The 71,505-nt window shown below is 48.8% G+C and overlaps 1 protein-coding gene across 1 annotated transcript; it reads right to left on the reverse strand.

Moving 5' to 3' along the window:
• Positions 1 to 24,516: 24,516 nt before the first annotated feature.
• On the reverse strand, positions 24,517 to 52,758 carry TGFB1 (transforming growth factor beta 1). The gene is made up of 7 exons (XM_083455701.1): positions 51,517 to 52,758; positions 36,264 to 36,418; positions 34,942 to 35,068; positions 31,665 to 31,742; positions 27,928 to 28,078; positions 26,077 to 26,233; positions 24,517 to 24,845 (listed from the first exon to the last, which is right to left on the reverse strand). The coding sequence occupies exons 1-7, from the start codon at positions 51,902 to 51,904 to the stop codon at positions 24,687 to 24,689; spliced, it is 1,215 nt and encodes a 404-aa protein (XP_083311827.1). The 5' UTR covers positions 51,905 to 52,758; the 3' UTR covers positions 24,517 to 24,686.
• Between the last annotated feature and the right edge of the window lie 18,747 nt (positions 52,759 to 71,505).

Here is a 71,505-nt window from a genome sequence, read left to right on the forward strand (position 1 = left end):
TCGGACATTCGGCTTCCAAAAATAGTTCGCAAACTGGAACACTCACTTCTGGGTTTGCGGCATTCGGGATCCAAAACGTTCAAGAGCTAACCTATTTGAAAACCAAGGTATGACTGTTCAGTGGTTCCCAATTAGCTAAATACTGTGGACCCCCTACTTTTAAAAATGTTGATAGCTCTGCGGTAGTTTTGGTCATGTGAATGGTGCCACAGACACGCCTGGGTGGGTTACGTGAACCACACATTGAAAACCACTTATATAGCTGACTATTATAAGTGTGTACAGTGGTACCTCGGGTTAAGAACTTAATTCGTTCTGGAGGTCCGTTCTTAACCTGAAACTGTTCTTAACCTGAAGCACCACTTTAGCTAATGGGGCCTCCTGCTGCTGCCACGCCGCTGGAGCACAATTTCTGTTCTCATCCTGAAGCAAAGTTCTTAACACGAGGTACTATTTCTGGGTTAGCGGAGTCTGTAACCTGAAGCGTCTGTAACCTGAAACGTATGTAACCTGAGGTACGACTGTATTAGGCAAGCAGGCCAGAAAAATATTTTTCAAGCTAGTAACCGTTGCAGGACGCGGGCAGCACTGTGGGTTAAACCACAGAGCCTCGGACTTGCCGATCAGAAGGTCGGTGGTTCGAATCCCCGTGACGGGGTGAGCTCCCGTTGCTCGGTCCCTGCTCCTGCCAACCTAGCAGTTCGAAAGCACGTCAAAGTGCAAGTAGATAAATAGGTACCGCTCCGGCAGGAAGGTAAACGGCGTTTCCGTGCGCTGGTCTGGTTCGCCAGAAGCGGCTTAGTCATGCTGGCCACATGACCCGGAAGCTGTATGCTGGCTCCCTCGGCCAATAAAGCGAGATGAGCGCCGCAACTCCAGAGTCGGTCACGATTTGACCTAATGGTCAGGGGTCTCTTTACCTTTACTTAATTAACCTTTGCAGATTTATTTGCACTTTCATCCAACTGAGATGGTCTCTCTTCTCTCTCTTTCCCCGACACTAAGCACAATGAGAACTAGAAACATGCCCCTTTCTCTTTACCGAAAAGGGAGATTCTCTTGCGGTCGGCGGGTGTGGCTGGCGCGCCCTTCCCGACAAACCAAGGAGGTCCCTTTTCCCGGGGAGAAAGCTGTGCCAGTGCGATATGGGACCTCTGCAAGTACTATTCTTTGCCTTCTTAGCAGTGGCGTAGCGTGGGGGGTGCAGGGGGGGCCAGCCGCACCAGGCGCAACATCGGGGGGGGGGGGCGCACTCGCACTCGCAGCTCTCTGCCCCTACCTGGCTCACTCACTCTCTCTCACTGCAGTGCTGGCTGTGCGAATCCGATCCGAGCCGCCGAGTCGCCGCCCACTGTGGAGGAGAGGGTGCCAGGCGTGCGGTGCGGAGAGAGAGCGAGGGACTATCTGGGGGAGGGACAGTGCAGCGGGGGGGGGGCGCAAATTACTTGCCTTGCCCCGGGTGCTGACAACCCATGCTACGCCACTGCTTCTTAGCATGGCAAATGAACCTGTCTTCTCCCTCCAAGATAGGCGACCTGTGTGCAGAGCCAGCCAGGGCCAGCTCCTCTTCCCTCCGGCCTTTCAGGCCAAGCCTCTGGGCACACACAGAGATGGGCTTTTGCCTCAGGGCCTGGGACTGGAACAGCAGCAGCAGCAACAACCCAGCTGTGGCAAAGCCATTGGAAAAAGTCTGTCAGAGGCCGAGACTTAAGTATGGCCGCATGCTTGCTCACACACACAAACACATTAACATGTTAGCGGGCACAGCTTTAACCCATTACGGTTGTCTCTGAAGCAGAGGCAGGAGCCAGAATTTCTGGGCTCTGTGGGAATGGAAGAGGAACCAAGATAAATGAGAATCGTACAGATCTAGTCCAGCCCCCTGCAATGCAAGAATCTCAGCTGAAAGCATCCATGACAGATGGCCATCCAACCTCTGCCTTCTCAGGTTCGGGGAGGCGTGCCTCCCAGCTCCCTGCCAAGTCCCTGCTCTAACCACTAGTCCCAGCTACCCAACGGTTCATTTTTGCTTGAGTTTCCAGCTCAGCCATGAAGCTTGTTAGGGGACCTTGTGTTCTACCTCCAGTGGCGTTGCGTGGGTTGTCAGTACCCGGGGCAAGGCAAGTAATTTGCGTCCCCTAACCCAGGGCAAGGCAAGTAATTTGCACCCCCGCTGCACTGTCCCTCCCCCAGATAGTCCCTTGCTCTCTCTCCGCACCGCACCGCACGCCTGGCACCCCCCCCTCCACAGTGGGCGGCGACCCGGCGGCTCGGATCGGATTTGCACAGCCAGCACTGCAGTGAGAGAGAGTGAGTGAGCCAGGTAGGGGCAGAGAGCTGCGAGTGCGAGCGCGCCCCCCCCCCAGATGTTGCGCCCAGTGCGGCCGGGCCCCCCTGCACCCCCCATGCTACGCCACTGTCTACCTCACAGGGTTGTTGCCGTGAGCACAGATGCCAGGGAAGAGGGATACTGTGTTGTGCCCTGACCTGAGGGCAAATGGAACAAGCACATGGACAAAGAACATTACATAATGCCCATATTATAACGGCGGATACATGAGGGCCTAGGATGGTTCAGTGATGCAGGGAACGCACTCTGCACGTGATCAGAGGAACTGATCTCAGCAATGGCTTCCTGTCTTCTGGGGCTCAGCCTTTTCTTTCCGAATCTTGCCTCTCTTGCGATAACCACTAGTCAGCACACGGATCCCACCCCCCATTTCCCACAGATACAACCTTATTCGAGCATCCTTGGTTTGGTAAGGCTCTGGGAAGCTGTTCTGCCCGCCCGTCACACCCTCTTCCTTTGCAGCGGCGATGTCTAATGATCCCAGATGCGTGTCCAGCTGCTTGCGATTACTCAAACGGGCGAGAGAAAAGTCACTTCGTCCATGTTCAAAGACACTTTCCTCCCCTTTAATCCGCTTTGAAGAGCAAAAAATGACCCGTCCTCGGATGAGTCATCCGTTCAGAGGGTGCCAAGGCTCACAGAGACTGAAGTGGTAACTTTGCTACATCGGGAGGGAGGGAACTGGCCGAAGATGATCGGGAGGAAGCAACCCCCGAAACAGCAACTCAGGCAGAGACACAACAGGCACCTGCTAGATCTTTGAATGGGGAACAACGGAATGGCAGAACAACTTTCCTGCAGCAGCAGCAGCAGCAGCAGCAGCAGCAGCAGAAGAAGAAGAAGAAGAAGAAGAAGAAGAAGAAGAAGAAGAAGGTTGGGGAGAAAGTCAGGGCAGGGGGAGAGACTCACGCAGAGTTGCAACGTGCAGACTCTTCTGCGGACAAATGCTTCAGGCTTGCAGGCACCGCAAATTATTTTGTTTGCTTCTCTGCAACGTTGCAAGAGTAGAACTTCCCACTCTGCCTTCTGCCGTTGCTTGAACCCAATTTTCACCATCCTGGTGCCCTCTGGGTGTTTCGGGGACTACAACTCCTGGTGGCTGGCGCTGATGGGAGTTGTAGTTCAAAGCACCCAGAAGGCACCAGGTTGGCTAAGGCTGCTTTAACTTCAGGCTACAGTGGTACCTCAGGTGACATACGCTTCAGGTTACAGACTCCGCTAACCCAGAAATAGTACCTCAGCTTAAGAACTTTGCTTCAGGATAAGAACAGAAATCGGGCTCTGGCGGCGCGGCGGCAGCAGCAGGAGGCCCCATTAGCTAAAGTGGTGCTTCAGGTTAAGAACGGACCTCCGGAACGAATTAAGTACTTAACCCGAGGTACCGCTGTATTTATTTCCAACCCCAAATGGTTTTGAGGCAGAAAGAATCTGTGTGTGTGTGTCTGTTGTGTGTGAGTGAGAGAGAGAAAGGGAGAGGGGGAGAGAGAGGAAAGAAGGGAGTTGTAGTCCAATTTTGGGGTGAGTAATTCCCAGAGCCTTCCCCACCCTGGCCCTGGGAGGATTACGTCAGTGTTTGTTTGCAATCTTGCTCAGAGCCCAAGGAAGGATTTATAGCAGGGACAGGAACACAGGCCACAGAGGGAGGGAGGGAAGGCAGCCGCAAACTTTTGCAACTCGGCTGCAGGCGCCTGGCCGGACCGTGCCGGCCTCTCCTCCCACTACCTCTGGGGAGCCTTTCGACGGGGTAGGAAAATGGTTAGGGTGTTGGACTGGGACCTGGGAGACAAGGGTTCAAGAAGCTCAGGCCAATCTTTCTGCCTCTAACTCTCTCTCTCTCTCTCTCTCTTTTATAAAAAAGATATTTATTAAGATTTTCAACCTATTACAAAAATTAGAAAAAATAAAAAAGAAAATACAAAATAAACACAGTTAAAAACACAATCAGTCTTTCCATATCTTATCTTTCCTTTACTTATTTTCCTGACCTCCTCACACCTCCCTTTCTTGCATTCCCATTCAATTGGTTAATTCAGCAAATCCTTTCCCTCTTTAATTTTGTCTTAATCTTTTATCTTAATGTATTATAGCTTTAAATTATCCCCTATTAACAATCCATTTTTACATATTCCTTAACATTGCTGGTAAAAAATCCCACTTAGCTTCAGTCCAGCATCATTCTAACATTCATTAATTTTACAGTGTTTCTGTAAGTAGTCTTTAAATTTCTTCCAATCTTCTTCCAATGACTCTTCTCCCTGGTCTTGGATTCTGCCGGTCATTTCTGCCAATTCCATATAGTCCTTTCTGCCTCTAACTCTCCACGCTCTGGTCTAAATCTACCTCACAGGGTTGTTGTGTGGGGAACTGAGCGAGGAAGAGGGGGGAGCCATGCACACCAATTCTGTTTCCTTGGACAAGGAAAAGTGGGATAGAAACGCAGCAAATAAATTGCCGCCATTATTATTATTACCAGTGTTTTCTTCCCCTAAAAAACTGTTTAGGGGTACTCTCGTTTTCCTGCTCATATTGAAATACTGGCCCTCAATGAGGCCGAACTTAGATTCACAAAATGTTTAGGGGTATGTGTACCCCTGCGTCTGCCCAGAAAAAGAGCACTGATTATTATTAATTAAATTCGTATACCGCCCTGTACCTGTAGATCTCAGGGCGTTTCACGACAAATCTCGACCACGGTCAATAAGACAACACGCACGAGACAGGGCAATCCTACGACTCTGGAACGGAGTCGCACGATCCTCTGCGCTTGCCAGAAGCAAAGGATGAGAAAAGGTAATGACACCAATGTAAAGAAAAGCAGACTGATAAGATGCCTCACGCCTGCTAGGTTCTGTAAAAAGGGTGCCGGGTCCTGAGATTTTGGGGCCCAAACCTGAGTCCTACTGGACAGCCTCTGGTGATGTCACAAGGGAAGCCCCTGGTGAAGTCACAGGGTGAGCCCTGGAGACGGAAGTTAATTGGGAGAGGGGAGGGGAGAAGAACACACACCGTGTGTCTATGCTATAATTTGTATCCATCTTCTGTCCGACTGAAGGTTGCAGTCTTCTTAATGATGAGGTGGCACTCTGGCCCACCAGACTTCAGGACTGTTATGTACTGAGTTGAATAGGATCCAAATTGCAGCAGTCTGATTGGTCCTAGAACAATAGGATCCAGAATGCAGCAGTCTGATTGGTCCACAGGAGCCACCCAATCCAACTCCAGGTGGAAGTGAATCTGCAACCTGATTGGCCTACAGGAGAATCCCGGAATTAGCCAATCACGTGGGGCCTATTGTGTAAATAATGTATATAAAGCAGACATCTCGGGAGAACTTCCATTCCTCACTAGTATGAGCTGAATAAAGAGCATGAAATCCACACTCAAATCCGAATATATTTCAAGGACAGACCTGGAGGCCTGACAACTGCAAGGACTCCCCTACACGACTCCTGTGCAGAAGTCTCCAAACAGCAAATGGCAAACTGGAAGTATGACCTTCCCTAACCAGGAAGCACTCCCAGAGATTATGTGGGGAAGGCACAATAGCCCCCCCAGCACCGTCCCTCCCCCCAGCACAGTTCACCATGGCACAGCGTGAGAGCAGAAGGGGACATCTCTAGTCTCGTGGGATTCTCCCTGGACAGGGCGCCCGTCCTCTGTGCCCCCCAACCAAGGCTCCAGTTTGCCATCTCCACAGTTTAGCGCATTGGGTGCGCCTGGTGAACATGCACGGGGAGCGTGCATGGGCAATGCTCCCACGCAGGTGTTCCTCGCAGCACCCCACACAATCCCAGTTGTTTCATCAGTTCCTCCTCTTGCAAGGGAAGAGAGGGCCGCGTGCTCAAGGAAGATCAGAGACCACAACAGGAAGATCCCGGGGAGAGAAGCTCAGCTCCGACAGTTTTGGTGGCGGTGGGGGGCACGTTTCCTTGAAAAACAGGAAGGTGTGTGTTCAAGTCCTGCCATGAGGGAACATTGTGGTTTGTTACGGATTGTAGTTTCCAACTTGTCAGGAGGCCAGTGCCACATCCCCCACCCTACGCAGCTACAATTTGCAGAGTTCGCTGTGAAGAGATTGTCAAAGCACTCTGGAAACAGCACCCCCCTGAGGGGAATTGGGGGGCTGCTAGGTCTGTATAGTTCAAGCTATAGTTTTCCTAGTAGTGATGTATGGAAGTGAGAGCTGGACCATAAAGAAGGCTGATCGCCGAAGAATTGATGCTTTTGAATTATGGTGCTGGAGGAGACTCTTGAGAGTCCCATGAACTGCAAGAAGATCAAACCTCTCCATTCTGAAGGAAATCAGCCCTGAGTGCTCACTGGAAGGACAGATCCTGAAGCTGAGGCTCCATTACTTTGGCCACCTCCTGAGAAGAGAAGACTCCCTGGAAAACACTCTGATGTTGGGAAAGATGGAGGGCACAAGGAGAAGGGGACGACAGAGGACGAGGTGGTTGGATAGTGTTCTCGAAGCTACCAGCATGAGTTCGACCAAAGTGCGGGAGGCAGTGGAAGACAGGAGTGCCTGGCGTGCTCTGGTCCAGGGGGTCACGAAGAGCCAGACACGACTAAATGACTAAACAACAACAACAACAACACCCTTCAGAAAAAGCACAGCTCCCAGAATTCTTTGCAGGGAAGCCATGACTGTTGCGGTTGGCATCGTAGTTCTGAACGTGTTTGGTGTGAACGTGGCCTAGCAGCAGTTGAAATAAAAAAGATATAACACCTCTCCTCATTCCTTTCAGTCGCTCCCTCTTCTAACCCTTCTTCCCTAGACCTCTCTGCTCCCCTTGGCCAGAATTCCCCTTTTTTTTTTCTGGCAGCTGGTCCTGCACTCCATCAACAGACATTTAACAGGTAATGCGCTGGTATCTTCACACGAAGCGAAGCTTTCTCAGGCTAGCTGAGGCGCAGGGTCAAGCCGGGCTGACCAACGATGCAGTCCAAGAAAAGCCCTCTGTCCGCCAGCTGCTTTTTGGTTGCCAGGATAGTTAGCAGATGTGCTCTCTCTCTCCGCCCCCCTCCATCACAGCCTTACCTTAGCTGGCTTCAAAATGGGAAGAGAGTAGGGGAAAGGCTCTGCCCTTTCAAACAAAGCAGGGCCGGCCCCAAACAGCCTGAAATTCAGAAATCGGGAAGCCACAACAAACTGGCAGTGCCGCTCCACAATTTCAGGCACCGCAAGCCTTACTAGAGATGCAAGGGACCCTCTGCATGCAAAGGAAACTGTGCTGGTCCCATGGGTTATCCGAGAGGCGAGGTCCAAGTCCGGTCCGTGGTCAAAGGTGCAACGTGGAGGCAGTGTGTAGGAGCTGAAGCTGGGTGCAGGGCAGGGAGTCGGGTGAAGTCAGGAACAGGCAAGCAAGCAGGGACCCAGGGTGGGTCAGGCAGAAAAGCAGGACAGGGTTCAGGCAGGAACTAGCAACCAACAATGTTGCTCCCACAACTTGGGACTGGGGCTGGCCAGCTTTTATGTGCCCCAAGGCATGGGGAGGCCCCGATCCTCTGGTGACTCGCCTCTCCTGGCCTGGAGGCGAGCACTCCTCCTGCGGGAACTTAGTTCCCTCCGCCTCTCTGCCCTGAGCCTCTGCAGCTCAGGAGAGGCTGCAGGGTTACCGGACCCAGAAGCAACCTCAGCTTCCTCTGATGGGGCTGAGAGTGGAGCACCTGCAGGCATTGGGTCCTCCATCAGCTCAGGAGCCAGAGCAGACTCAGCTGGTGCCTGCACCTGAGGATCCAGCACAGGTGAGGACCCTTCAGGCTCAGGCCCCAGCCCTGGCTCAGCTGGTTCTGGAGGCGGGGAATCCTGTGCAGGCTGGGATCCCTCAGGTTCAGCATCCGAGTCCGAATCCCAGGCCATCACAGAAACCCTCTCCCTTTGAGTCACAGCCCTTTCTCAGGGCTGGGCTGGCAAATTAAGCAGGTGAAGATTCCCCCCCCCTCACTTTAGGTCCTTGCCAGGAAAAGCTTCACCTGCCTGCTTTCCTGTGTGTTGTGGTTCTCCGAAAGGCAAAATAGCACAGCTACTTAAGAGAAGCAACGCTAGGGGTTATAAACAGAGTTGCCGTAATTTCTGGCAGGCCTTTTGTGCTCCTAATGGCAGTATCCGAAAAAAGAACCCCACACAAGGCTGGGATTCAACAGGTGCAGCCTTCCTCATTGCCTCATCTCCATGCCAGGGGAACCCACACTCACTGAATTTCCACTTGCTACCACAGAACCTTTCATCGGGAATAAAACTGGCAAGGCCAGCTGCAAAAATGAAGCGACGGCAGTTGCAAAGGAAGTCAGCGGACTTTCTTTTCTTTTCCAACACAAAAAGAAAAAGGGACGTTTCTGCCCTAAGTCTAAGCCCAAGAGCGAGATCTCATTCCCATTTTACAGAGGGGGAAACTGAGGCGCCGCCTCTCCCCCACAGGCCTTGGCAATGGAACATGTCACTGAATGGCCGCACTCATCCCCACGCACTTGTCTGCCTTCTGGCTGCATCGCTGCAGGGGCTGTTTATGTCCCACGGCTGCACCGCATGGAAGTGTGCCGATGTGGTTTATGCAGCGAAGGCCCGGAGCTTTTTTTAGAAGCTGGTTTTTGGCTCCCGCCTCCCTGTCCGGACGCTCGGCTTGAATGGGCCCGGGGAAAGGTTTGCACGCCAACGTGGTGAAGAAATGGCAGGGGGATTGGTAATTGGGGTGGGAGGGATGGAAGGCACAACCTACAATAAGCGGTGGAGGGTGGGATGTTGTGGCAATGGGGGTGAAGACAAGCTGGAACCCAGACAGTTCGCATGGTGTTTTTGTACCATCGGCTATCCTGGGATAACCAGGCCTTTCAGCCGCTGATGGAAAACAGGCCTTCGTGGCAGCACCGGCTCTACCATGAGGCTGCCTCAGGCTTCTGGTCTTGGGTGTCCTTAGGGGACGGCAAGCAGTTATTCAATTTAGTTTAACATATTTCAGCAGGGAAGGTCCAGGCATTGAAAGGTCTCGGCATTCCTGGATTTCACCAGCGTATGGTACTCTTTAGAGCCTCTGTGTCGCATACATTTAACACGCTCATAAAAGGTAAAGGTAAAGGGACCCCTGACCATTAGGTCCAGTTGTGGCCGACTCTGGGGTTGCGGCGCTCATCTCGCTTTATTGGCCAAGGGAGCCGGCATACAGCTTCCAGGTCATGTGGCCAGCATGACAAAGCTGCTTCTGGCGAACCAGAGCAGCGCACGGAAACGCTGTTTACCTTCCCGCTGGAACGATACCTATTTATCTACTTGCACTTTGACGTGCTTTCAAACTGCTAGGTTGGCAGGAGCTGGGACCGAACAACGGGAGCTCACCCCGTTGCGGGGATTCGAACCGCCGACCTTCTGATTGGCAAGTCCTAGCCTCTGTGGTTTAACCCACAGCGGCGCCCACGTCCCTGACACGCTCATGCACCATTGTAAATAGTCATGGCTTCCCCCAAAGAATCCTGGGAGCTGTAGTTTGTTAAGGGTGCTGGGCATTGTTAGGAGAACGCTATTCCCCTCAGAACGCTATTCTACCATACCCAGAGTTCCCTGGGAAGAGGCGTCAGCTTGTTGAATTGCCTCTCTACGAGGAGAATAGGAAATCTCCTGACAACTCTCAGCACCTTTTGCAAATTACAGTTCCCGGGGTTCTTTCATAATAGTGCTTTAAATGCTCCAGGTGTTGGCCAGGTCAGGCCCAAGGCATTCTGCTGCCTTGGACAAAATTCACCTCACTTCCAGGTAAGACACTGTCTTGACTGAACTGCCGTTGAATCATACTTCGGCACCTAGGAAAAGGAGGGAACGTTTTACCATATGTGGTGGGATTGTAATGAAATCATAAATGTTATGTACTGAAGTTCTCACTCTGGGCCAGCAGGGGGATACTGGAGTTAGTTATGCAAATGAAGGATCGAAAGTGATGTTCAGTGATTGGTTAGTTTGTATGCAAAGGAAGGATCGAAAGTGCCGTTCAGTGATTGGATAGTTTTAGAAAGTTGCTACAGTAACGTTGTACTGGAGCTCTATATAAGCAGGCTGACTGAGCTCTTCAGTTCAGTTCTATTCTGTCCTCTGAATAAACAAGAGCTGTTTGAAGAATCGCTGTGTCGTCCGATATGTTCACCCACAACTTAACAATAAAGTTTTGAGAAATGATATACAATGAACTGAAGAAAATGTTCCATCTAACATTTGTTAAGAAACCTGAAGCATTTTTGTTAGGGATTGGAGGAAAAGACCTGCCAAGGAAGTTGAAAAATATCTTCATGTATGCAACAATGGCGGCAAGAGTCTTAATAGCACAAGGATGGAAGAACGAGGAAACCCTGACTAAAGAACTATGACAAGAGAAACTGATGGACTACACAGAACTGGCAAAATTGACACATAAACTACGGGACAAGGATAACTGTGACTTTAAAGATGAATGGGAACCTTTTACAAAGCATTTAAAGATGCAACAAGGTGAACTGGCCTCCTTAGCAGGCTTTGAAGAAACACTCACAAACTTTTTATTGATAATAACCAGTCAGATAAATTAAGGATTTATACAATCTTGTAACATGCGGAGAATAGCATTTATAGAGAAACCAGAGATTGGAACTGAGGGAAGTCAGGGGTGGGGTGGGGTGGGGATTAAGGATGATATGTTTTAAGATAATATGTTTTGTTTAAATTCCTAATATTATTTAAAAAAAAAAAATCTGACTTTGGCACCTAGAACCACAAATTCACAGGGAACTCTGGGAACTGTAGTGCTTGAAGGGGACTGGCATGCTTAACAAACCTCCGCTCCCATAATCCTTTGGGGGAAGCCATGACGGTTTACAGTGGCATCATATTGCTTTGAAGGTCTGGTGTGAACCTGGCCCTAGTCAGAGAAGATGTGGGAAACGGCTGTGACCTCGTGGCAAGGCACACATACTGAGGTCGCAGGTTCAATCCTCGGCATGCAGGGATGGGAATGAATGGCTTGTCTGTGAGCTGCTACTGGTCAGGTAGACTGCCCTGAGCCAGATGAACCAACAGTATGATTCAGTACACAGCAGCTTCCTGCCTTCACATCGATATCCTTTCTGGTGTGTTTTTTTTAATAGCTGCTTCGCGTCAGAAGGAAAGAGCAAATGCACTCTGCACGTGGCTTGAGGCGCTGTGGCCATAGGCCTATTATACCAACAAGGACACAGAAGGTTCTCTTCACAAAGGAAAGACACTCTATTTTTAGGTTCTTGGCTATTCCCACACTGTCTACAAGTGGTTGCAAGCATGTGGCGACGGGGGTTAGGAAGGAACTCTGCACATGCACAGAGGCGCTCAGCCGGGAGTTTTCAAAAACAGCAGATTGGCAGTTCCGGGGGCCTAAATTGTTTGGGCCACAGCGAGGGGCCTGTTTGCAGCTGCCCCAGGCCTGCGAACAGGAATCCCGGGCCTTTGTACTTTGCACAAAAAAACATTTCTGCTGGTGTCACTTCCTGCCCCAGGATGGGGGGGGGGCAGTTGTTGGGGGGGGATATGAACCTGTGTCATTTCCTCTCCCCATGATACAGCTATTTCTCCTTTTTAGAATTTCTTTCCGGAAATATATATTTATCTGCCATCTGGGGGCCTTCCCCTCTTCTCTCCCCCCCCCCCCCGCCCCCATTTCTGACGGGTTTCCGGTTCCATGCTCTGTTTTTATCACACCAGGGAGCCACAAGCCAAACACTTGAGGCGGCTTTTTCCTTGTGTCCCCTGCCCTCCAACGCTCCCCCCAAAATAAGAGCTATAAAGGAGAAACTAGACATTATGGTAGCAGAATTTGAGAGGGCCACACTTCGAGGGTCGGGGTTTGCACCCTCGCTGTTAACTTTCAAAACCTTTTTTGATGCTGACAGGCCTGTTCAGTTTGAATTTACATTTTAGTCAGCCGCTTCAGGGACGCGGGTGGCGCTGTGGGTAAAAGCCTCAGTGCCTAGGGCTTGCTGATCGAAAGGTCGGCGGTTTGAATCCCCGCGGCGGGGTGCGCTCCCGTCACTCGGCCCCAACGCCTGCCAACCTAGCAGTTCGAAAGCAGCCCCAGGTGCAAGTAGATAAATAGGGACCGCTTACTGGCGGGAAGGTAAACGGCGTTCCGTGTGCTGCGCTGGCTCGCCAGATGCGGCTTTGTCACGCTGGCCACGTGACCCGGAAGTGTCTGCGGACAGCGCTGGCCCCCGGCCTCTTAAGTGAGATGGGCGCACAACCCTAGAGTCTGTCAAGACTGGCCCCTACGGGCAGGGGTACCTTTACCTTTACCTTTACAGCCGCTTCAGGGATTGTTTTGTATTGCTTTTATGACATTTCGTGCCTGTGTATGTTGTTGAAAACTTGAGGGGCTTAGTCTTGATGATGCCCCATGGGCCCTGAAATATACTCGGAGTCGAGTGGATTTCATGATCTTTATTCAGCTCATAGTGGTGAGGAGGAGTGGAAGTCCCCCCCCCGCCCCCGCAATATCTGCTTTATATACATTATTTACACAATGGGCTGCTCGTGATTGGCTAATTCCGGGATTCTCCGGTAGGCCAATCAGGTTGTGGATTCACTTCCACCTGGAGCTGGATTGGGTGGCTCCTGCAGACCAATCATACTGCTGCATTGTTCTAGGACCAATCAGACTGCTGCATTCTGAATCCTATTGTTCTAGGACCAATCAGACTGCTGCATTCTGGATCCTATTCAACTCAGTACATAACAGGCCCCTTCCGTAGTTGCGATCCTGAGAGGCTGTTTCTCAAATGCGGGTCTCCAGCTGTTGTTGGACTACAACTCCCATCATCCATAGCCACTGGCCCTTCTAGCTAAGGATTATGGGATTTGTAGTCCAACAAGAGCTAGAGACCTACGTTTTGAGAAACACAAAAGGAAACCTGTCAAACCACAGCAACATTTCATCTTAGTATGGAGAACAGTCGCATACTCTCCAACATTTCTCCGATGAAAATAGGGATGTCCTATTCCATAATAATAATAATAATAATAATAATAATAATAATAATTGTATTATTTATACCTCACCCATCTGACTGGATTGCCCCAGCCACTCTGGGTGGCTTACAAAAATATATAAAGCACAATAAAACATTAAACATTTAAAAAAACAAAAAACCTTCCCTATCCAGGGCTGCCCTCAGATGTCTTCTAAAGGTTGTATAGTTCCAATATCATCAGTTATTTGAAAAATTTAAATCTGGCAAAAAAAGGGGTTCTCAACAGAAATTTCCTGATTTGAATCCGATCTTGTAAATTCTAAAAGAAAAACTCTTTCCAAAACTTATTGAGGAGGTAACAGGTAACAGTGGCAATGGTGAGGTGGTCACAAGATTTTGGCCATTCAAGAACCATGGCGCAATGGAAAAACTTATGGAAGACCAATTGGAAATTCACAAATGGTGTTATACGATTAGAGAGAACTTTCAAAAAAAAACATTTCTCCGATGAAAATAGGGACACCCAAAGGAAAAGCGGGACATTCCATGATCAAATCAGAAACCGGAAAACTATGGGTTTTTTTTAAGCTTCAGTATTCATTGCACAGCAGCAGCCCATACAAACATTATTTTTTCCCTGCTGTAACAAATTGTATGTTCCTTGATTTATTTTTCAAAAAATGCCTGTATGGTATTAGTGCTCCCTGCTGCAGCGTCACAGCGTGTGCTCATGTTGCCGCTGCAAGTTATTGTGACCCTTGCAAGTTGCTTATTTGAAAAAAATAAAAAGATTTCCCATCTGTGGATTGGAATGTATGCAGAGTAGTGTGATTCATACATTCTGTGTATGATTTTCCTCTGTCAATGCTCCCAATCCACTTACGTCTGGCAGGGTCAAAGATGTGAAGCTCCCGTCTTAGCCTCTTCTTGGCTCCAGAGGAAGAAGGAACAACATGAGGCTATTTTGGGCCCAGAAATAATTGTTGATGTTGTTTATTTTTCTGGAAATATATATATACTGTTGCTTCACAACAGCTCACAATGCTGAGCGCCACTTTCACAATAGGTGAACTCCTGGGCGTTCCGCTACACCCTCCCTTCTTCCAGATGTTACTGAGAATATATCCCACTTCTAAGATCTCTGCCTACTGCTACCGGTCCCACAATCTGACCGGGAAACTCTCCTGGAGGGAGCAGAGGAACGAGACTCTTTGCACTGAATCTGCAATTGTGGCTTTAAAAAGCTATTTAGCCCAGGCCTTCCCCCTCATCCCAGACCACCGGTACAAACTAAAGCCAAACAAGGCATTTTAGAATATTCATTTAAACAAACTTAAAATGTCAATGACTTCCATTCTCCTCTTTCCATGCCATAAATCCCTGCATGTTTTATATAAACTAAACCATTCAGTATTCCATTATTACACCATCAAAACTTATTTACACTGCTGAATTTATCTTAATTCTGCCCACGTTTTCAAATATACACAATTTCCCCCCATATACTCAATAAACATTTTCCAATCTTCTTTAAACGTATGTTCTTCTTGTTCTCTTATTCTATATGTTAGGTCCGCAAGCTGCCCATATTCCATCGGTTTAAGTTGGCATTCTTCTTTAGTTGGGACTTTGCTGATTTTCCATTTTGGGGCTAGCAAAACACAGGCCGCAGTAGAGGCAAACATAAACAACCTTTCTTGGCACCTGAGAATTTCTGTCTCGATTATTCCTAACAAAAAGGACTCTGGGGTTTTTTTTGGGGGGGGGAGTACTTTTTAAACATTTTTTTTCAATTCATTATGAATTATTTCCCAATACTCTTTTACCCTTTTGCAGGTCCACCACATATCATAGAACATAAAGGTAAAGGTAAAGGGACCCCTGACAATTAGGTCCAGTCGTGACCGACTCTGGGGTTGCGGCGCTCGTCTCGCTTTATTGGCCGAGGGAGCCGGCGTACAGCCTCCGGGTCATGTGGCCAGCATGACTAAGCCGCTTCTGGCGAACCAGAGCAGCACACGGAAACGCCGTTTAGCTTCCCGCCAGAGCGGTACCTATTTATCTACTTACACCTTGATGTACTTTTGAACTGCTAGGTTGGCAGGAGCAGGGACTGAGCAACGGGAGCTCAACCCGTCGTGGGGATTCGAACTGCTGACCTTCTGATCAGCAAGTCCTAGGCTCTGTGGTTTAACCCACAGCGCCACCCGCGTCCCATGATAGAACATACCCTCTGTCTGATTGCATCTCCAGCACTTATCTGATGCACACAAGCATACTTTCTTTTGCTCAGGAGTGTTCCCCGCAAAAACCTGCTCTTTAAAGTAGAATCAAAGGACAACTGACCGAAAACCTAATTTGCCATTTGTTGCACTTCAGCTATAAAGAGTAAGTTTTTGTGGGGAAAGCTCCAGATCCGGGGGGTTGGGAATGTGGCACCTGTGCCTGAAAAGAGCAGGGCAAAAGATATGTGTGGATAAGCCCTAAGTCATCCCCCAGCAGTGGGCCAGAGAAGCGAATGAGAATCATAGAATGGTACAGTTAGAAGGGATCCCTGTGGTCATCTAGTCTGACCCCCTGCAATGCAGGAATCTCAGCCAAAACATCCATGGCAGATGGCCATGCAACTTCTGCTTAAAAAATTCCAAGGAAGGAGAGGCCTCAACTGCCTGAGGGAGAGCCGTTCCACTGCCAAACAGCTCTTACAGTCAGAAAGTTTTTCCTGATGTTTATTCGGAATCTCCTTTCTCGTAATTTGAAGCCACGGGTTCGAGTCCTACCCTCCAAAGCAGGAGAAAAGAATTTTGCTTCACCTTCCATGTGGCAGCCCTTGAGATATTTGAAGATGTCTTTCCTATCTCCCCTCGTTCTTCTCTTTTCCAGGCTAAACATCCTCAGCTCCTTCAACATAGCTGTCAACATTTCCCCTTTTTTAAGGGAAATTCCCTTATTCCGAATAGGATTCCTCGCAAGAAACGGGAAAAGTTGACAGCTATATCCTACAACAGTTCCTCATATGGCTTAGTTCCCAGACCCTTGAACATCTCCATTGCCCTCCTCTGCCCACCTTCCAGCTTGTCAACACCCTTCTTAAATTGTGGCGCCCAGAACTGGACACAGTATTCAGGTGTGGTCATATGATTCTATGAGTCTATGAAAGGTGCCAACCCTAGGAATTTGATTTGAAGCAGGAAGAAGGAGTCGCCGAACAGCAGTTAGGAATGGCCACCTCTCCTTGCAGAACGCAAGCCGAATTTAGCAGCGTAAATAGACTGCGCCTTCTTGGCACCTGCAGCAGATGTGCCTTTTGAGAAGGTCAGCAGGTGGAGGTGGGACCACGGCCTTGAACCTGCTCCCTCCGGGCCAGATGCCCAGGGCTCCACTGGCAACGTGGTGATGCCACAGGCGGCAGCCTTGCAGAAATAGCCCACATCCCACCTCCGCTGCCTCCTTGCCTCTTTGTTTACCACGAACCTCCCCAGAACCCAAAACTAAAAATAAAATAAAAATTCAAAAGCTTCTGAATTCACCCGGCTGCTTCTTGCAGCCAAGCTTCTGTTTACAGTTCAGATGCTTGAACCGAAATCCGGCCCTGGCAACGGAAGGAAACTCCCCTCGTGTGTTTACAACGAGGGATATTGGCAAGAGCTCCAGGAGCCTGGGATTTTTCAGCCGGGAGGGGGGCACATTGCGCATGAATGAAGGCGAAAAGGCTCCGAGGCTTGGAGGCTTGCACACTTGAAATGCTGCGTCCAGTTCCTGGCTGCCGCACCTCCGCAAGGATATCGCAGAAGTGAAGAAAGAAGGCTCAGAAAAGGCCTGCCAAAACGTTCCAGGGGAGCAGCTCCTCTGCAAGCCAAGGCTGCAACATTTCACAGAATCACTTGTGGAGTTGGAAGGGACCACGAGGGTCATCTAGCCCAACCCCGTGCAATGCAGGAGTCATTTGCCCAATGTAGGATTCGAACCCACGACCCCAAGATTAAGAGTCTTCTGCTCTACCGATGGAGCTCTCCAAATACTGTGCTCTCCAATTCTAAAACTTGGGTCCATGCAGTGACAGTGAGGGCTCAGCCACGCTGCCACTTGTCCCATGATTTCTAGGCAGAGATCTGAGAGGTTTTCCTTTCATCTCATTGCCAAATCGGAATAATAATAATTAATAATTAATAATAATAATAATAATAATAATACTTTATTTTTTCTATCCCGTCCATCTGGCTGGGTTTCCCCAGCCACTCTGGGCAGCTTCCAGCAAAATATTAAAATACAATAATTCATCAAATATTAAAAGCTTCCCCAAACAGGGCTGCCTTCAGATGTCTTCTAAAGGTCTGGTAGTTGTTGTTCTCTTTGACATCTGGTGGGAGGGTGTTCCACAAGGTGGGTGCCACTACCGAAAAGGCCCTATGCCTGGTTCCCTGTAACCTCACTTCTTGCAATGAGGGAACCGCCAGAAGGCCCTCGGCGCTGGACCTCAGTGTCCGGACTGGACAATGGGGGTGGAGACGCTCCTTCAGGTATACTGGGCCTTTGTGGCCGTTTAGGGCTTTCAAGGTCAGCACCAACACTTTGAATTGTGCTCAGAAACGTACTGAGAGCCAATGTAGGTCTTATGTGGACAAACGTCAACTCACAGAAAAACCGATTGCTGGTGGTTCCGATTCAGGAGCTAACAGCAAATTTTCCTGGGGAAAGTGGTGGGACAAAGCAAAAACCTCTTTGACCTGCACCTAGAAAGCAGGGATCAAGCAGGAGTGTGGATGACCCAAGTGCCGGGATATTCAGGACAGACCCCCAAAAGCACTTCTTCCTACAGTACATTGTTTGTTCCCACGAGATGCAGTGGTCGCCAACTTCCAAAGATGTTTGGACAAATGAATGGACAAAACTACTAGTGTGATGCTCCAAATACCAGTGGATGGGACTCGCTAAAGGAGGGCTGCTGTGCTCAGGCTTCCCAAGAACACCTGTTTGTCCACAGGATGGCGGTCCAGGTGAGCCTTTGGTCCGATGCAGAGGGGCTCTTTGTACGTACTGCCCAGCTGTGGAAGGAGATTGCCTCTGAGCGTGTGCAGAGTGCATCTCTCATTCCTGCCATCACGAACCCCGTCCGATTCCCACCTATTAAGGAGGCACGTATTCTGGTGAGACCGAAAGCCTAGGATTTAACCAATTGTCTCTCTGCTCTTTGGAGAGATTAGTGCACATTCCCTGAGTTGCTTCCCTTCCCTGCTGAGAGCTGCGGTGCATACACTCCATCACGGATCTGATGGAAATAGGAACATCCTGAAATACCCTTCCAACATTTCTCCAATGAAAAGAGGGACGCCCTAAGGAAAAGCGAGGGACGCGGGTGGCGCTGTGGGTTAAACCACAGAGCCTAGGGCTTGTTGATCAGAAGGTCAGCGGTTTGAATCCCTGCGACGGGGTGAGCTCCCGTTGCTCGGTCCCTTCTCCTGCCAACCTAGCAGTTCGAAAGCACGTCAAAGTGCAAGTAGATAAATAGGTACCGCTCCGGCGGGAAGGTAAACGGTGTTTCCGTGCGCTGCTCTGGTTCGCCAGAAGCGGCTTAGTCATGCTGGCCACATGACCCGGAAGCTGTACACCGGCTCCCTCGGCCAATAAAGCGAGATGAGCGCCGCAACCTCAGGGTCGGCCACGACTGGACCTAATGGTCAGGGGTCCCTTTACCTTTAAGGAAAAGCGGGACATTCTGGGATCAAGTCAAGAACTGGGACAGCTTCTGTAAATCTGGTAAAATGGGATGGTGCTCTGAAAGGACTGCCTTCGGGACTGTAATTTTGGTAGGAAATGTGCCCTTTCTGGCTTCTGCCTCGGTGTCCCATCCCCGAGAGCATGGAAGGGGACAGGCTTGCTGGCTACCCCCTCTGACCCACTGACCCTATCGTTCCAGCTGACCTGTTTCAGGCCTGCTGAGCCCAGCTGCCTAAGCCTGGAAGGCAGCAAGATCTGCGTCCAGGCGTTTGCTGCTGGCAGCAGAGAGAAGGCAGTGAACTCTCCTTGCTCTGTCTGCTGAGCATCCTGTGCGGGGGCTGGTACCACCGAGCGCTTGGAAATTGCCTCCGCGAAGGCAAACAGCCCTGGCTCCGGAGGCCGAGGAGAGGTCCGGGGAATCTGGCTCCGAACATCTCTGCTGCTCTCGGTGCCCAGCCAAACTCTGGCTGTGCGCACACCCAATATTTAAAGTGCATTTGCGCCCCCCCCCATGCCTCCCAAAGAAGAATCCTGGGAACTGTAGTGTCTTGAGGGTGCTGGGAACTGTAGCTCGTGGGGAGAAAGCTGCCAGTCTCAGAATTCTTTGCAAGGGGGAGGAGATGTGCTTTGAATTCATAATGTGCTCTCTTGGGTGTATACAAGCAAGGAGGGGCGTTTCTTCTGCTCTGGATGAGCCATAATCGCCAGCTTTCATTTAAAAAAAAGAGAAAGTTTCTGGCATTTGTAGAACGTGAGATGCGAGGCAAAAATGCACAGGCAGTGTTCTTCCCCTGTCTAGCCTCTATCCATCTCTTTTCTGTAAAGTCTCCCCCTCCATCGGTACCCCTTTTATTTTAGCAAATGTCCATCAGTCAGTTCTTCCCTTGGTCTTTATCCTTGACCGCTGTTTCTCTCTTTCTCTCTGGCTATCCACCTACCGCAGTGGTTTGCAAAGCAGGTTAAAAGGTTTCTGGAGTTACTCGGAAGCTGGTCAGGGGTTTCCTTGAGGAGGTGGCGGGCAGGCAGGCCTCCCTGAAAGTCTGCTTGCTGCTGGGTGCCTTGCAGGACTTAATTCTCAGCTCACACATAAAGGTAAAGGTACCCCTGCCCGTACGGGCCAGTCTTGCCAGACTCTAGGGTTGTGCGCCCATCTCACTTAAGAGGCCGGGGGCCAGCGCTGTCCGGAGACACTTCCGGGTCACGTGGCCAGCGTGACATCGCTGCTCTGGAGAGCCAGAGCCGCACACGGAAACGCCGTTTACCTTCCCGCTAGTAAGCGGTCCCTATTTATCTACTTGCATCCGGGAGTGCTTTCGAACTGCTAGGTTGGCAGGCGCTGGGACCGAACAGCGGGAGCGCACCCCGCCGCGGGGATTCGAACCGCCGACCTTTCGCTTGGCAAGCCCTGGGCGCTGAGGCTTTTACCCACAGCGCCACCCGCGTCCCACTGACCCACATATAGCTCACACATAGTCCTGACCAATAGTCAGCCCTGTGTAAGAACCGTTCATATGCCTTCTGCAACTAGTGGAGATTTCTCTGTAGACAAACTGACGTGCGATTTAAGCCAACCTAATCCAATTGTCCGTCCATATACAATAATAGACCAGACTAGAGAATAGAATAGAATAGAATAGAATAGAATAGAATAGATAGGTTGGAAGGGACCCCAAGAATCATCTAGCTCGACCCCCGGCAATGCAGGAATAAGCAGGTGGATTGATCCTGCAACCTTGACATTATCAGCACCATGCTCTAACCAACCAATCGAAGCAGGCTTCATGTTCAAAGGGCTTCACATATATCATTTCGTTAAGCAGACAGTTCAGTCAGTAGAGCACGAGACACTTAATCCCAGGGTCGTGGGTTCGAGACGCATGTTGGGCAAAAAGATTCCTGCATTGCAGGGGGTTGGACTAGATGACCCTCAAGGTCCCTTCCGACTGTACAATTCTATGGTTCTAAGGTCGATGGGCACTCCCACACTGTCCGATGCTTGTGGCTCTCCAGTGTAGAGGCAGGACACACATCCAGGGTCTTCAGAAGTTGAGTGGCCAAGTTATAAACAGCTGGTGCCGGCGCTTCTCACCAGAGCCAGCTGCATCCCACAACTGGCCTGGGGTCCCTGCTTTGTGCTTTTGTTGTAGTGTATAGTAACAAACAGGAAGCTTCCACAAGGTCACCACAGAGCAGCTCCGGTCTCCATGGTCTCCTGCCAAGAACGTGACACTCGTAAATATTTACGCTGCGGCATCAGGGGAATGCAACCCCGTCCATTGGGCTTGGAGCCACGGAGCCTGGGAGGCTGTAAGCTGGGAATGGTGGGTGGGATGGAGAGGCAACCGTCCAAGATGCAGAAGGCTCTGGGTCCACCTGAGAAAAGCTTTGGAGGAACCTCTGCAAATGCTAAGAACTTCCCGGCTAGATCAGGCAAAAGATCTGTCCACCAAAATGCTGCTTTGATCCAGAGCCATCTCCACCCTCATCGTTCTGCCCGGACACTGAGGTCCAGCTCCGAGGGCCTTCTGGCGGCTCTCTCCCTGAGAGAAGCCAAGTTACAGGGAACCAGGCAGAGGGCCTTCTCGGTGGTGGCACCCACTCTGTGGAACCCCCTCCCACTAGATGTCAAAGAGAGAAACAGCTACCAGACTTTTAGAAGACATCTGAAGGCAGCCCTATTTAGGGAAGCTTTTAATGTTGAATAGACTACTGTATTTTAATATTCTGTTGGAAGCCCCAGAGTGGCTGGGGAAATAAATTAATATTATCATTATCATTATCTATCTGCCCCTGGGAATCTCGCAGGCAGGGCCCGAAAGGCAAAGCCTCCATTTCATTTGTCCCAATACTGGGTAAGAAAAGGGCCTACTGCCTCTGTATTATACAGTTTCGCGCAGCTAAATAGCCTTAGAATTTGTCCAGTCCTCTTTGTTCAAAGGTGTCAAAGACAGTGGCTGTGTCTCTCTTGGGACAACTTTCTGTAAGACTGATAGACCCACAGAATTGTAGAGTTGGAGGGGACCATGAGGGTCATCTAGTCCAACCCCCCTGCAATGCAGGAATCTTTTGCTCGAACCCACGACCCTGAGATTAAGAGCCTCACGCTCTACCAACTGAGCTATACTTGTGTGCATGCGAAGCACCTAGTTTCCCCCGAAGCTGCGGCTGCTCTACTTTATTAGTTTATTAATCCACATTCTGGATTTTTTTGGGGGGGGCAATTGATCTCAGTCCCCTCTCTTCCCCCTGACCCTAAAACCCCTTCTTAACTGAAATATACTCAGAGTCGCAAAGTGATTTCATGCTCTTTATTCAGCTCATAGTGGTGAGGAGGAATGAATGAAAGTCCCCTCAAAGTATCTGCTTTATATACATTATTTACACAATGGGCTGCACATGATTGGCTAATTCCAGAATTCTACTGTAAGCCAATAAGGTTGTGGATTCACTTCCATCTGGAGCATGATTGGGTGGTTCCTGCCAACCAATCATACTGCTGCATTGTTCTAGGACCAATCAGACTGCTGCATTCTGAATCCTATTGTTCTAGGACCAATCAGACTGCTGCAGTTTGGATCCTATTCAATTCAGTACATAACACCCCTCCCCTCTAAGTTCCAGTCCTGCCCGGGAGGTCGCATTCATAGTCCTCAAGGTACGCCGGCGGCCTACGTGTGCGTTGCGGCCTGGGGTGTTCCCTGGTCCAGGGTTCAGGTTCTGGCTCGTGTTCCAAGGATGCTGGCTGTGATGGGGCTGTTTGGTCTGGCGCAACCGGTACGCTCAGTCGTGGTTCTGGTTCCGGTGTCCTTTTGGCCTCGCGGGTCCTCTCTGTATTTACTGATTCTGCCTCTGCTGCTGGCCCCTGCTGCTCTATGGGCCTCACTGCCCCACTGTTCCCTTGGGACTCCTCTGACCTGTCCGCCTCCTCCTGGTTTTCTCCCGGGAATCATCGCCGTATCTGGTCGCAGTGGCGGCGCCAGCATTGCCCCCCATCCGTTAGCACCTCGTACGACACGGGGCCAGTGACCCTGGTGACTGTGGCGGGTACCCATGCTAGGGCTGCCCCAAAATTCTATGCGTACACTGGGTCCTGGGCCTTGAAGGTCCGGGGTTCCTGCCTTCCCCCACCACTACCTCATCCTGAGCTCTATCAGGGTGAAGGCGGTCCAATCTGATTGCAAGGCGCCGACCCATTAGTAGTTCAGCGGGGCTCCGGCCAGTCGTTGAGCTGGGGGTGCTGTGCTGTGCTAGAAGGAATGTGGCAAGGCGGTACTCCCAATCCCCTTGCGTCATGCGGCGAAGGGTGTCCTTGGTGGTCCGCACCATGCGTTCTGCTTGGCCATTGGTGGCAGGGTGGAATGGCGCCGAATGGATGTGGCGGATGGCGTTCTGCGCTGTGAAGGTTTGGAATTCTCCTGATGTAAATGCAGTCCCGTTGTCTGAGACGAGAGTGTCAGGGAGCCTGTGGGTTGCAAACAGCCTGCGTAGTACCCGGATGGCTGCGGACGTAGAAGTGGACGGTACCAGTGTGACTTCCAGCCATTTGGTTTAGGAGTCTAAATTCACTATTATTGTTCCAAAGACATGTTGCAGAATACAGTGAACCACAAAAACAACAACACAACAACACCTGTCTGGAGGTGCCTGCAGACTGTGTCGCCCATTTCTGTGCCATACCCCCTTCCTTTCAACTGGTAAACCAGCAGTTGGCTGAGGAGCGAAGTAGCCAAAAGGCAGAGACCAGCAGTTAGAGGGAGAATTCACTCCCCATCGCCTGGCTATTCCTTGCCTGCTCCCACCTGTTGCAGATGTCTCTATGCAGAACATATGAGGAAGGAGACAGAGGTCAGTGTCACAGCTGAGCAAGGAAGAGGCCTACCAATCGGCAGCCAGCGGTCAGGTGGAGGGAGGCGGGGTCGACCGATGTGTGGGCGGGGCTCTCTGAGAGTGGGCGGAGTTCCGCTCTGCCATCTTCCTGGGCATCCTTCAGGTGAGCCGGGCGTCGTCCGGCGACCCTGGCATTGTGCACTTTCGTACCGTCTGGAGGGCAGCAGTTCTGACCGACTGAAATCTTAACCCTGGCACCCTGCGCCCTTCGCTGCTTTTGACTCATTTTGCATTCCTCAACCAGAGCTAGACATCCCCACCCTCTTGCAGAGAGCGTTTCGGATGCCCTGCCACGCCTTTCCTTCTGCCAGTGTTGGAAATTCAAGGGCCAGCTCATTTTTTCAACACATTCTTTATGGCAGGAAAATGAGGCTCTCTTTTTTTTCTTCTTCCTCCCATACCGCAACTCCCATAAAATAGCAAATTATTGATTTGGGTACAGCGCAAGCCGGGTAGGGCAGCAGGGCAAGGAAGAGATAACCTCTTTAAATAATTCTCTCTTAATACACAAAGCAAAATAATGAAAAGGAATTGAAAGATTCTCAACGCCTGCCCCCCCCTGCAAAAAACAAAAACACCCCATAAATTCACAAAATAATAATAAATCTCACCAAATGAGGGTTTTTATTGTTTTTGTTTTGGAAAAAGATTTTGTTAGAGGGGAAGAGGAGTCTGTGTCCCTCTCCAGTCCTGACTCCTTCCCCACTCAGATTGATTGATTTTTTAATTCCAATTCGCCCAGAAGAGATATCCCAAGTCCATAAGTACTTTTCTCTCAGCTGCATTGACAGGATTTGACCACCATGTTGGAAAGCTGCTCCACCTTGGCTTCGCGGCCGACGTAGTACACAATCCCCAATGGCTCGAGCTCGTATGGGACGCAGCAGGGCGTGGCTGAGCCAGTCGGGTTGTGTTGGTTGTACAGAGCCAGGACCTATCGAAACAAAATAAGAAAATACGTCTCTGGAAAGGGAACAAGGCGGATTGATCACCCTACGGAGCGGGAGGCCAAGTTTTCAGGAAAGCAGAGGTCACGTTTATAATGGCGGCCAAGTTTCACTCATGGCACTGCACGAGTACCGTATTTTTCACTCTATAAGACGCACCAGACCACAAGACGCACCTAGTTTTTGGAGGAGGAAAGCAAGAAAAAAAAATATTCTGAATCCCAGAAGCCAGAACAGCAAGAAGGATCACTGCGCAGTGAAAGCAGCGATCCCTCTTGCTGTTCTGGCTTCTGGGATAGCTGTGCAGCCTGCATTCGCTCCATAAGACACACACACATTTCCCCTTACTTTTTAGGAGGGAAAAAGTGAGTCTTATAGAGCAAAAAATACGGTCATTTTTATTGCAGCAAAGCACAACCCAGGACAGTGGCATTTTCTGTCGTTGCTCCCAGCCTATCAAATGCCCTTCCCACCTGCCGTCCTCAAAGAATTGGCTACCAGTTGCTTCCAGATGCCTGGTAGAGAGTTATATTTCCCCCCCCCCAGGCTTTCTCTGACCCAGAAGAACAGTCCATTGCCGAATTCTGTCTTTGCATCTGTTTCTATGAACCCGTTCTGTTGCTTTCCTTTTGTATCCTGCTTTTGAGATTTTTTTTAAAGCAGTTTTTGGAATGCTTCAAAACAAACCCCAATGGAGGGTTGTGTGTGAGGAAGTGGGGTGAGAATAGAATCATAGAGTTGGAAGAGACCACAAGGGCCATCGAGTCCAACCCCCTGCCAAGCAGGAAACACCATCAGAGCACTCCTGACATATGGTTGTCAAGCCTCTGCTTAAAGACCTCCAAAGAAGGAGACTCCACCACACTCCTTGGCAGCAAATTCCACTGTCGAACAGCTCTTACTGTCAGGAAGTCCTTCCTAATGTTTAGGTGGAATCTTCTTTCTTGTAGTTTGGATCCATTGCTCCGTGTCCGCTTCTCTGGAGCAGCAGAAAACAACCTTTCTCCCTCCTCTATGGGACATCCTTTTCTATATTTGAACATGGCTATCATATCACCCCTTAACCTCCTCTTCTCCAGGCTAAACATGCCCAGCTCCCTTAGCCGTTCCTCATAAGGCATCGTTTCCAGGCCTTTGACCATTTTGGTTGCCCTCCTCTGGACACGTTCAGAAGCCTTTTCGGGAGAGGGGGGGCTGAGGAGCTTTTTACATCCTCACCTTGCTGTACTGAGTGTCCGAGCTCCAGAGATAGGGGCAGGCACCCATGCATAAGTTGGCATAGTAGCCCTTGGGTTGAGAGATCCACAGCCACTTTAAGTCCTTGCGGAAGTCGATGTATAAGGGCCTCACGCAACATTTCTTCTCTTCTGGTGACCTGGAGCAGAAGAACCCAATAAGAGTTGACAGAATAATAATAATAATAATTACAGTGGTACCTCAGGTTAAGTACTTAATTCGTTCCGGAGGTCCGTTCTTAACCTGAAACTGTTCTTAACCTGAAGCACCACTTTAGCTAATGGGGCCTCCTGCTGCCGCCACGCGATTTCTGTTCTCATCCTGAAGCAAAGTTCTTAACCTGAGGTAATATTTCTGGGTTAGCGGAGTCTGTAACCTGAAGCGTATTTAACCTGAAGCGTATGTAACCCGAGGTACCACTGTATTATTATTATTATTTATTTATACCCCACCCATCTGGCTGGGTTTCCCCAGCAACTCTAATATACCAACAGAATATTAAAAAACACGATAAAACATCAAACATTAAAAACTTCCATAAACAGGACTGCCTTCAGATGTTTTCTAAAAGTCAGATAGTTGTTTATTTCCTTGACATCTGGTGGGAGGGGGTTCCACAGAGCGGGTGCCACTACCAAGAAGGCCCTCTGCTTGGTTCCCTGAAGCCTCACTTCTCGCAAGGAGGGAACCGCCAGAAGGTCCTCGGAGCTGGACCAAAGTGTCCAGGCAGAACGATGGGGGTGGAGACTTTTCTTTGGGTATACTGGGCCAAGGCTGTTTAGGAGTAAGGTTACCAAACGTCCCCCTTTCTAGGGGACATTCCCCTGATTTATAAATCAGTCTCCTATCATTTCCACTATCATTCCGACTGAAGTTGAAAAGTGTCCCTGGATTCATTGAAAAAAATCTGGTATCCTTAGTTTAGGGCTTTAAAGGTCAGCACCAACACTTTGAATTGTGCTCGGAAACGTACTGGGAGCCAATGTAGGTCTTTCAGGACCGGTGTTATATGGTTTCGGCGGCCGCTCCCAGTCTCCAGTCTAGCTGCCGCAAAACCACAGATCCTGAAACCCAGCCAGGAGTGCAGTGGGAAATTCATCCTGCTCCATGGCCCTTCTTCATGTGCCTCCTCCTCCACAAGCGATCTGGAGCGTGGCAACACGAGAATGGGCCTTTTCTGTGGTGGCCCCATTTGTGGGATTCTCTCTCCAGGTAGTCTCGCCTGGCACCTTACATATATTTAGGTGCCAGGCAAAAACATTCCTTTTCTCCCAGGCTAATTAAACTACCCATGGCCTTTTAAATTATGGGTGCATTGTTGTTTTGGTTTGTTATTATGGTATTCTTTTTTGTGTTTTTATATTGTAAACCACCCTCTGATCTTAGGATGAAGGGCGGTCTCTAAATTTAATAAATATTGCTTTTGTTTGTTATTATGGTATTCATTTTTGTTTTGATCATATTTTAAACCACCCTGTAAACTTAGGATGAAGGGCGGCCGATAAATTTAATAAATAATGATGACGAGGAGGATGTGTTTTTAGATTGTAAGCCTTAAGGTGGGGACTGTCTTAACGCTGATTTTTATAAGAAGTCTTTTTGGCTAAAGAGCTGCATAGAAGTGCATTCATTCATGGAAGCATAGAACTGCAGAGTTGGAAGGGACCTCAGAGGCCATCTAGTCCAACCCCCTGCAATGCAGGAATCTGTTTGCCTAACGTGGGGGCTCGAACCCATGAACATCAGATTAAGAATCTCATGCTTTACCAGCTGAGCTGTCACCCCACTTTATAGCCCAAGAGGCTCTCAACAAAAAACCCAGAAGCCACTCACTTGCTGCAATACTCCACGCTTGCCGCTCGCTTTTGCCGGCGATTTTGCAGGTGGTCTGCCCGCTCGGGGGGCATCGCCATCACCAGAAGATAGGGGGGCTGCTGTTTTGCCTGGCTGATCCCTTGCTGATCACCCCTCCTTAATTTGGTGCCTGGAAACAAACAAGTATTCGTTAGACGTGTCGCACGGGCTTTATTTTGTTTTTAAACCATTTGGATGCTGCCATATGTGAAACACTTTGCGGTGGCACCTTTAGTAAAGGACCCCTGACCATTAGGTCCAGTCGTGGCCAACTCTGGGGTTGCGGCGCTCATCTCGCTTTATCGGCCGAGGGAGCCGGCGTACAGCTTCCGGGTCCTGTGGCCAGCAGGACTAAGCCGCTTCTGGCGAACCAGAGCAGCGCACGGAAACGCTGTTTACCTTCCCGCCAGAGCGGTACCTATTTATCTACTTGCACTTTGACGTGCTTTTGAACTGCTAGGTTGGCAGGAGCAGGGACCGAGCAACGGGAGCTCACCCCTTGCGGGGATTCGAACTACCGATCTTCTGATCGGCAAGTCCTAGGCTCTGTGGTTTAACCCACAGCGCCACCCTTTAGAAGCGCATGAATAAAATAATAATAAGGGTGAAGGCGCTTTATAAATCAGATCGATCAAATGTTTCCCCGAGTAGCAGCTTCCGACGGCGTGGCTGGGGAACGGGAACTGGGCAGGCAGGGAAAATACCCTCCAGCAGCACTGACTGCAATGCCATTTACCACCCAGACTCTTCCTAGGCCCAAGCCCTCACTGACGCTGTTCCCATCCCCTAACCCTCCTTTTGGGAAGCCTTCATGGTCTCTTGATCATTCCTCTTCCTTGTCTGGGTGGGGGCAGAGCTCTCAATGAACCGTTAAGCAAAATAAGCATGTGCTCAGGGCATCGCAGAAATTTCCCATGGCCAGATTCCCCCCCCCCCATTAATGGCCACAAGCTGCTCAGCCGAGAGCTGGGTTTCTCAATTAGAAATCCCAACAGGACGACCATGCAACAAAGCAAGCTGAGTGCCTTTCTCTACTAAGTATAGATGCAGACGTGTTGCGCAAGATTAGCTTTGAGGATCTGACTGTGCCATTAGAAAAAGTCAGAGAGAGAAAAATTCAAATGTAAAGGAAGTGGGAGTCCACAAAAATAAACATTGTTTTCCATCTTACTGTAGGTTCCGTTTCATCTCGAAAAATGAAATTTTACTTCACGCTTTATTGTTGTTTATATTTCGAATTAGGTATATATGGGGGCACTAAAATCAGGAGGGCAGCTGCAGGTTGGGCGAAGGCTGTGCTGCCCTACCCAGTGGCGTAGCGTGGGTTGTCAGCACCCGGGGCAAGGCAAGTAATTTGCGCCCCCCCCCCGCTGCACTGTCCCTCCCCCAGATAGTCCCTCACTCTCTCCCCGCACCGCACCACACGCCTGGCACCCTCCCCTCCACAGTGGGCGGCGACCCGGCGGCTCGGATCGGATTTGCACAGCCAGCACTGCAGTGAGAGAGAGTGAGTGAGCCAGGTAGGGGCTGAGAGTGTGAGCGCCCCCCCCCAGATGTTGCGCCCGGTGCGGCCGGGCCCCCCTGCACCCCCCACGCTACGCCACTGGCCCTACCGACTTGGCTTGTTTCTTTCTGCCAGCAACCTTACGTGGTGCCCACCGGGATCAGGAATGTGTGGGGTTATGGGTGCGATTGTGGAGGAAGAGGGCATCCGAGGAGCTTCAGGGGGTCAGATGCGCTGACTTCTCCGTTCCTCCCCACTCTGCTGCCCATGCTAGGATAGGTGATGGGAATTAAACGCTGAGTGCTGAGGAGCAGGAAGTTTGCCTATCCCATCGGCCCACAAGTGGGAAGGCAGTCGTTCCTCAACTGGGCTGGAGGCTCCTGGGAGCCAAAAAGCAGCCATTTGCCAAAGAGGCTGCCCACTGCACCCCTGTGTGAGCCATAGAATCATAGAGTTGGAAGGGACCCCGGGGTCATCTAGCCCAACCCCCTGCAATGAAGGGATCTCAGCTAAAGCATCCATGACAGGTGGCCGTCCAACCTCTAAGGAGAGTCCACAACCTCCCGAGGGAGTCTGTTCCCCTGCCAAACAGCTCTTACTGTCAGATAGTTCTTTCCTGATGTTTAGTTGGAATCTCCCTTCTTGTGACATGAAGCCATTGGTCCGAGTCCTACCCTCCAGAGCAGGGGTTGGCAAGGCTTACCGGCCATGGGCCGGATCACTCCCGCAGAGATCGTCTGTGGGCTGGACCGGCACAGCGCGACATCAGAAATCGCGTCTGCGCATGCGCAGACACTGAAAATCGTGCCTGCGCAGATTTCTGGTACCTGCGAATGTGCAGCCTCGGTTTCCAGCATAATTCGGTGAGTCCCTGTGCTGTGCTCCACCGGTTTAGCGCAGCACGGGGAGGACTCGCTGAGCAGGCAGCTCAGTTCAGGGGCAGCTCGTGGGACGGTAAAACGGTCTTCGTGGGCCGCATCTGGCCCATGGGCCGCATGCTGCCGACCCCTGCTCCAGAGTTACCCCTGTGCTTGCCTCCCTACAGCCAGATGCGTACCCACAGCCCCAAAAACATGGGCACGGCAGGGATATGAGGCACCTTGAGAGAGGGGAAAAGGCCAGCTCTTATGTTTGCTGTAAGTAAAGTGAGCGCAGTTGTGAAACAACAGTGCTGCAGGGAAAAGTGCATTGAGGGAGGGAAGCGTTCTGAAATTCTGGAGCGTGCCAGCCGCCAGAAGCACGACAGAACCACCCTTTCTGCGATCCGATGGTGAAGCTGCTTGCCGTCAGCACAGCAGCCTATTTTTAGCTGACGAAACCCAGCGGGTGTGTGCTAGTTTGCGTGTGCAAGGGGTGTGTGTGTGTGTGTGTGTGTGTGTGTGTTGCGGGTGCTCGTGCTTCACACTGCCCCCTAGAGGAGGTTCCCATCGAGCTGAATCACGTGACGAAAGTGTCGCCAGAACTGGCACGGCGCCCCCCCCCCCCCACAACCCCACCCTGGGCAGAAGGTATGGCAGGTATGTGTGTCAGGAGGATGAGGAAGTTCTCTAGGCCCGATTCCCAGAAGGAGGCAAGTCTCGTCCTGAAGGCGGAATCCGCCGAGCCTGTGCTTACCAGTTGTTGACAGGCAAGTGACGAGGGAGATGCCAGACAGGGACCGAAGAGAGCCTTTAGCGGGGCCTGAGAGCATGAGAAAAGCCCAAAGATCTGGCCTTGTTTCCCACCTCGTCCAGCAGCCTCCTGTTCTCACAGTGGCCGGATGGATGCCCGCAGGATCCGAGCGCAGGAGATCACTCCCCTTCTGCGATTCACAACGACTGGTATTCAGAAACACTGCTGCCTCAAACCGTGGAGGCAATTTATAGCCATCAGGGCTAGGAGCCATGGATAGCCTTCAAGGGTGAAGGACGGGCCATGAATTTAAATCAATAAATAAAGCTGGCACTACAGGCATTAGATGTAAACCCTACAACATAAGGACATTTCCTATTTCCCTGCATTTCAGGGGGTTGGGCTGGATGACCTCTGGAGTCCCTTCCAACTCTGCCCATTCTACGATTCTCACTTCCCTCCACAACTGACCCTCCATTTTTTGTCCCCCATTTTTCACTGGCAGAGCTGGCAGGGGAAACAGGGATGTTCCGGGTTCGAAACAGGGATGGAGAGCCGTCCCTGGAAAACCAGGAAACTGACCCCATTCATTAGCTCTTACCTTCAACTTCCACTTTCAGTTCCTCCACCCCGCTTTCACAGGTACAGTGGGAGCTGAGGCGAAATCTTCCCAGAGGCTCTGAAATACAAACAACGTGGATTTTTGGGTGCCGTGCTCATAGCCCCCAGCAGGAGCGGGGTAAGGATTTGAACCTGCAACCCTGGAGGCACACGCAACAGGGGCCCAAAGGTGAAGACAGGTGTTTGCCACATTAAATCCAAGTGCGCCTTTCTTCTCCGGAGCCCAGCCCATGTGTGTATGGGAGAACAATTCAGAAGCGGAAGTTGGCTGCAGACAATGTCTGTTGGTTGCTCCTCCCCAACCCCCAATCTTTACACAAAGTTTTGGGTGTCTGATTAAGGAGGTTGCCTTAAAAATAAAAAAAGTGGCAAACACATGGATAGGAACATTAACATCTGTGACAGTAATTCAATCTGAAATTCAGTTCTCCAGATTTCCAAATCAGTTTTTTTTTAAGTCCTAATGAGACTTCATTAGCATTTTAATACAAAATTCTCACAATACACACAATTCCATGTGCAATTTTGTCCGGCGTGCTTATTTCTGCCGAACGATTTCCACCTAATACGACACACTTTTCCCCCAAGCTGTTTTCAGCAATGTACCCACGCACTACGTCACACGAGCATATCAATCTATTTCTGCGATTGTTACTTGGCTGGGGAAACTGCCCTGAGAAATCTGGAGGAGTGCAAAATTTTAAACGACGGTGGCTGTGTTTTGGTCTGCGTGTTGTTTCTGAAAGCATGAGGTTATTTTTTATTATTTATTTGCATTCTGCCCTTTATCCCAAGAACTCAGGGTGGTAGGTTTGCCTTAATGCAAGCTCATCCTCCCCAGACATAAAGGCACTCACATAAAACTTCCGTGTGGCATCTTTAAGAAATATAGAGAATGGTGCTTGAAGCATGGCAAGATCTGAGCCTGTCTTTGATCTGTGGGCAGCCCAGCCCAACACGGAAGCTGGGCAGTGAGGGTGGCCCTCTCTTCAATATGACCCCCACCTTTCCTCTAAATCACCACACCCCCAATATTTCTCTACCCATCCCTGCAGCTGACGACTGTCGTCACCTCTTCAACTTACTAAGGCAAAAAGGGGTTTGAGATCAGAGAGGGTGAGTTGCAGGTAGACGGCCACCCGGACGCAAGAAATTTAGTGCTTGCAACATCACAATCCTTGCGTTCCTCTCCTTTCAGTAGCAACCTGTGCAAAGAATGCAGCCGAGGAGTGGCGCATGGCAAGTGTGCCTGACGCATGTGCACTTTTGATCTGGCTCCTTCCAAAACACTGTGGCAGCGTGCCCAGGGCGTGGCGTGCCGACTCAGCGGATTGCGGCATTGTTTTGTTTTTCCCCACCCCCTTTTCTCCCCCTCTCCCCTCCGGCACAAAGGCAAAGCAGGGAGAGGTTGCCCCACAATTCTAGTCCCTGGAGAAATAAGCACCTTGGCACTGCCTTGCAGGAGCGGCTAGGACTTAGAGGCAACTAAGTTTGTTCTGGGTATAAGCTTTCGTGTGCATGCACACTGCGCACAAAAGCTTATACCCATAACAAACTTAGAATCATATAATCATAGAGTTGGAAGAGACCACAAGGGCCATCGAGTCCAACCCCCTGCCAAGCAGGAAACACCATCAGAGCACTCCTGACATATGGTTGTCAAGCCTCTGCTTAAAGACCTCCAAAGAAGGAGACTCCACCACACTCCTTGGCAGCTAATTCCACTGTCAAACAGCTCTTACTGTCAGGAAGTTCTTCCTAATGTTTAGGTGGAATCTTCTTTCTTATAGTTTGGATCCATTGCTCCGTGTCCGCTTCTCTGGAGCAGCAGAAAACAACCTTTCTCCCTCCTCTATGTGACATCCTTTTATATATTTGAACATGGCTATCATATCACCCCTTAACCTCCTCTTCTCCAGGCTAAACATGCCCAGCTCCCTTAGCCGTTCCTCATAAGGCATCGTTTCCAGGCCTTTGACCATTTTGGTTGCCCTCCTCTGGACACGTTCCAGTTTGTCAGTGTCCTTCTTGAACTGTGGTGCCCAGAACTGGACACAGTACTCCAGATGAGGTCTGACCAGAGCAGACTCTAGTTGGTCTCTAAGGTGCTACTGGACATTTTTTAAATTTATTTCGACTACGTCAGACCAACACGGCTACCTACCTGAATCTGGAAGAAGAGATGTCTATCAGTGGATGAGCTTGCGCATAACGTTCAACCCACGGTTTCCTTCCACCGTGGTTTGTTCAACAAATCACACGTCATCTAACAGGCTAGTTTGTGTGAAAGCTGGCTGCTACTGCCAGACATGTGCTATACCAGGGATAGCCAATGTGGGGCCTTCCAGATGTCGTTAGACTACAACTCCCATCAGCCACACCAGCATTGTTAGTGGTCATGGATGATGGGACTCGTAGCCCTACAACGCTTGGCTTCTTTTTCAGTTGCTCTTAAAAGCAGAGACATCACCTGGCCGACAAAGGTCCGTATAGTTAAAGCTATGGTTTTCCCAGTAGTGATGTATGGAAGTGAGAGCTGGACCATAAAGAAGGCTGATCGCCGAAGAATGGATGCTTTTGAATTCTGGTGCTGGAGGAGACTCTTGAGAGTCCCATAGACTGCAAGAAGATCAAACCTATCCATTCTGAAGGAAATCAGCCCTGAGTGCTCACTGGAAGGACAGATCGTTAGGCTGAGGCTCCAAGACTTTGGCCACCTCATGAGAAGAGAAGACTTCCTGGAAAAGACCCTGATGGTGGGGAAGATTGAGGGCACAAGGAGAAGGGGATGACAGAGGACAAGATGGCTGGACAGTGTTCTTGAAGCTGCCAGCATGAGTTTGACCAAACTGCGGGAGGCAGTGGAAGACAGGAGTGCCTGGCATGCTCTGGTCCATGCGGTCACGAAGAGTCGGACACGGCTAAACGACTAAACAACAACAATGCCTTTGTAACCTGGCAGGTGTCTGGGATCGAGGGTCCAAACAAACCATAGTTCAACAAGGCTGTTGGGTTTGGACGTGCTAAAGGTGGCATGGTTTGCGAGTCAACAACAAACTTGGCAGAGAACTAACTGTGGTTATTCCGGCGGGCTAGGCTCAGTCCTTCCAACAAACCACTTTTTAGCCCCTAGTTAACCATTGTCCTCTTTGGTCACACATCCCGTTCTTCCTCTCCCCCAAGCGAATTACTCTTTCCAGCTGCCATCAACTCTGGGACCCTGCCCAGCTCACACCTTTAGGTACTTCCTGGCTTACCTGTGCTTCCAAGCCACTGCCGGAGGACGGAGGTGACGTCAAACGAAAGCCACTCCTTCTCGTTCTTCACCTTCACCATACGCCCATCCATGTAGTACCAAGTGCTGTTGATCGAGTGGATCTGCTCCTGGACGGAAAGGGTAAGTGTAAACAAAGCAGTCTCTCCATCTCCGACATAAGACCAAGGGTGGTTCATTGTTCGACAGAACGATGTGCTGAAGCACTTTGAATTCAAATGCTACGCTTAATTTCTAGTTCAAGGTTCCAGTTTTTGGGGCAGAACTGGAAAACAGGGGCAACATCTGCAGAAGAGCTGGGGGAACAATGAAGTGGACATTCGGTCCCTCCAAATTCTATGTCAATATTAGAAGGCAAACACCTATCCTGGCTCATGTTTGGGACTTAAGATGAATGAAGGATCCTTAGAAATAATCCACAGAAGCTGTCCTTGAAATCAAGGATCGTCCCTGGGTGTGAATAAGAGAATGCCCCTGAGCATATCATAGAATCATAGAATCATAGAGTTGGAAGAGACCACAAGGGCCATCGAGTCCAACCCCCTGCCAAGCAGGAAACACCATCAGAGCACTCCTGACATATGGTTGTCAAGCCTCTGCTTAAAGACCTCCAAAGAAGGAGACTCCACCACACTCCTTGGCAGCAAATTCCACTGTCGAACAGCTCTTACTGTCAGGAAGTTCTGGGAGATTTCCAATAATAATAATAGTAATAATAATAATTTATTATTTATACCCCGCCCAGCTGGCTGGGCTTCCCCAGCCACTCTGGGCGGCTTCCAACAGAATATTAAGATACAATAACCTATTAAACATTAAAAGCTTCCCTGAACATTCCCAGATTCCAGTTCCCTCGCTACAGACACCTCTTCCCCACAATATTTTGATTTCTGCAGCTGAAATACTCCAGACTAATGCAGGCAAACAAATACATACTTTTTCTTTTCTTTTTTTGGCAAATGAACATAATTCGCATAAATGTGCCTTCGTTTTGATTTCAAAATCAGAAATTTCAATTTCTTCCCACCCCGCCACCCTCATTCTCAGGGATAGAACGCAAGCAATATTGTCCCTGCTCTTGTTTGGGGTTTAATACGAATGAAAATGATCATTAGCAATGATCCAGGGGCCTGTCTTTGGAATCAGCTGTTGTCCCTGGGTGCAAATAAAATAATGCCTCTGAGCATATGCTGAGAAATTTCCTCTTTCCACCCACGAATAACCACAAGCATCTCCAGACAGTCTGAACAGTTTCCAGGCGAGAGGGTACAACTGGTGAACTCCGATAGCATTTTCCCATCATACCTGGTAAAGCTCCAATCGCTGATCCTGAACCGTTCCAGAGATGCGCATTCTCAGTTCAGCACGGTACAGCAGACTGGAGTCATGAAGGGTTTTCCGGATGTGTGATAAGTTGAACCCAAAGAAGACAGAGTAGGGTGTCTTTGGTATGTAGCCTTCTGCATAAAGAGAATAGGAGAGGAGTTGTTTTGTGTTTGTTTGTGCTGGTTCCATTTCAAACATGACCAAATTATGTATTTCTTCCTTTGGAAGGTGTCAAGAGAATATAAGCTTTGCAAGAGCTTCAGGCGACGTCTGAACTCCCCGGCAACCCGATTAATGTCCCAGCAAGAGTTGAGCTGCAAATCGCTGAATGTTAGGAATTTACAAACGAAATGAAAAACAGAACTTACAATTGGAATGGAAAACAAAACTGAGCTTTGGAGAGTCACAGGGCTGCTGGATTCGGACACCATAAACACACTTGCTCAGAGAGTAAGTCCCAATGAAGACAACAAAACTGTCTCCTCTCAATTTCCTCTCAATTTCCTAATCTTTGGTTTTCCACATTTCCACAGGGATTTGCGATATATATCTATATAGATATATACCGTATTTTCCCGTGTATAAGACTAGGTTTTTTTAACCAAAAATTTAGGTTTAAAATTGGGGCTAGTCTTATACACGGGTAGTGCTGAGGGATGTTTTCTTAATTTGGAGTCCCCCAAAATAGGAGCCGTCTTATACACGGGGCGTCTTATAGAAAGATAAATACGGTACGTCCTCATGGAAATTCACCAGCGTTTCCCTCCGGATACACGTACTTTTGTGTGCAGTTTTGCCTAACGCACACATTTCTGCAAAGCAATTTCCACAGACGTAGGCGTTTGATATGCAAACTCCACCTCTGTATATGCATTTTTTGTTCCAATTCCTCAGGTGGAGAACTGCACCGCAAAATTCAGAGCACTGCGAATTTCAAAGGACAGCTGAATTTCGATGCAGGTATTGTTTCAGAAGGGGACACGAGTGGCACTAAACCACAGAGCCTAGGACTTGCCAATCAGAAGGTCAGCGGTTCGAATCCCCGCGACGCAGTGAGCTCCCGTTGCTCGGCCCCTGCTCCTGCCAACCCAGCAGTTTGAAAGCACATAAAAGTGCAAGTAGATAAATAGGAACCACTCCGGCGGGAAGGTAAACGGCGTTTCCGTGCACTGCTCCGGTTTGCCAGAAGCGGCTTAGTCATGCTGGCCACATGACCCGGAAGCTGTACGCCGGCTCCCTCGGCCAATAAAGCGAGATGAGCGCTGCAACCCCAGAGTCGGTCACGACTGGACCTAACGGTCAGGGGTCCCTTTACCTATTGTTTCAGAAAGTGTGGATTAGGTAAGTTCACCTTTAAATGCAGAATGAACAGACTTCAGAGTAAACATGCACCAAATCCTGCTGCACCCCTATTTCTGTGGGAGAAAGTTTCTTTGCGTATATGTTCAACTTATATGTCTGTGCAATGTGTAAGGATACAGGCACTCATCTTGTGTTAGGGTTTAAGGACTCAGACGCAAGCCATTTTCTTTTTCTTTTAATGCTTCATTGAGATTAAAAAGCAAGCAAACAGTCATCAAACGAATACAGTGGTACCTCGGGTTAAGTACTTATTTCGTTATGGAGGTCCGTTCTTAACCTGAAACTGTTCTCAACCTGAAGCACCATTTTACCTAATGGGGCCTCCTGCTGCTGCCGAGGTACTATTTCTGGGTTAGCGGAGTCTGTAACCTGAAGCGTATGTAACCTGAAGCGTATGTAACCTGTACAACTGTAATACACCTTGCCAAAAATTAACTTACTTTCTTCTTATGTAATTTCTACAGAGACTTCTATAGAAGTCTTTCTATAGAGACTATCCGCAACGTATTTGATATACCGCACTCTTCATTTTCAATCATAAGGTAAAGGGACCCCTGACCGTTAGGTCCAGTCGTGACCGACGCTGGGGTTGCGGCTCTCATCTCGCTTTACTGGCCAAGGGAGCCAGTGTACAGCTTCAGGGTCATGTGGCCAGCATGACTAAGCCACTTCTGGTGAACCAGAGCAGCACACGGAAACGCCGTTTACCTTCCCGCTGGAGCGGTACCTATTTATCTACTTACACTTTGACGTACTTTTGAACTGCTAGGTTGGCAGGAGCAGGGACCAAGCAACGGGAGCTCGCCCCATTGCGGGGATTCAAACCGCCACCCGCGTCCCCTACATTTTCATATCACAATTGTCTTATTTCCCTAAGGTTTCCTACTATTCCGCAAACCATTTTCAAATGCTCCCACATTCAACAGAAACCTACCTGCAAGTAAAGCAAAGGAAGAGGGAGCTGGATCCAGAAATATTCTAATCCAGCCCTCTCGAAGTTCTCCTTTATGAAGAGGAGCAATTGAAACTAACGACATTTTTATTTATTTATTTTTGCTGGCTGGCATTGACTTTTGATGCCTCTCATTTGGTGTGTCCTCACCCCTCGGGCTATAGGACCTTCTGCCCTTGCCTGTTCCAATGACATGTAGATAGCCTAAGTTATCACATGGTTGCCAACTGACCAGGGGAGAGAGAAAAACCAAGATTAGACTGCTTCTATGCCCTTATAAAATCACTTGATGCATGGAAATCAGCAGGGACAAGCTTTTTCGCCTCATGCAGATAAGCATCAGCACCTGCCGACACCTGTGAAGCAAGCGGCAAGTTAAAAAGCACAGGAGCGTGGGTTGGATAAAAAAGTTGGCAACCTCATCCTCCACACCCTACCACTCTTCTTCGCAGCTATGCCAAACTCCAGCCCAGATTCCCTGGCAGGATTCTGTTGCCTCTGGAGGGTCAAATTTCGGAAGTATGTAAGAGTGGAGTCAATTAATAGCGATGGGCAATCCGAAACGCCAGAGGGGACTGCTTGGGTGGATCCCAGGTTTCTCCTTCCAGATCTCCAGGAAGACGCCACATCCTAATGCGTACATCAATAACAGAAACAAGAGCCAAACAGGAGCTCTGGAAACCTGCTTGTAAATGCATTTCTTATTTAAATCCCACACCAGCCTTTGTCAACTTCGTAAGTTTTGGACTACAATTCTCATTCACCCAAGCCTTAGGTAAAGGTAAAGGTAAAGGTACCCCTGCCCGTACGGGCCAGTCTTGACAGACTCTAGGGTTCTGCGCCCATCTCACTTAAGAGGCCAAGGGCCAGCGTTGTCCGGAGACACTTCCGGGTCACGTGGCCAGCGTGACAAAGCTGCATCTGGCGAGCCAGCGCAGCACACGGAAACACCGTTTTACCTTCCCGCCAGTAAGCGGTCCCTATTTATCTACTTGCACCCAAGGGTGCTTTCGAACTGCTAGGTTGGCAGGCGCTGGGACCGAACGACAGGAGCGCACCCCGCCGCGGGGATTCGAACCGCCGACCTTTCGATCGGCAAGCCCTAGGCGCTGAGGCTTTTACCCACAGCGCCACCTGGGTCCCTTCAAGCCTTAGGAGTTATAGGCAAAAACATCTGCAGTGGCGAAGGCTGCCCTATGACCACTGCCTCTGTAAGGGCCTCCTCATGCTTTGCCATGACTCAGGAATAGCTAGCTGCGTATTTCTGCATCAAGTGCAACTGCAGAAACAATTTGAGCCTGCTACGTAGAATTATCCTTCTCCCCATTTCACAGATCCTGGGACTGAGGGGGAGCAAGGTTGCTATACCGCAAGGAGACCTTGCTCCTTTATACATAGGAATCTGGTCCTCTGTGTGTTTAAAACAGTAAAGGGACCCCTGACCGTTAGGTCCAGTCGCAGACGACTCTGGGGTTGTGGCGCTCATCTCGCTTTACTGGCCGAGGGAGCCGGCGTACAGCTTCCGGGTCATGTGGCCAGCAAGACTAAGCTGCTTCTGGCGAACCAGAGCAGCGCACGGAAATGCCGTTTACCTTCCCACTGGAGCGGTACCTATTTATCTACTTGCATTTTGACGTGCTTTTGAACTGCTAGGTGGGCAGGAGCAGGGACCGAGCAACAGGAGCTCACCCTGTTGCGGGGATTCGAACCGCCAACCTTCTGATCGGCAAGCCCTAGGCTCTGTGGTTTAGACCACAGCGCCACCCGCATCCCTCTGTGTGTTTAGTCAGAAGTAAATTCTGCGCTAAATTGACTGGGATTTCGATTCTAGAGTTTAAAAGCAATGGGATGTAAAGTGATGCTTTTAATTTCCTTAGGGGCTTCCTAACTCTCTTCCCATAACCTGGCCGTGGCTTTCCTAGTAAGGTCGGTTCAGAGAGAGAAAAAGGATGCTTTGGCCATCTAGCGAGTTTCCATCCGAGTGGGGATTTGAACCCAGGGCTCTCTGGTTCAGCTCCAGCCCTCTGCAGGCTTTCTCTCTCTCTCTCTCTCTGAAAGCGAACGGCCACAGGCCACAGACACACCCCAAAACGAAGCCCCATATTTGCTGCCGTCTGACACTGACACAGCATCTATTTCTGGTACAGGAAGAGTCTATTTTTAAGCTTCTCTTCCTCGCAGGATCAAAGAAGCTTTGACTCCAGCTCCTCATCCCATCTCGTCCCACATACATGGTCAAGTCAGCTGCCCTGCAAGTTCCCATCTCCAGGACAAAGACCGTGATGTTTAAGGGGAACGCTCCCTTTCTTCTTCATCATTCCACCCCCTTAAAAAAAATAGAGAGAGAGCATGCAGTGCTTGGCAAAGGAGAATGCCCAGGGTATGCCCATTTTGCATTTAGGTGAACGTGGAGTTCAGAGCAAGAGTCGGGGGAAGGAGAGAGACGTTTGATAGCTGCATGGCAAGCAGAAATTCTTGTTTTGGGGAAACTTTTCCCAGGCGCCCCGTCTCACGGTTTCCCCTGGTTCTACGGCCCGCATCTCTTTCTTGCACCATTAACAGCAGGCTGGCAAGCAGAAATTTAGTTAATTTAGCAAACAGAAATGTTAAGATTTTCCTGGCCTGGAAATGCAAGTAGGGAGGGAAAGTTTCACTTGCTTAATTCCTGTCTGCATGTTAGGATGATGCTTTCTTTAATTTTTAAAGATCTGCTGGTACGGCTGTGTACGCAGCATCTTTTTAAAGCACGTTCAAAGACCCTTCCTCCCCCTGCAAAATAAAAATAAAAATCATGGGAACTGTAGTTTACCTTTGCACAGAGTTCCAATTCCAAGCACCCTTAGCAAACTATAATTCCCAGGATTATTTGGGGGGGGGGGGAGGTATATGCTTTGAATGTGCTTTAAAGGTGTGGTGTATATGCTGCTACTCAGTTGCTGTTTCCCATTTGAAAGGGTAAGAATTAAATGTTATTATTTAAAATTTATCAGCAACAAAGGCAAAGGAGGAGGGGCCTAAGCTTCAAAGAAGAAATGAAGGTCGTCTTCTCTGTTTCTATCCCACCTCCTGATCAAATAAGCTCTCATAGCAGATCACAAAACATTGAACATACAGTGAAGAACTTGCGATTCTCTATCACTAGCCATCATTGCTGGGTTGTCAACCGACTAGGCGGGTGGAAAAGCTTAGTGGCAGACCAGCAGCAATCTGTAGAAATCGGCAGCCGAATCTTTTCACTGGTGTGGAGATAAATAGTACTTCCTGCTATGGTCTGCAAATCAAGGCGCCCTGAAAAGTCCAAGAGTTTTAGGGTGGCAAGGAGAAAGGAGGCTGCTGATGATTCAATTAAGAATAAAGACCTGGTCCTAGTTCTTTCGAAAGACATCTACACACCCTAAACCTGACTCATCTCCAAGAATGAGGAATCCAACCTGGCTATCGTCGGCCATAATTTTTGCAGCTCCCCACCTCCTCAAAGTTTTCTCTTTTCTCTAGCTGCCAGCTAAGATTTCATTTCACGCACCTGAGGAAGTGGGCTTGAGTCCACAAAACCTCGTGCCACAGTACATTGTATGATAGTCTTTAAGATGGCCCGGACCCTTCGAGTCTAACTTGGGGTACCTCAGTGGAAAGTCCTCAGCACCCCCCCCCCCTTGAGTCTCAGCGCTACTCCAACAGCAGTATTCAGAAGAAACCTGACTGTCAGACTTCCACTTCCCTTCTTCAAAGTTTGGTGCAGTCAACGCTTTTCGTTTCCACATGACTCTTGCGGAGGGAGGCTGTGGTCTCTTGTAAATTGAGGATTTATGTTTTACAGCTGCAAAGACAGAGATAAGGCTGTCTCCATTGAACAGCCCCAGTTTATCACCCTAAGGAAATTCCCAAGCTATTTTGGGACTTTCCAGTGTGACATCTCCAGAGATAAGAGGATGAGATCGGTTTCTATCTACTGTCCTTGTGACCTTGTGAGTGGTTCATGGTGTCTGTCAGCCTCAGTTTCCCTCAGCTGTAAAATGGGGATAAGACTATGAAGCCCTGAATGGCGTTTCTAGGCAGCCTCCTCTCATAAAAACCAGCAAACTCACCAAGATAATCAATAGAGACTGGGTGGCTACTAGAAATGGCCTCCTCTGTCGTCTTTTGGATTTATCCTTGTTTAATCTCTGCCTGTAGGGTTTATAGCTCTGCGGCTACTGCTGTTGATCTCTTGCAGTGCATTCCTAACCATTTCTACTCCAAATGTGTGCTGCTGAACTCAGTTCATTTGCACTGGCTTAGGTATGTTTGTTAAGCCACTTTGGAGGCGAAGTACTAAAAGGCTGCGTATAGGTTTCTCATGTAAACAGGGAGGCAAGGGTTTCGCATTCCATAAATCCAGATACTCCCGGTGCTTCTGTATCCGGAAGAAGGATCTGGCAATAGGAACATCATAAGAGCTATTCTGGATCAGGCCATAGACCATCTGCTCCAGCATCTTGCAAGCAGGGCCTACTTGTGCTATCCTGCAACTGAATGAATGAATTTACTTTATTACGGTCACAGGCCAGCATAATTCCTGCAGCTGGTCTTCTGCTTCTGTCTAATCTTCTGTTAAAGCCAGCCATGTTGATGCCCACTGTAACATCACATGGGAGCAAATTCCTCGTGGCATTTTCATTCTCGGGGCACTTTCTTTATAACTTCTTTAGAATTTGGGGTTGGTGCAGGATTTCAAGCCTATTTCATCATTGCCAAGTGGCAGAGTGGGTGCAATTTTCTACCCTGCAAGCATTTTCTGCAGCCCACACTTCCTGACCTCCATGAAGTCTTCCCCTGGGTTTTGACTGACGCATGGGCACCAAGGGACCAGCAATTTATAGAATGAAAAGACACTCATGAACCCCTCTGTGCCACCTCAGAAGGAAAAGTCCTTGCATCAAGATCCCTGCACTGCACACCTGAGAGTTTCACTGGGAGCCTTCTCTCCCCTCTGATAATTTTAAAGCGTCGTTTCTTTCCTCGCTAACTGATGCAGAATGGTTGGGGGAAATGAAGGGGTGTTTGCGTTGAATTTTCAGCACAGTTGTAGCGTCAGGCCGCTGCCGCAGACCAGGAAGCGGCAGGACCAGGAAAGCAGCAGACCACAGAAGGGAGTAAGCTGGGCCGCAAGCAGAAGTTGGTTACTTAGGGGGCCATTCTTCCCGTAGGGAAAGGCCCCGGGGGAGCCAGACTCCGGTCCGCCCACCTGCTTAAACTTTCCACGTGGATCAACTGAACAGTCCCGCTGGGGAAATGTGGGTGGCTTGACTTCTGTCGAAACAGGGAAGTCAAGCAACGCTGCTAACCTCCCCACCCGCCCCCAGAGCCTTCTGCCGTTGTTTGTTTTGCCAACTGCCCTGGTCGGAAACTAGCAATTCCCCCTGTTCCAAGGGGCTGTTTGAAGGACGGATATTCTGCAGAAACTTCCAGGCGTGCTATTTTATCATCACACCAGGCTCTTTCGGGGGAGAGGGGGCAGGGGGGAGGATGCAATTCACTAGAAACGGATCCCTAGCGTAGGAATCGGCAGCTGGCAGCCTCTGAACCAAATGAGGTCCTCAGAGCACACGACGTGCCAACCAAATGGGCAGAGGAAGGGCACGGAATGGCCCCTGTGTCCACAGGTGGGAGGTGGGTCAGGATAGAATGGCCCTTGTGTCCCCAGGTGGGAGGTGGGTCAGGATATCAGCACTGCAGAAAAAAAATCCAGGGCATGATGATACTGGGATGGTGAACCTGCATGCACACAATAGCTCACACCAATAACAAGCCTAGTTGGTCTCTAAGGTGCTACTGGAAGGAATTTTTTTATACTGTGGTCCTCTAGTTGTTGGTGAGCTCCAGTCCCCATCAGTGCCAGCCAGCATATCTGACAGTGAAGAACAATGGGAGTTGCAGGGCAACAGATTCCTGGCCACTTTTCTAAGCCATGCTCATAGTATGATTGGTGACATGCAACAGGAGTTCAGTGGGGGCTCTTTCCCGCTTTCTGTCTACTGGAGGATGGGGTAGAAATAGATTCAAATAAATATATCAAATAGACAAAACACATCTGGGATAGCTCCATCAGTGGAGCATGAGACTCTTAATCTCAGGGTCGTGGGTTCAAGCCCTACGTGGGGCAAAAAGATCCCTGCATGGCAGGGGGTTGGACTAGATGGCCACTGAGGTCCTTTCAGCTCTACCATTCTATGCTTCTGTGAATAAATGAATGAATGAATGGACTTCTATGCAGCTCTGTAGCATAGACACTTCCAACGCTATGATTCTCTGATTTCTAGTGAAAAGAGGGCTGTATCCAAAGTAGTGTTAAGTTTCATTAGCACAAGGCTTAGTACAGTGGAGACTGTTTCCCCTCTCCTTCTCCAACCTGTATTGTCCCCCCCCCCCCCAACCATTAATTTGTTATGGGATTCCCCCCACCTTCTGAAGCTGGTTTTGGGAGGGCGTGCCTGTGTTCAGTTGCTAATGGAACAAGGGCCCAGTGCACCACTCTCAGTCTTGAGATGGAAAACCCACAAGTTCTCACAACCAACGCCAGCTATCCTGCGAATGCTGCAGCCAAAAGCAGGGTTCCCCCCCCCCAAAAAAATGCCATATGTCCTTGGTCAGCAACTACAAAAGAAGTTCAGAATTGCCAGATCAGACCAAAGGTCCATGGAGTCTTGCACCCAGTGCTTGCATCAGCAGACAGACAGCTGTTTCTCAGAAGACTGCGGGACATGCAAGCCATAGTCCTCCCTGGCACCCGGCCTTTAGAGATATACTGAATCTGAACCGGAGTTTCTATGGAGCTATTGGGGTTCATAGCCCCAGAGAGACCTATGTTCCATAAATCTAATTCCCTTTTAAAGGTAAAGGTAAAGGTACCCCTGCCCGTACCGGCCAGTCTTGACAGACTCTAGGGTTGTGCGCTCATCTCACTCTAGAGGCCGGGAGCCAGCGCTGTCCGCAGACACTTCCGGGTCACGTGGCCAGCGTGACAAGCTGCATCTGGCGAGCCAGCGCAGTGCACGGAAACGCCGTTTACCTTCCCCCTATAAAGCGGTACCTATTTATCTACTTGCACTTAAGGGTGCTTTTGAACTGCTAGGTGGGCAGGAGCTGGGACTGAACAACGGGAGCGCACCCTGTCGCGGGGATTCGAACCGCTGACCATGTGATCGGCAAGTCCTAGGCTCTGTGGTTTAACCCACAGCGCCACCCCCGTCCCTGTCCAAACCTGCAGCCATCACCACACCTTATGGATTCCATAAACGGAACTGTCTTGTGTGAAGAACACCTGTCCCAGATCTACTGCAAATTCAGTCACTGGGTGAACTTGAGTTCCAACATGCAGAATCTCCTAAAGCTCTGTTGCTGCAGCAGGAAACCTGCAGCCCTACAGATCTTGTCAGACTAAACTCCCATCATCCCTGACCGTGACTAACCAGAGTTTACTATGAGATGGATTCCCAAAACTTCTGGAGGGCCACAGCTTCCCCACCCCTGGTTTAAAACACTGCAGAAGCTGAACTGAACTGGAGCTTCTACTCTCACTCCAGAAAAGGCCTTTAAGAGTCTTCTTAGGGCCTCAGATGATAAACAGGTAGGCATGAACCTCCATGTACAGGGGCACTATACTTCTGGTTAAGATACAGTGGTACCTCGGGTTAAGTACTTAATTCGTTCCGGAGGTCTGTACTTAACCTGAAACTGTTCTTAACCTGAAGCACCACTTTAGCTAATGGGGCCTCCTGCTGCCGCCGCGCCGCCAGAGCACGATTTCTGTTCTCATCCTGAAGCAGAGTTCTTAACCTGAAGCACTATTTCTGGGTTAGTGGAGGCTGTAACCTGAAGGGTATCTAACCCGAGATACCACTGTACAAGGAATAAATAAAAGGGGAAAGGCCATAATCTTCCTGCCTCAGAGCTTCTGCTTCCACCCAAATGACAGAAAGCTGGGCAGGATTTTTCCAGCAACATAAGGCGACCATTTGCATTGGTGGATTTTGGAATGAACTTGTTAAAACCTTTTTTTCCGACTGGCTTGTGCTTTCAACAGCGGCACGACCTGAGCAGGCGTGCTGGGGAAGAGGCAGCAATTACCCTGGCCTAACGCGTCCCGAGGAAAGGGGATTTTGCGTAGGCCAGGCAAGGAGGTCCCCAACGCCTCCTTGCCAAGAACGACTGGCACGTTCTGGCACTATCCCATCGGGCTGCCATCTTATCTCCCAGAGACTACACAAAACGTACAAGTTCCCGCCTCTGCCTGCGGGCCCGAGTTCCGTTTCGGCAGCGTGCCAGCCACTCCCAGGCACGTAATTACACCCCAAACAAGCTTGAGACGGCTGCTCCCTGGGTGGATGCGAGATCCTCTGATCCAAGGGAAATCTTTGCAGATTCGGGCCTCTTCAGACCTGCTACCAACACCACCACCCCTCCTGGGCCTGCGCATCTTGTTCAAAAGCCCTCCCTGCATTTTATCCTTTTCTTTTAAAGCATATATCTTTTGTCTCCTGTCTCCCCCCACCAAAAATAACCTCCACCCAGCTCCAGGCATCTGTTGGTGCGTTCAGGTGGCTCGTTTTTCCCACACGAGGAGCAAACTTCTGTAAAAAGTGGGAAGGAAAGAAACGAGTTCTGCTCTTCCCAGCAAGGGTTGCGGAAAGCCCAGTATAGCTAAGAGCTAGGGCTTCCTGGGTGCAAATGCCCAGGTTGCCAACTTTTTCCTGCTGGTCCTTTCTCTGCATCCTTAACAACAGCTGTTGGATGCTAAGAGCTGTTTGACAGCCAAAAGGACTCCCTCAAAAGGTGGTTTCTCCTTCCTTGGAGAAGGAAGAGTAATAATACCACTCTGTTCTGCCTTTGTTGGCAGAACCAACAAAGGTCCGTATAGTAAAAGCTATGGTTTTCCCAGTAGTGATGTATGGAAGTGAGAGCTGGACCATCAAGAAGGCTGATCGCCGAAGAATGGATGCTTTTGAATTCTGGTGCTGGAGGAGACTCTTGAGAGTCCCATGGACTGCAAGAAGATCAAACGCATCCATTCTTAAGGAAATCAGCCCTGAGTGCTCACTGGAAGGACAGATCCTGAAGCTGAGGCTCCAATACTTTGGCCATCTCATGAGAAGAGAAGACTCCCTGGAAAAGACCCTGATGTTGGGAAAGATGGAGGGCACAAGGAGAAGGGAACGACAGAGGATAAGATGGCTGGACAGTGTTCTCAAAGCTACGAACATGAATCTGACCAAACTGCGGGTGGCAGTGGAAGACAGGAGTGCCTGGCGTGCTCTGGTCCATGGGGTCACGAAGAGTCGGACACGACTGAACGACTAAACAACAACAACAGTTCTGCCTTGGTCAGACCACAGGCTGAGACCCTATCTGCCTGCAGACTGTCTCGCCAGAGTGGTGCATGCTCTAGTTATCTCCCGCTTGGACTACTGCAATGCGCTCTACGTGGGGCTACCTTTGAAGGTGACCCGGAAACTGCAACTAATCCAGAATGCGGCAGCTACACTGGTGACAGGGGGCAGCCACCGAGACCATATAACACCGGTTCTGAAAGACCTACATTTGCACCCAGTACATTTCCAAGCACAATTCAAAGTGTTGGTGTTGACCTTTAGAGCCCTAAATGGCCTCGGCCCAGTATACCTGAAGGAGCATCTCCACCCCCATCGTTCTGCCCGGACACTGAGGTCCAGCTCCGAGGGCCTTTTGGCGGTTCCCTCACTGCGAGAAGCTAGGCTACAGGGAACCAGGCAAAGGGCCTTCTCGGTAGTGGCGTCCTCCCTGTGGAACGCCCTCCCACCAGAAGTCAAAGAGATAAACAACTACCTGACATTTAGAAGACATCTGAAGGCAGCCCTGTTCAGGGAAGTTTTTAGTGTGTGACATTTTAATGTATTTTTAATCTTTGTTGGAAGTTGCCCAGAGTGCCTGGGGAAACCCAGCCAGATGGGCGGGGTACAAATAATAAATTACTATTACTATTACACTTGGGAGTACTGGGTCCAATTCTGGGCACCACACTTTAAGAGGGATGTTGACAAGCTGGAAAGTGGGCAGAGGAGGGCAACCAAGATGATCAAAGGTCTGGAAACCAGGCCTTATGAGGAATGGTTGAAGGAGCTGGGTATGTTTAGCCTGGAAAAGAGGAGACTGAGAGGAGATATGATAGCCATCGTCAAATATCTTAAGGGCTGCCACATAGAAGATGGAGCATGCTTGTTTTTTCCTGCTCTGGAGGGTAGGACTCAAACCAGTGGCTTCAAGCTATAATAAAGGAGATTCCGACTAAACATTCAGAAAAATACTTTCTGACGGTAAGAGCTGTTCGGCAGTGGAACAGACTCCCACGAGAGGCGGTGGACTCTCCTTCCTTGGAGATATTTTTAAACAGAGGTCGGGTGGCCATCTATCATGGATGCTTTAGCTGAGATTCCTGCATTGCAGGGGGTCAGACTAGATGACCCTCGGGTCCCTTCCAACTCTTAAGATTCTACAATTCCGTGAGTTGACCAGGCGAAACCTTTTCTGGCGTGGAGGTGAGAAAACGTCTTCCTGCTGTATGTTTATGTGTGTCTGGAGTCAAGCTTGCTGTGGAAGTCCCAGGAGCGGGGGGGGGGGGGGGGCGGGCAGTAGCAGCCAATCCCGAGGAGAATATTCTGCTTGAATATTCGAAACAGAATTTGCAAACTTTGACCTGCCCGCAGCTGTGCGGTAGCATTGCAACACGTTGACCAGCAAGGGGCCTTCAGGGAAAAGTGGCGAAGGCGACTCTGAAACCAGGGGGGGTTGCTGGGCCGTTTTTGCCGGAAATCGCAAGATCCGATCGACCAAACTCCTTTTTCACTGCCCCCTCCCCGCCAACTCCACCCCCCCAGGGGGAAAGCTGATTTTTGCACACAAACATACAATTTCCTCCCATCCTCAGAGGACTTCTCACGGGTGCCTGGCTTCACAGAGCGCCTGCCGACACAGCTATAACATGACAGCCCAGATCCTCGTGCAAAGAGAAAGGAAGTGAAAACTAGAAGCAATGGCTTTCTCTCTCTCTCTCTCTCTCTCTCTCTCTCTCTCTCTCTCAGAAGCCAACAACAGCAGCTAAGAGGCAGAAACGATACAACCTTAATCCGCATTAAGACCATACTGGTTCTAATCACGACACTACTCACCTGCCTTAAACCTGCTCCTAAAAAACCCTAATTGAGTCCTCTTTAACACCAAAGTTCCCATCTGGGAGAATGGCTTATTTATAACTTCCGAGTATGTACAGAGTCCACTTCTGGTGTGGCCAAATGCCGGCAGCTTTCCCGTCCCCTCCCTACCCTCCACCCCAAACTTCTGGAATTAAAAGCATGGATGTAAACCTAGGCTGCTTAAGAATAAGTTTATAGTTTATAGAGTGGGTCTGTCCAACCCCAGTGTTGTCTGGCTGCAGACTATAGGAGGTGCAGTTCCGGGTCTCAGTTAGAGGTCAGTTCCCTGGGGTCTGGTTTCCTGGGGTCCGGGGGGGGGGCTTCTCTGCCTTTCCCCCCTCTTCTGTCCCTGATGAAACTGTGCTCTGGCTGGCAGCCAGTACTGTCAGCTCAAAAGGCAGCAAATTCTGCATCCTGCCTGGTCCCACTGCCCAGACTGACTGACCGAGTTCTGCCCGCCCCAGTTTCCTGAAATAATAATATATTTTTTTAAAAATGCCAACCCCGTATCAAGGGCCGGTCCTCATCATGGATACCTTGGCATGTGGTGGTTGCAATGATCAGTTCAACTCATGCCAACTTCCAGCGGCTGCTGCCGCCGCCTCCCTGGGACCAGGCAGAGGGTGAGCATCGCCTGCCATGTCCAGAACTAGTAACAGCTTCTCTGCTCTTGGTTTTATTTCCTTTGTGCAATTTCCTTGCACCCTTTGTCACATGAGGTTTGCACCCAGCTCTGTGCCTTTTAAGAGCCTGGCCTGCAGAACATTTAAGAGGCAAAACACTTCCCACTGTTTTTCAGGAAAAGCTTCACCTTTTGAATTTCCACCTGCCGGGATGCTGCACAGGAGCAGGGCCGGAATAAAAAGGTCGCCACCTTGAAGGAAACCCCTTTGCCACAAGGCATTGGTGGGAAGTCCTGCAGAATTAAATAAGCTTCCAGGTTTTGGGGTCAAGGGTAAAATTATCCCGTTAGAGGCGCTGCTTATCCTTTTTCAGTTTGTATCAACATCTTAGGAACACGTGAACCTCTCACCCCTCTTCCCAAACCCCTTCTTCATCTCATATTCTCTGGAGATATTTATTGCCATTTTACACATGGAATGCTTTAAAAAAAGGGGGTGTCTTGCTTAAACTCTGGGTGCAAATCCTGCTCCAATGCATCGCTAAACCTAAGTGCAAAGTAACAAACATTTTCTTCTCTCTCTCTCGTTCTTTAAATTAACCTTTTTACTATAAATCAATATTAGGAGGCCTGGGAAACAGCAGTGTGTGGCCTGGGCAAGCCACTGCCCCAAGGCCACCCATCAGTGCCTCTCAGCCCTTTATAGCAGCTTGCAAGGTGCTCAGAGACACACACACACACACCCCGCTATTTTTGAAGTCTCAGGCAATGAAATACCTGGCAGGTGCCCCGAGTTTGCCAGCGGGTCGCACCTTACCCAAGCCTAACCTTTGAGTCGGTTGCCAGCTTCCTAAATTGGCCCTGCGCCTCTGCCTTAAAGCTGAGAAATCAAAGGGGTGAGGCCTTTCCCTTTAAGTGGGGGGAAAACTGAATTTCCGGATGTCACCCTGTTCCTAAAGGAATAGGAGCAGGGTCGGGTGGGGGGGGGGGGACACACCAACCTAGCCCTGGTTCCTCGGCCTGCTCTAACCAGTAGACCTCATGGCCTGCCCTCCTACATACAAACACCCCCGTTCTCTCCCATGGTCTCACCGTGGCTTGGGGGAAGCATGTTGAACCTGTGCACCTCTTTGGCGTAGTACTCTTCCTGGGGGGTCTCCTTGGGGACTTCCGCCGTCATTTCCCGGATGACTTCCAGGGTGCTGTTGTACAAAGCCACAATGTCTTCAGGCAGCACCCGCGAGTCGGGGTCTTCCACCTCCGGCGGGCTGGTCAGTTTGAGCTTGCTGAGGATCTGGCCTCGAATGGCCTCGATCCGCTTGCGCTTGATCATATCCATGTCCAGAGTTTTGCAAGTGGACAAGGCGAGAGCCGCGCAGAGGCGCTCCAGTGCCAGGAGCAAGAGGAAGAGCCAGCCGGCGGCCCGCGAACACCGAGAGAGACTCTGCCAGCCGCAGGCTCTCAAAACCAACATCTTCATGATTTCTCCACCCCCTTGTCGCTTCTGCTCTCGGTGCCAAAAAGGAGCGGTGGGGAAAGCGAGACGAAGGGGGGAAGAAGAAGAAGAGCCGCCCTAGTTTCTTGCCGTTTTGCTCAGTCCTTTCCCTGCATCTGACAAAGTAGGCAGAAGACCGGCTGCCCCTCACCGTCGAGTCCCTCAAAGCGACGGTTTCAGATTCGAACCGGTTTCAGACCTGCGAACCGTCTCCAAAGTCTGGGCTGCCGGTTTTCAAAAGCGGAGGAGACTCACCTTGCGCTTGGCAGAGCCTCGATGCAGCCCATGTGCCTGGCTATTCGGAGGGTGCCCGCGTTCAGCCTTGGCACCCGGCCGTGGCAGCCCGAATGCCCATCGCCGGGGAGGTTGAGGCTCTGTCTGCAACCGGTTTTTGGCAGGGCGAGCCGCAACAGAGGTTGCCAAGAAGTGCTTGGGTCTGCCCGGGATGTGGCTGGCTGCAAAAGACGCGGGCCAAATCCGGTGTCACGACTGGGGCATCCCGAGGCGATTGCGCTCCTCCGTCGAGATCGCTGCTGCTGCCGCCGCTCTCCCTGGAGCCAGCTGGCCTTTCTGTCTTCCTTGCCAGGAAAGGCTGTAATTTCACCACTCCTGTTGGGACTTGCTGGCTGCAGGGCTTGGAGGTTTTTAAAGCCGTCTTTTTGCCTCTCCCCAGCGGCAGCTCCACCCAGGAAGTGAAGGAGGGGGTGTGCACTGCTGTATATATAACTCCTTCGCTGGGGAGCAAGGCAGCGGGACAGCTACTGTGGCAAAAGCCGGAGAACTTTTATTTTCTTTTATTCAGCCTGGCTCCTCTGCTTCTCCTTCCTCCTTCCCCTTGCGGCTGAGGCAACTGCCTCTCCCTGGAAAAGAGAAGAGCGTCAAAAACTTTTATTCACACACGCACAGGACTAAAGTAAAGACTAAACACACCACCCACAGTCTCACACTGTCATTTCTTATTTTATTTTTATTTTTCTTATTTTATTTCTTATATAAAATTTTTCTTTTCTTTTCTTATTTTCTTTTTATTTTTTATTAGTTTTTTAACATATCATTTTCAACAGTGATTAAACATACTTTTACATCCTATTCAATTTTTTTTATTTTATAAAAGGGTATTACAGAATATTCGGCGGCCGCATTTGTGGCTCCTTACTCCTTGCTTCGGTTCCCAAGACCCTGTCTAGAAGTTATACTTTCAAAGATAGCTCAGTCAGGAGAGCACAAGACTCTTAAACTCAGGGTCATGGGTTCGAACCCCATGTGGGCAAAATGATGCCTGCATTGCAGGGGGTTGGACTAGATGACCCCTGGGACCCGAAATCTACAGTTTGGGGGAAGTGTCCTCCTCTTTATTCCTCTGGCAGGTGAGGACTAGTTGTGGCTCCTCAGGTTCTGAGGGAAATGAGTCCTTTTCTTTATTGCTGGAAGCCCCTAAAAAATCCAACTCCAGTCATTTATACATTATCACGGAGGAGCCTTTTAGGTTCTTATTTTGTTCCTCTTTCTATATCTGGGTTTAATGTTTGTTCCTGTAAGTTACTTTGAGTCATTGCCACAGAAATTTACATAGTCAAAGCTAAGCAGGTCTCGGCCTACGTGGGGCCTGATCAGGAGACTGACGTCAATGCCTTAAGTATCCTGAATCAAGAGTGAAATGATAATAATTGCAAAAACAAAGATTGGTCCGTGACAGGGGAGGAGTCATAGCATCCTAGAATCGTAGGGTTGGGACCCCGAAGGTCATCCAGTCCAACCCCCTGCAATGCAGGAATCGTTTTGCCCAACGTGGGGCCTGAACCCACAACCCTGAGATTAAGAGTCTCGTGCTCCACTGACGGAGCTATCCCAGATGCGTTTTATCTATTTGATATATTTATTTGAATCTATTTCTACCCCATCCTCCAGTAGACAGAAAGAGGGAAAGAGCCCCCACTGAACTCCTGCTGCATGTCACCAATCATACTCTGAGCATGGCTTAGAAAAGTGGCCAGGAATCTGTTTCCCTGCAACTCCCATCGTTCTTCACTGTCAGATATGCTGGCTGGCACTGATGGGGACTGGAGCTCACCCACAACTAGAGGACCACAGTATAAAAAAATTCCTTCCAGTAGCACCTTAGAGACCAACTATGCTTGTTATTGGTATGAGCTATTGTGTGCATGCGCACTTCTTCGGATGCTGCAGGTTCACCATCCCAGTATCATCATGCCCTGGATTTTTTTTCTGCAGTGCTGAGATCCTTACCCACCTCCCACCTGGGGACACAGGGGCCATTCTATCCTGACCCACCTCCCACCTGTGGACACAGGGGCCATTCCGTGCCCTTCCTCTGCCCATTTGGTTGGCACGTCGTGTGCTCTGAGGACCTCATTTGGTTCAGAGGCTGCCAGCTGCCGATTCCTACGCTAGGGATCCGTTTCTGGTGAATTGCGTCCTCCCCTCTTTCCTGGTCCTGCCGCTTCCTGGCCTGCAGCAGCGGCCTGATGCTAGAACTGTGCTGAAAATTCAACGCAAACACCCCTTCATTTCCCCCAACCATTCTGCATCAGTTAACGAGGAAAGAAACAACGCTTTAAAATTATCAGAGGGGAGAGAAGGCTCCCAGTGAAACTCTCAGGTGTGCAGTGCAGGGATCTCGGTGCAAGGACTTTTCCTTCTGAGGTGGCACGGAGGGGTTCATGAGTGTCTTTTCATTCTATAAATTGCTGGTCCCTGGGTGCCCATGCGTCAGTTAAAACCCAGGGGAAGACTTCATGGAGGTCAGGAAGTGTGGGCTGCAGAAAATGCTTGCAGGATAGAAAATTGCACCCACTCTGCCACTTTGCAATGCTGAAATAGGCTTGAAATCCTGCACAGACCCCAAATTCTAAAGAAGTTATAAAGAAAGTGCCCCGAGAATGAAAATGCCACGAGGAATTTGCTCCCGTGAGATGTTACAGTGGGCATCAACATGGCCACTTATTCTGTTAATGACTGAGCTGCCCTGCTGTCCTAAGTGCAATAACTTTATCAGGACCACCCAAATTGTCACAAAATAGCAGCAAAGTCTTTTCCCCATTCACTCAGACTTCATAATCAGGCAACGTGTTACACAAAGTAGGGGATGGAGAGATGGGGAGTTTACAAATAACACTATCTCCGTTCCCTCACCACAAAATATGGTTAACAGGAAGCTGGCTTGACAAGGCTCTTCTTGTGAGGGCTGGTACGTTAAAGTCTGCAGAGCACACCGCACTGCTGCTGATAATTATTAACAACGCTGTTTAGCACAGAACCATAGAACTGTAAACTTGGAAGGGACCCCACGGGTCATCTAGTCCAACCCCCTGCAATGCAGGAATCTCGAACTCGCAACCCTGAGATTAAGAATCTCGTGCTCTACTGACTGAGCTATCCCAGTTCCATGCATTTATACAGTGTATGAGTCCTTCACACGCACATTCTTCAGCTAACCCTGTCAGGCAGGCCACTGCCACTATCTCCGTATTACCAAGAGAAAAATGGCTCACGAGTTCCTAGCTGAGGTAAAATTTCAACCTCCTCCACCCTTGGCCCACAATGCCACATCCACAGTGTACGTTTATAGCACTGTTATACCATGGCTTTCCCGCAAATTAATCCTGGGAGTTGTAGTTTTGCCAGTCAGGAGTCCGCTATTCCCCTCGCAGAACTACAGTTCCCCAGAGTTCCCTGGCAAGAGGCATTAGTTGTTAAACCGCTCTGGGAATTGTAGCTCTGTGAGGGGGCGGCTCCTCTGGAAAACTACAGTTCCCGGGATTTCGTTGAGGGAAGCCATGGCTGCTAAAAGTGACGTAATAGTGATTTTTTTGTGTGCATGGTGCAAACATGGGCTTGGGGTTGCAAATACAGTGGTACTTTGGGTTACATAGGCTTCAGGTTACATACGCTTCAGGTTACACACTCCACTAAGCCAGAAATAGTGCTTCAGATTAAGAACTTTGCTTCAGGATGAGAACAGAAATCGGGCTCCGGCGGCGCAGCAGCAGCAGGAGGCCCCATTAGCTAAAGTGGTGCTTCAGGTTAAGAACAGTTTCAGGTTAAGTATGGACCTCCAGAATGAATTAAGTACTTAAACCGAGGTACCACTGTAATAAGAATAAGAATAAGAATAATTTTTATTTATACCCCGCCCTCCCCAGCCAAGACCGGGCCCAGGGCAGCTAACACCAAATATAAAACAAATTGACCGAAATACAACTACAAACAAGATCGAAACACAACATTAAAATGCAGCCTCATTTCAGCAGAAACTCAAAAACTTTTTGGGGATCCCAAATCCCCCGTCGGCCATGAATCCCTGAGCTGAAACTACCTCACAGGGTTGTTGTGAGGGTAAAATGGGGCGGGAGAGCCCTTCCTAAAAAAAAAACAAAAACAAATAAACCAGGAGGAATAAGTTCAGGGACAGAGCTGTGACGATAGCTCTCGGCCCTTGCGCACCATATATCCAGGATTCCTTTTTGCGGCTTCGGCCTGTAACCAGATACCAGAGGGCTGGCTTCTCATCTTAGCCCTCCTGGGGTGTGTGTGTGTGTGTGTTCAGACACGCCACCCCCCATATTTCCCAATTCAAGACGCCCCACCGCATGCCAAGCCGTGGCAGCTCCTGAGCTATTTCGGAGCAGCTGCGTCGGACAGAGGGGGGTTGGCATTGTATTACGCCCAGAACGAACCCAAGCCACGTTACATGTGGCCAGATCCCATTTTGGGCTGCAGATTCACGGCACTTTTGCGGGGCACCGGCTATAAAAGGACAGCTCCTATCTCTCTCTTCATCCTGGGCCTGCAATCGCCTATTTCTAGCCCGGCTCCATCGCTCCTTGTTCTCGTTCAGAAACGGAGGAGTCTCCGCTGCAGAATACCTCAGTTGGTTTTGTGCCACTGCCTTTTGCATTTCTTCCCTGTTTGTAAAAATAAAAAAATGAAAAACCGAGACACGGCGAGGGCCTGCGTCCGGTTTGCACATTGCACTATGCTGCGGTAGTGTTGCTATCAGCTCGGTCCTTTCGCCTTAAGAATCGACGTCCTGTCCCGTTCCCAACCTGCTGCTCTGAGAGACTCAGAGAAAAGCACCTTAAAATCCAAAGAGAACCTGGGAAAGCATTGTTAAAAAATGAAATAAAAAAGTCCCAAGGGAGAAAGAGATTGCAGAGAGGGAAGCTCAAAAAGAAAAGATCGTTTACGGTTTGCATGTGGGGTGAGAGATGGACCTCAGGGCCGGGCCTGAGTCCAGTGGGCCAAGAGGAAGATTTTGAAAGAAGAGTCAACTAAGTCTCCCTTTAAAGCACATTCAAAGCGCATTTCGCCCCTCAAAGAATTCTGGGTTTTGTCATTTGTCCCTCACAGAGCTGCAATTCCCAGTAATCCTGAAACTACAAATCGCAGAATTCTTTGAGGGGGGGAAATGTGCTTCGAATGTGCTTTATTGCGCGTACACAGCCTGAGTCATTATCCCCGAGGTTTGGGAGGGCAGTATGGGCTAGTGGTGAGATCACAGGATGGAGATGGAAGCTTAGTTGCTTTATTGCGGAGATGTGGGAACCTTGGGCTAAATGTGGCCCTCTGGAAGGCCATAACTCTCCCCACCGCCACCACCGCACACTGTTGTTCCCCAGGAGTTGTTCCCTCGGAGCTTTAGTCTCCCCACCATTTTGTCTAATCCCCCTTTTAAAGTAACCCTTTGTGGAATGTAAGAGAGTAAAAAAAACTTCTGGGAAATGATATATAATGAGATGAAAAAGATGTTGAAATATACATTTTTTTAAAAAAAACAGAAGCATTTTTACTTGGAATTATAAGTGAGGATATTAATAGACAGGATGTTAAACTGTTTTTATACGCAACAACAGCGGCAAGAGTATTGTTGGCCCAGAAATGGAAGCAAGAAGAAATACTGACGAAAGAAGAATGGCAGACGAAATTAATGGACTACGCAGAATTGGATAAAATGACAGGAAGGATTCGAAACCTGCGGGACCAGAGATTTACAGAAGACTGGAAGAAATATACGAACTATTTGAAGAGCAACTGTGATCAACAAATTACGCTAGTAGGACTACAAGAAGTTTTGTAAGGAGAAAAATATGAAATATTGCAAAGAAGAGAGATATTAGTTATGATGCTTAAATTTAATAGTGAAAGTAAGAAATGTAAATTTAATGAAAAGATTGGAAAATTTTCAGATGTGATTGGTGGAAGTCAAAAAAAATTGTATAAGATATAAAAGTATGTTTAATAATTGTTGAAAATGTTATGTTAAAACACACACACACACACATATATAATATTATATACCGTATTTTCCGCTCTATAAGACGCACCAGACCACAAGACGCACCTCTTGCTGTTCTGGCTTCTGGGATAGATACGCAGCCTGCATTCGCTCCATAAGACACACACACATTTCCCCCTACTTTTTAGGAGAGAAAAAAGTGAGTCTTATAGAGCAAAAAATACGGTGTGTGTGTGTGTGTGTATATATATATATATATGCAGGTTTTGGTGTCCTCGGGTGTCTTCCCGTGTAAAAGTTGGGGTGTCTAGGCGACGTTTCGACGAGGTCTCACTCGTCATCTTCAGGCTGGTGCTTTCGGCTTCTTGTTACTGGAACAGAGCAGGATCTCAGTGTTTGAGTTCCTATAAATACTGTTGAGGAGGTGTGGTGTATAGCCTCCAATGTTCTGGGCAGAGAGGAGGTTCCCAGGCTAGTGTGCCTTTTCTTCTTTTGTTCCTTAATTACTTGAGGGATATCTTGAGTGATTTCTTGAGTGATTTCCTGAATCCCACTTAGGTGGGTCATTAGGTGTGGATTAGTTGCTAAAGCCTTCGTGTCTTGAACTCTTGAACTTTGTGAAGAGTTTTTCTGAGAAGATGGCTGTACTGCACTTGGTTGTGCTCTGGCTTGGCTTCGTGTATAGGGGCGAGCTGTGGTTTTGTGGCCTGTGTCAGCCAGATCTGTGTAGGGATTGCAGGGGGGTGCAGCATCCGGAGGTGCCACCCTGGTTTGGCTACTGGATGGTGTCTGTAATTTATCTGTGGAGAGGGTCTGGGTTTGGGTCTGGTGTGGTTGATTGGTGATGGCGTTCTGTGTGCCTCTGGATCTGGTGTCAGATTTTGTGGGGAGGGCTAATTTCCAGATGTCTGGCAAGCGGGATGTGTCGTCACGCTTGTTCATGTTGTGAGGGTGTTTCTCTATCTCGATGGCTTCCATGATTATTCTCTTGTGGTGATGTTCCATGTTAAAGAGCAATTTGGAATCTGCAAAATTAATTTCGTGTCCTGTTTCTTTCATGTGTTGGAAAAGAGAGGAAGTTTTTTCTTCTTTTTTGACGGCATTCTTGTGTTCTGCGATCCGTGCATTTATTCGTCTGTTTGTTTGTCCAATGTACGTGGCTGGGCAGACTTTGCAGGGTATTTCATAGACCCCTTGGTTTTCCAACTGAATTTTATCCTTGGGGTTTCTGAGGATATTGGCTATTTTTTGGTTGGTGCAAAAGGCTGTTTTGATATTGTGTTTATGGAGGATTTTGCTAATTTTATCTGTAGTGCCCTTGATATAAGGAAGGAGGGCTATGCCATTGTTTTCTTCTGTGTCTTGGTTTTTGGGGGGTGTTTCTTTTTGGTTTCTTTTTTCTTTTGTTTCTTTTTTACAATCCCCCCGAATACATCTTGGACCTGACCAACCACTGCCTAACCAACACGTACTTCATCCACAATGGACAAAGATACAAACAGATAGAAGGAGCACCTATGGGATCACCCCTCTCACCGGTCATCGCTAACCTGTACATGGAACACTTTGAAACCAATGCTTTAGACAAGTCAGAACACAAACCCAAACTTTGGCTCAGATATGTTGACGACACCTTTGTAATTTGGCCACACGGGAAGGAAAAACTGGATAGCTTCCTCACACATCTCAACAGCCTACACCCCAAAATACAATTCACTATGGAAATAGAAGCCAACAACCAACTTCCCTTCCTTGACGTCCTAATCTACAAAAAACCTGATGGCTCCCTAGGACACACTATCTACCGGAAAAAAACACACACCAACCGCTACTTACATGCACAATCACACCACCACCCTGCACAAATAAACTCCGTAGCCAAGACTCTCATCTCCAGAACCAAACGCCTGGCTGACGAAGACCACTTGACAACTGAGTTACAGAATCTCTCAAATGTGTTAATTGCCAATGGATACCAGCAAAACAGGGTTACGAAGCTAATCCAAAAAGAAACACCCCCCAAAAACCAAGACACAGAAGAAAACAATGGCATAGCCCTCCTTCCTTATATCAAGGGCACTACAGATAAAATTAGCAAAATCCTCCATAAACACAATATCAAAACAGCCTTTTGCACCAACCAAAAAATAGCCAATATCCTCAGAAACCCCAAGGATAAAATTCAGTTGGAAAACCAAGGGGTCTATGAAATACCCTGCAAAGTCTGCCCAGCCACGTACATTGGACAAACAAACAGACGAATAAATGCACGGATCGCAGAACACAAGAATGCCGTCAAAAAAGAAGAAAAAACTTCCTCTCTTTTCCAACACATGAAAGAAACAGGACACGAAATTAATTTTGCAGATTCCAAATTGCTCTTTAACATGGAACATCACCACAAGAGAATAATCATGGAAGCCATCGAGATAGAGAAACACCCTCACAACATGAACAAGCGTGACGACACATCCCGCTTGCCAGACATCTGGAAATTAGCCCTCCCCACAAAATCTGACACCAGATCCAGAGGCACACAGAACGCCATCACCAATCAACCACACCAGACCCAAACCCAGACCCTCTCCACAGATAAATTACAGACACCATCCAGTAGCCAAACCAGGGTGGCACCTCCGGATGCTGCACCCCCCTGCAATCCCTACACAGATCTGGCTGACACAGGCCACAAAACCACAGCTCGCCCCTATACACGAAGCCAAGCCAGAGCACAACCAAGTGCAGTACAGCCATCTTCTCAGAAAAACTCTTCACAAAGTTCAAGAGTTCAAGACACGAAGGCTTTAGCAACTAATCCACACCTAATGACCCACCTAAGTGGGATTCAGGAAATCACTCAAGAAATCACTCAAGATATCCCTCAAGTAATTAAGGAACAAAAGAAGAAAAGGCACACTAGCCTGGGAACCTCCTCTCTGCCCAGAACATTGGAGGCTATACACCACACCTCCTCAACAGTATTTATAGGAACTCAAACACTGAGATCCTGCTCTGTTCCAGTAACAAGAAGCCGAAAGCACCAGCCTGAAGATGACGAGTGAGACCTCGTCGAAACGTCGCCTAGACACCCCAACTTTTACACGGGAAGACACCCGAGGACACCAAAACCTGCATTCCTGTACCCGTGAAAATCTACGAAAGCATATATATATATATATATATATATATATATACACACACACACACACATGTAACCCTTTGTGGTAGCATATTCAATAGTTCCCAACAGCTACTTGCTGGGAAAGGAAGAATACTAAGGCCTCCATTTTTCCTCCTTTTTACTCTGGAGAGGCAAGACTTCAGAAGCAAAATTAAGAAAAGGAAAGTGGCCAGTCAAATTGGGATGCAGTTAAGAGGACTGTCGGAAGAATCGTAGAATCGCAGCTGGAAGGGAGCATGAGGGTCATCTAGCCCAACCCCCTGCCAATGAAGGAATCCTTTGCCCAACGTGGGACTCGAACACAGGACCCTGAGATTAAGGGTTTCATGTTCTACAGGCAGAGCTAACCCAGAGAACACCGACGCTGGGATGGAAATGAATACGCAGCAGTCCGAGCAGAAAGGTGCTGATCGTCAGGCTTCCAAGGTAGAAACCGGGACTGGCCTCTACTCCATGGGGAGTGAATTTAATGTCCCGGGGCAAAAGGGTTTGATGGCAGTGCCATGGCGAGAAAATGCCATTCAACAGCCATTAGCTTTTCCAAACCTGTGGCTTTGGTGACCCCTGCTGGGCAGAGCCAGAACAGCAACCCTCTTTTAATCATAATTTGACATTTTTACATTTTGTATATTTTAATATCGGACAGCGTTTAAAGGGGTCCCTGGGGAAAGAAAATTCTGCCTTCAAAATATTCAGGTCTCTTTACTTGCATTGCCGTGTGTGTGTGTATACATATACATATACTGAGTGTATATATATATATATATATGTGTGTGTGTGTGTGTGTGTGTATAATATGTGAATAATTTTTACAAATTGAGATCAGCTTTTTAAAAATCACCGCTATTGCCTCTGTTGAAAGGATAATGTAGTTTAAGAAGTAAAGCTGAATCTATAGCAAAATATGTTAAGGCTTTCACTTCAGAGATTGTAAAACCAAATTAAGACCATTGAAGGCTGCTTTTCCATATAAAACAGAGACATGGGGAAAATATAGCCAACTCCTGAAGTTAAGCTGATGTAGGGAGGCTTGAAATCCAATCTACATTTCCCAGGGAGCACACTCCATTGAACTCAGTAGGGCTTACTTCTGAGTAGACATGCATAGGATCTCATGACCCACTGTGCATTAATTTTTATTGTAGAGGAGCAACATATCACGGTCTTAAGGAAGGTTACGTTTCGGTTCTCCAAGTTTCTCATTTTCCCCATCTTAAATTCAGTAAGTTTCCCCAACAATCTGCAAAAAGAATGAAAAAATCCTCATGAAAATTAATCAGAATTTTTGTACAAATTTATCCTAATAACCATATTTTTGTATGTTGTTTTGACTAATATGAACATTTCTGCAAGCAATTCCCCCCAATATACACATTTCTGCAAGCCATTTCCCCAAATATAGCACATTTTTGTATGTTATTTTCACTAATAAATGCATTTCCAACTGCATATTTTACCCTGGCATATGTATTTTTGAACACACTACTTGGCCAAAGAACTGCACTGAAAAATTTGGAGAAGAGCAAATTTTGAAGATTGGCTGTTTTGAATTGCATTGTGAATGTGGTAGGGTTCACCATTAAATGCGAACGGAATCAAACATCTTCCCCACCCATAAATTCGTAGGTGATCGGACCCTGGAGAAGTTAGGTCTTTATGTAGATCATCAGAGATCACCCACAGAACCTAGCAGGGAACTTATATCCTCTTGTTTCATGCTTCCAACCAGCTGAGCTCTGCAATAGGCTTAAATTATGAATATGTATGAATCCACTAACCAAACACCATGAATATTTACCTATACTTTCCATCTCATAGACAAACACTGTTTTTACCCGGCGATTTATGGCCTTTGCTTTCGGAAAGCTTTGGGCATTTGCAGCCCAGTTCTGTGCATGTTTACTCAGGAGTAATTCTGACTTCAAAATATGTGTGCATAGGATTATAGACCCGGGATCCCTTCCAATATCAGTAGACACAGAGGCGCACGTAACCCTCAGACCGTAGAGTCAGAATACCCTCCCAAGATAGTGCAAAGGCTAGAGGTTTTTTATTACTGCTGTGCACTGTTTGACGATTGGATCTCGCTGGAGTTTGAGTTTCCAAAAATCAGAGCGTTGTAGAACAAGCTTTGGAAGACAAGTAGCTGAATGTAAAGGAGGCCGGGGCGTGGGTCTCCAACCAGGTTCTACTCAAGAGTAGGTCTACTGAACTGAATGAACCTCAGTTAGTTGTGTCCCTAAATTTCAACGAATCTACTCTGAGTAAGAACAACATTAGCTACAACCCAATATTATTGCGATAGGGACGCGGGTGGCGCTGTGGGTTAAACCACAGAGCCTAGGACTTGCCGATCAGAAGGTCGGCGGTTCGAATCCCCGTGACGGGGTGAGCTCCTGTTGCTCGGTCCCTGCTCCTGCCAACCTAGCAGTTCAAAAGCACATCAAAGTGCAAGTAGATAAATGGGTACCGCTCTGGCGGGAAGGTAAACGGTGTTTCCGTGCGCTGCTCTGGTTCGCCAGAAGCGGCTTAGTCATGCTGGCCACATGACCCAGAAGCTGTACGCTGGCTCCCTCGGCCAATAAAGCGAGATGAGCGCCACAACCCCAGAGTCGGCCATGACTGGACGTAATGGTCAGGGGTCCCTTTACCTTTAATATTATTGCCTGGTGAAATGAATTTTTAAAGTTGTGCAGTGTGATCCTATGTGAAAGCAAGTTCTTTGGCTTACCCACCAAAATAGAGTGGAAGAATCCTAGAATCGGAAGCAACCACTAAGGAGCATCTAGTCCATGGGTAGGCAAACTAAGGCCCGGGGTCTGGATCCGGCCCAATCACCTTCTAAATCCGGCCCGCAGATGGTCCAGGAATCAGCGTGTTTTTACATGAGCAGAATGTGTGCTTTTATTTAAAATGCATCTCTGGGGTATTTGTGGGGCATAGGAATTCCTTCATTCCCCCCACCCCAAATATAGTCCGGCCCCCCACAAGGTCAGAGGGACAGTGGACTGGCCCCCTGCTGAAAAAATTTGCTGATCTAGTCCAACTCCGAGTGATGCAGGAATCTCAACGAAAGCATCCCAGACAGATGGCCATCCAACCTCTGCTTAAAAACCTCCAATATATGTGTTTTGTAGTCTTAGTCATCATCATCAACAACCTTTTATTCGACCGTCAGTCAGAAAAAGGAACATTTGTCAGTACACAGTTAAAACATCGAGAAGGATTTTTAAAACTTAACCAACTCTAAAATGGGTTAAACAGATAGCCCCATATCAATACAGTCAATTATAGTCTTGCGACGCTTAAAAGCTAAAAAAAGAAATTTGGCCACCAATGAAGGTATAGCTCCAGTGACATTATTTAGCAGGTGTAAAACCTGGTTTTCTCCGGGTAGAAAGCTAAATTGACATAGAAGTGGGGCTATAAAATTTTGTCTAAGCTCTGCATAAGAAGGGCAAGTCAAGAGAATGTGTTTGGTGGACTCAACCACACCCATGGCACAATGACAGGTTCTCTGGGCGTATGGTTCTCCCCTGTACCTTCCCCACAATATTGCAGAGTCAAGGACATTTAATCTAGCCACTGTAAAAAGTCTGCGGTATTCCACATAGTAGATTTCTGCAAGGTGGAGGGCTGGTATGGTCCGGTAAATCTGGTCCCCTAGGACCATCCCTTGTTTTACCTGGGCCTGGCAATGTCACTCAGTCTCCGGGAGATCACAGCTCTAGCTTGATTGTACGGGTAGTCTTAGCCCATTAATTAAATCTGCATCTATTTGAATATTTTTTAAAGGAAAGTTTCTCGATTATGAAATTTGAAAATCTTAATAGCACTTAAGTTTCTCCTCTTTTCACCCCTCTCCAGCCAACCCTAAGGAAACATGGACATAACCGGTTGATACCAACATTTACGAAGAAGAAGGAGTGAAGGTCACCTTGGTTACAAAACAAAAACATCTCCCCACAGATCCCCATAAGCTTTTGGTGGTTTACATGCGCATTCCTTTTTCGGTGTGTACGTGATGAAGTCTAACCAAGTGTTGGAAAAACCATTGAGTTTATTGTGTTTTCTTCTTCCACATACTTTGCTGGTTAGTTTTTCTATTAGAATCAAGTCCCAAACATATACAAACCAGAGTTCGAACAAATTCAAGTCCAAAGATCTCCTCGTAAATTCGAATATGAGAATATAAATGGTTTCTTACTCGCTTTTATTTGCTTTTAAATAATGCGTGTCTGCGTCACAGCATCATCATCTTTAGAGAGAGCATCGTCCCTCCCTGCAGTTGTTGCAACAAAAACAAGCATATGTATTAAAAGTCATTTTGATGTATACCGTATTTTTCGCCCTATAGGACGCACTTTTTCCCCTCCAAAAATGAAGGGGAAATGTGTGTGCGTCCTATGGGGCGAATGCAGGCTTTCGCTGAAGCCTGGAGAGTGAGAGGGGTTGGTGCACACCGACCCCTCTCGCTCTCCAGGCTTCAGGAAGGCACCCGCAGCCTAGGCAGCCCTGCGGGAGTTTCCGCAGGGCTGTCTAGGCTGCGGATAGCAGCCTGCCTCCCGGAACGCCGGGCGTGCTGAAAGCAGAGCGCCCGGCGCTTCGGGAACACATCCGCAGGCTAGACGGCCCTGCGGGAGTTCCCCGCAGGGCTCCCCACGCTGCGGATAGCAGCCTGCCGCCCGGCGCGCAGGGCACCCTGAAGCAGAGCGCCCCGCGCGCCGGGCAGACAGCCAGCCCCACAAGCTCGGGGACAGCAGGGAGGCGGAGCGCCACCATACCGCTGTTTCCCGACCTGGTTTGGTTTCCCCGACCTGGTTTTGGGGGGGAAATAAAGGGATTTTCCCCCTTTATTCCCCCCCAAAAAACTAGGTGCGTCCTATGGGACGGAGCGTCCTATGGGACGAAAACTACGGTAATTAGTTGGATTGTATCTGACTAAATCATACTCCAAGTAAAATCTCTGATATGATCTCAAGTCTGTTAATTTCAGTGGGTCGACTCAGACCTAAGTTGGCTATAAAAAACCCCACCCAAATCTTCTGCACAATGAATTGCATTTTTGTCGATCAAAATATTATTATTTTTTGCTTGATTAACACTAAACCTTGCCACACTTAAGATCACAAGAATTGCCCTGTTGGATCAGATCAATGGCGCTTCTAGTTTGGCATCCTTTTTCTCACAGTGGCCAACCAGATCCCTTTGGGAAAGCCACAAACAGGATCCGAGCACAGATCCAGATCCCCTCCTGCGATTCCCGGCGACTGACATTCAAAAGCACTGCTGCCTCCAGCTCTGGCACAATTTCTGTTTGATTTAATGATCCTGAGTAACATCAGCAAAACTGGGCCACTTCATTGCTTGCCTCTAAAGAATTTATGAACAAATTAAAAAGCACAAGTCCCCATACTGATCTGTGGGAGACACCCACTTTCCCTCTCTCTCCAAGGTGGTCAGGGATCTGTTGGCAAGCATGTGTCTTGAGAGACAATGGAGTGTGCCTCCGGGGGTGAATACAAACTGCTGTGTCAGCAGCACCAAAGAGACTTCCCTGGGGTGCAAGCCTGGGGAGTGTGTATGGGCTGCCCGGATGACACGATCCCCCCCCCCCCCCAGCCTCGCTGATGTGGTCCAAAAGAAAGCAGAGTAAAACATCTGGCAAGGCAGCAGAGGTTTAGGATCTGTTATGTACTGAGCCGAATCCTAGAACAATAGGATCCAGAATGCAGCAGTCTGATTGGTCCGCAGGAGCCACCCAATCCAGCTACAGGTGGAAGTGAATCAACGACCTGATTGGCCTGCAGGAGAAGCCAATCAGGCTCCTGGGTGAAGTGAATCAGCAACCTGATTGGCCTGCGGGAGCAGCCCAAAATTAGCCAATCACGCGGGGCCCATTGTGCAAATAATGTATATATAGATAGACGTTTTGGGGAAAAGATTCATTCGTTGCTACTATGAACTGAATAAAGAGCATGAAATTCACACTCAACTCAATGAGTATATTTCAGGATCAGAGTTTTCCTTCTCCTAAATGCGCTCCCTTCCCAAGTGGCCGAGCCCCATGTGCCCCACACGCCCCTTGACAGAACGTGCGGAAACTGCCTTCTTGACTGTTGGACCCACTTTTGGTCTCGTCTGCTCAATCCACCAGAGTCTGTCTTCACACGCAGGGGAAGACCCTAACACACTGAAACCCATCGGCTACCCTCACCTGGTTTAGCAGGCCAGTCAAATCCGTTCCTCGGTTGTGGCTGCTGTCGCCTGCTGACAGCTTCTAGGAGCCACAGGTGAGAGCTGAATGCAGGGTACGGACCAAAGGTGGGCAAACTACCCCAGAAAGAGCATGATGTGTCCCCCACCAGAGGTACTAACCCTCCCCTGACACCCTCTATACTCTGGTTAGGGATCTATCGAAGTAAAATTGGGCCAGCTATCCGAACCCACAGAAGCAGCTGGTTGTTGCAGAAGGAAAGGCAAAATCTGTGAAATATTGGGTGGTACACCTTGAAACGAAGATCATGGCCACTGGTCCCATCACCTCCTGGCAAATAGAAGGGGAGGAAATGGAGGCAGTGAGAGATTTTACTTTCTTGGGCTCCATGATCACTGCAGATGGTGACGGCAGCCACAAAATTAAGAGACGCCTGCTTCTTGGGAGGAAAGCAATGACAAACCTAGACAGCATTTTAAAAAGTAGAGACATCAGCTATGGTTTTCCCAGTAGTGATGTATGGAAGTGAGAACTGGACCATAAAGAAGGCTGATCGCCGAAGAATTGACGCTTTTGAATTCTGGTGCTGGAGGAAACTCTTGAGAGTCCCATGGACTGCAAGAAGATCAAACCTCTCCATTCTGAAGGAAATCAGCCCTGAGTGCTCACTGGAAGGACAGATCCTGAAGTGGAGGCTCCAGTACTTTGGCCACCCCATGAGAAGAGAAGACTCCCTGGAAAAGACCCTGATGTTGGGAAAGATGGAGGGCACAAGGAGAAGGGGGCGACAGAGGACGAGATGGTGGTACAGTGTTCTCGAAGCTACATGAGTCTGACCAAACTGCGGGAGCAGTGGAAGACAGGAGTGCCTGGCGTGCTCTGGTCCAGGGGGTCATGAAGAGTCGGACACGACTGAACAACTAAACAACAACAACAACAACACCTTGAACCAAATCACCGTGATGAACCAAGTGCCCCCCTTCTCCGCTCTGTTGAAATTTTGCCACCTCCCCCCCCCCCAAAAAAAGAGAGGTTCATGTGCCTTTAAGAACACGGCAGGCCCAAAATCTATTTGCTATGCTTCCTTTTTTTTTAATTTAAAATTTATTAACATATAAAACACACCCATATACATTTACACAATACACATGCACAACACGCTACCTTATTTTCATAACATAAAACATACCTAGGTAAAGGTAAAGGGACCCCTGACCATTAGGTCCAGTCGTGGCCGACTCTGGGGTTGCAGCGCTCATCTCACTCTATAGGCCAAGGGAGCCGGCGTACAGCTTCCGGGTCATGTGGCCAGCATGACTAAGCCGCTTCTGGCGAACCACAGCAGCGCACGGAAACGCAGTTTACCTTCCTGCCGGAGCGGTACCTATTTATCTACTTGCACTCTGATGTGCTTTGGAACTACCAAGTTGGCAGGAGCAGGGACTGAGCAACAGGAGCTCACCCCGTCATGGGGATTCGAACAGCCAACCTTCTGATCAGCAAGTCCTAGGCTCTGTGATTTAACCCACAGCGCCACCCGCGTCCCAAAACTTACCTACATTACTCTATATAATACCTACCTATACTGTACATATCAACACACCTACACACCTACCCCACACGGACACCCACCAAGTGACTTGACTTCCAGCCGTTCTTGTTACTTTATTTTTCCAACTAGCTTAAACGCATTTCATTATTTCTTTAATCTCTTCTTCTGTCTTGACTTTACTCTCCTTTCACTCTAATCCTTTTCTGGATTCACGCAATATCTGTCAGAAATTCTTCTTTTCCCACATAAATTTTGATGTATTCCTTAAAGCTAGCTCACTCCTTATTCACTTTTTGCATCATATCTCCTCTTATCCTCCCGGTTAGTTCGGCAATATGGAAGTATTCCATCGTTTTAGATAACCAGTCTGTTTTAGTTGGGACGCTGCTACTTTTCCGATTTTTGGCAACCAATAACCTGTGGGTTAAACAACAGAGCCTAGGACTTGCCGACCAGAAGGTCGGTGGTTCGAATCCCCGCGACAGGTTGAGCTCCCATTGCTGGGTCCCTGCTCCTGCCAACCTAGCAGTTTGAAATCTTGCCAGTGCAAGTAGATAAATAGGTACCACTCCGGCGGGAAGGTAAACGGTGTTTCCGTGCGCTGCTCTGGTTCTCCTCGGCCAATAAAGCGAGATGAGTGCCGCAACCCCAGAGTCGGCCACGACTGGACCTAATGGTCAGGGGCCCCTTTACCTTTACCTTACCTTGCTGCTGTAGTTGCATACATAAATATTGGTCTGACCGTTCTTTTTATTTTTATTTTGTTTTTAAGTTGTAATCATTCAACTCGTTTTTATTATTGCTTGTAAGCCGCTCTGAGCCCAGCCTTGGCTGGGGAGGGCGGGGTATAAATAAAAAATTATTATTATTATTATTATTATCATTATTATTATTATTATTATTATTATTATTATTATTATTATTATTATTATTTCCTCTGACATGATTCCTAGGAGAAAGGATTCTGGTGTGTGTGTTTTCAAATAAAAATATCTGGTGTGTTTTCATTGCTGGCAGAAGCTGTACACTTTGAGGGAATCCTGCCCCTCCAGGAAACTCCATCTTTGAATGTGAAACACGGCGCAGGGACACAGTTTTCAGCACTGGCTCTCTGCACCCCACTGAACACCTGGCTCCACCCAGGATGGGCACCACTTGCGAGTTGGTGACGCCACGCAACTGTGCTGCTCCCCTCTACCCAGCACCTCCACCCTGCAGGGGCCACACCCAGGTGGTCCCGTCGCTGGCATCCTTCCTGGGTCAGGAGGATGCTGGGAAACGGACATGCTTTCCGGGATCCGGATCAGGCCGAGGAATCCGGGAAGTTTCTGCAGTTCCTGTACTTTCACCCTCGATTAGGCCGAGCGGAGGCAAGCACCCCTGGGCAGCCAGCCAGCCAGCCGGCCGGCACACCAAAGCAAGACAGCCGCTTTGGGGAAGGAGGGCAGTGACCTGGAAAAGGCCTTCCGGGTAGGGGCCGGCTTTCAGCCAAGCCAAGATCCGAAGCAGCCAAGCCAGGAGGCAGCTGCGAAGGCCGCAGGGATGGAAAAGCTCTAGAAAACGGAAACACACACACACACACACGGTCAAGGGTTTGGAGAAACGTCTGCCCAAGAAAAGGCTATGTGGGGGTCTTTAAATATATATATATATTTATTAGAGGTTTAATAGTTACAGAAAAAAGAAACAATAAAAAATTTAACAGACAACACATCGAAAATAAAAAAAAAAACAAAAAAAAAAACAATACAGCAAAACAACAAGAAAAACAAAAACATTTAAAAACACATCCAATATTTCCAAATCTTTACCTTTCATTTACTTGTTTCATCGACCTCCTCACACCTCCCTTTTTTGTATTCTAGTTCAATTAGCTATTTCAGCAAATCCTTTCCATCTTTCTCAATTTTTTGTTCTATAATTTATCTTAACACAATCTAACTTTAAATTTTCCACTTTGGCCCATTAACAATCAGTTTTTACTTAATTCTTTATAACATTTCTGCTAAAACCATATAACTTCATTCCAGCATTCTTCTAACATTCATTAATTTTGCAATATTTCTGTAAATATACTTTGAATTTTTTCCAATCTTCTTCCATCGACTCTTCTCCCTGGTCTCGGATTCTGCCAGTCATTTCTGCCAATTCCATGTAGTCCATCAGCTTCATCTGCCATTCTTCCTGGGTGGGTAGCTCTTGTGTCTTCCAATACTTTGCGATGAGTATTCTTGCTGATGAGCATCCAAGCTGCTGGGAATCCCAAGTGGGAAGAGTGATGACGTACCGCCAAGCATCCCGATTTTCCTGGGACAGTTCCGGAATTGCAAAAGGCATCCCGGTTTCTGATTTGATCCCGGAACGTCCACATTTCCCCTGC

Source organism: Podarcis tiliguerta, assembly GCF_965153285.1.
Source record: "Podarcis tiliguerta genome assembly, chromosome: 8".
Taxonomy (NCBI): Eukaryota; Metazoa; Chordata; class Lepidosauria; order Squamata; family Lacertidae; genus Podarcis; species Podarcis tiliguerta.

Excerpts from the sequence above, each read along its gene's own strand:
- TGFB1 (XM_083455701.1), bottom strand. The coding sequence starts at position 51,904 with ATGAAGATGTTGGTTTTGAGAGCCTGCGGCTGGCAGAGTCTCTCTCGG. Across the intron at positions 35,069-36,263 it reads AGCGATTGGAGCTTTACCAG|GAGCAGATCCACTCGATCAA; the intron begins GTATGATGGGAA and ends CTTTCCGTCCAG. Across the intron at positions 28,079-31,664 it reads ACTGAAAGTGGAAGTTGAAG|GCACCAAATTAAGGAGGGGT; the intron begins GTAAGAGCTAAT and ends GTTTGTTTCCAG.